At 33.5% G+C, this 72089-nt stretch overlaps 1 protein-coding gene and 1 pseudogene across 1 annotated transcript; one reads left to right on the top strand and one right to left on the bottom strand.

Moving 5' to 3' along the window:
* Window positions 1–27660: 27660 nt before the first annotated feature.
* LOC140431217 (uncharacterized) lies at window positions 27661–68816 on the bottom strand (the record flags this gene model as incomplete). Its single annotated transcript, XM_072519147.1, has 4 exons — window positions 27661–30171; window positions 32557–32807; window positions 44338–44457; window positions 68646–68816. Coding segments are annotated over 4 exons (2699 nt in total), but the record flags the coding sequence as incomplete, so codon positions are not given.
* Window positions 60823–63921, top strand: LOC140431216 (uncharacterized; annotated as a pseudogene).
* Window positions 68817–72089: the final 3273 nt, after the last annotated feature.

The raw sequence follows: 72089 nt of genomic DNA, 5'->3' as shown, positions 1-72089 counted from the left end.
GAACGAGATGTTTTAGATACTGACTGTGACGAAATAAAAGCAGTATTTGGATTGTTGTACATGGAAGGAGTTTTGAAATCTCGACACACCAACCTAAATGACGTATGGAGTAACGATTCTACAGCACCAGAGTTATTCAAAATGGTAATGCCCCTGAAACGTTTCTATTTGTTGCTTCGAGCACTACGTTTTGATAATATTCACACAAGAGCTGAATGCAAATTAATTGATAAGCTGGCTTCAATAAGAAATATATTTGAGAAATTTATAGAAAGATGCCAAGCCTGCTACACGCCTGGTGAGAACTGTACTACTGACGAAAAGCTGGCGGGTTTCCGTGGATGGTGCAGCTTCAGGAAATATATCCCAAGTAAACCAAATAAATACGGGATAAAAATATTTGCCTTGGCTGAGAGTCGTGTATTTATATATATATATATATATATATATATATATATATATATATATATATATATATATATATATATATATATATATACCCGGTATTTAGGCGGCACACGCCCTTCCGGTAGGGATCTATGGAGGAGTATCACCGAGCCGCAAGCCCTTATCTCTTGCCGTACTGCTCCACCATAGGCCGATCAGATACCAGCATATTCTAGACTAAGCCGCAGATTCATTTTAGAATTTTAAACTGCTGCGTTAGCCTTTTTGTTTTCTGTCACCGAGCTGGGGATCGAACTGACATCTCTCGCAGTGAAGCGAAGGAGAAGCCAGCCGCCCAGCCCGCTTGGCTATCCGATCGACCTTGCCTTGGTTGAGAGTCGTGTATTTTATACTGTGAAAATGGAGATTTACGCAGGAAAGCAGCCTGATGGTCCATTTTGTGTTGACAACAGTCTAGCCGGTGTGGTGAAACGATTGTGTGAACCCATTATGAATTCAGGACGAAATTTAACTTGTTATAACTGGTTCACGTCCGTTCCTTTGGCCGAAGAATTAAAAAAGAAAAAATAACTTTAGTTGGGACAATTAGAAAAAACAAACGTGAAATTCCTGAAATATTTGTTGCAACTTAAGAAAGGCCAATTCGTAGCAGTTTGTTTGCTTTTGGTCGTAAATGTTTATTAGTTTCGTACGTCCCAAAACAAATAATAATGTCTTGCTTTTGTCAACCCTCCATGAATATGACGAAATTGACGAGGAAAGTGGTGAAGCTTGCAAACCAGCAGTAGTTACTTTTTACAATCAACCAAAATCGGGAGTAGATTCAGTGGACCTACTGAAGAGACAAATGTATTAGATTCCTGCCAACCAAGACGAGAGTATCTGAAAATTTTAGCCAGACAACTCATTACCCCACATATGCAAAAAAGAGCGGCCTAAAACTTGCCATTTCTGCTAACTTTGCAAATTAAAAAATATCTGAATCTTCCTTTGACACAGAAACGAGATGTTCCTGAGGAAAATCAAGCAGGTGCAAGGCCAAAATGCTCCTATTGCCCCAAGAAAAAAAATCGACAAACAGCGTCAAAATGCGCTAAGTGTTTCAGAGCAATTTGTAAAGAACATACAATCACCATTTGCACAGAGTGTGAACGCGACAAAGTTCCTGAATCTGAGTAATTTTTTTATTATTCTAGTTGCTGTTTCAGAATTATGCTTATTTATGTAGATGTATCAAACTTTATATTTTATGTTTTATTCCTTGTTGTATTTTGTTAAAAATATTGCCTTTTTTAGCTTTGATAAATAAATCATTATATTTATGCCTTTTGTTTTTTTGACCCATAAAAAGTCAAAATAAGTCATATACATGATAAGTGAGCTTCACGCTCACCTGCGACTAATGGTGGTTCATTTAACCATGCGACCAACGCAGGGTTAAATATCCCCAAAAATATTTATTTTACATAATCAACCCTTAAATTTTAAATAATGATCCGTTTAAAATAAGCAAAATCAAACATGGTTCTGGTATAACCCAAAGCACAATAAGTACTTACCTTTTTTAACTCCCGGGCGTAGGACGTACGCATGTTTTCATTTTTTTTTAAATGTGGCAAATCGAAATCCTTTACCAATCCGCGAAATATTTCAAACATCATTTTAAAAGTTGGTTGTCTCATATCTCGGTTGAAATATTGTTTGTTTTTTTTAATCCCACATGTCAGGCCGGTGTTTATACATTTCAATCACCTGCGTCCAAACTTTATGCTCTTTATTTTTTATTGTTATGCTTGAAATTAATTACCAAAAAAAAATACCACGCGCTTCGTTAGTTATGTACTAACTGACTCAAATTGGAACAATCACACTACACACGTGTGAAGTAGCAGGGTGACAGGGTCTGATCTAGGTAACTAGGAAGATTCGGAGCCCTTGCGACTCTGCCTAGAAGACAACTTAGAAAATTGCTCCTGCTTGCCTACACACAGTTGATTACCAGAAAGCGTTCAATAGAATAAAACATGACGAACTGATGAAAATATTAAATTCAATCGGTCTAGACAGCAGAGATCGCCGTATAAAAAACAATATCTATTACGAACAAACTACAGCTGTTAGAGTTGGGGATTAGTTAACAGACGACATAAAGATAAAAAAAGTGTGCGACAGGGATGTATATTGTCCCCATTATTGTTCAATACATATTCAGAGCACAATATGAACCTAGCGCTAACGGACATAAACGAAGGAATACTTATAAGCGGAGAACGATTGAACAACATAAGATACGCTGATGATACTGTCATTTTTGCAGACAGTCTTAAAGGTCTGCAGAGACTTGTCTCCAGTCTGGCAGAAGTGAGTAGCAGGTTTGGGCTTGATTTTAACACCAAAAAAACCAAATGCATGGTTATAAGCAAAAATAGGATACCACCTGGTCAATTACTAGTTAACCAACAACCTATCACAAATCACCAACTTTTGTTATCTGGGTGCAAACTTAAATGAACAGTGGGACCAACCGACGGAAATTAAGATAAGGATCGAGTAGGCAAGATCAGCTTTCGTCAAAATGAAAAAAATCTTTAAAAGCCACGATATAAAATTGGAAATAATAGTTCGTTTAATAAAATGCTACGTATTCTCCGTTCTTTTATATAGCGTGGAGTCATGGACCTTAACGGAAGACTTACTGAAGAGACTCGAAGCATTTGAGATGTGGTGCTATAGACGCATGTTGAGGATTTCTTGGATAGACAGAGTTACCAACAAAGAAGTACTACATAGAATGGGTAAAGAGCGCGAACTAGTCATAGCCGTAAAACGTCGCAAACTAGAATACCTGGGCCATATAATGCGCAATGAACAACGATACAACCTACTTCGGACCATACTTTAAGGTAAAGTGCATGGGAAAAGAGGTCCAGGACGAAGAAGAATATCCTGGCTGCATAACCTGCGAAAATGGTTTAACTTAACCACTACCGGACTTTTCAGGGCAGCCATGTTATTGTCCAACATCCGTAATGGATAGGCACCATAAGAAGAAGAAGCCTACACACATCACATTTAAGCAAGCAATTAGGGATCAAAACTCTAGATTGCCCCTGGGGCAGCTATCACGCTATCACAGTTTCACCAATCCCTTCAATAGTAATGCGCGGAGCGAGTAATGTCAGGACTCACTCAGTTGAAGCAATGACAGTTCGAATACAAACAGTGTTGCCGTAGTAACTACTTAAGTGTAATACCCTATTATTATGTAATTGAGAAAGTAATGCAACATACTGAAATAGGGAAATGATCTATAGAAACATATGATACAAGGTAACTATTTTGCATCGAGTTAGAAACTAGAGGTGTGCTTATTAGTTCTTTTAGAAGAACTAGTTCTAGAGAACAATTTCATAAAAATGAACTAGTTCAGTGAACTAGTTCGCGAAAGAACTATTTGTAGGACCGAAATCGAAATCCAACACTAACATAACTGGTTGCCAGATGTCTCGTCTTATCATTACACAAGCTCAGCGCCGGCCGCGCGTTTTCTTCGGTTTTCAGTCAGTCTTTCACTCTTTCACTACCGTACAAGTAGTTCGGGTTCGGAACCATTTCTTTTGATCGTATGTTTAGGTTTAAATGTTTTAAATTTATTTCTCAAATGTTTTGCAAATAACACTTTTTTATTGGCAAAAAATTATTAAGGTTTGTTTTTTATTAACCATTTTAAATATAAATATGGTTCACGTATGATTTATTTTTATATTTACGTATATTTAATACTCAGATACTCATAGGTATCTATATTAGGTTATTTCTAAAAGAACCTTACAAAAAAAATCAGTGAATTTTCTAGGAACATTAAATAACACATATTCATTCTCACTTTTACATAAAATTATATTTTATGTAGATGCATCAATCATTTTAACCACAACTTAAAATTGTTATTTCAAAATTACAATACGAGAAACAACACAGCATGTCAACGTTCAAGCCAATGCATGGGCATAAGATCCGAACCATTATGATATTAAGATCAGACTGTTTATTTTATTGTCACGTTCATAAGAATTATGATCTGTTATCTGAGACTAATCGACACTTCTTTTTTTAAACTAGTCAGTCCATCCCATTCTCAAAATAATAAATATGATATGATCTCATTCATTCATTATTTTCTTCTTTAAAAGTTGAGACACAATTTATAATGCAAATCGTTTGCAGTGAACTAGTTCTATGAAAATTAATGAACTAGTTCAATTATGCTGTTGGTTTCTTTTGACTGTGGACTTAATCCATTAGCCGCTAGTTCAATTAGTTCAGTTGAAAGAATCGTTCATTTGAACTATTTCGATGGTGAACTACACATCTCTATTAGAAACTATGGAGAGGGCATCACGTGACTAAAAACGACCTCACTTCGGCCATATTGTTAAGATTGTTTTGACACTTTTTACAGATTGTATATTATATGTTTGTTTACGTTTGTTGTTTTTCGAATATTTTTAGTTTTATAATACGTTTATAGAAACTGTAATAATATATTGTGATAGTGCATAATAATGTTTTCTTTTTCTCAACATAGTTGCAGTAGCAGAAGCAATGTTAATAAAAAATTTTCAGGAATAACGTTCTACAGGTTAGTATACAAATATGTAAACAAAGTACCTTAGAAAATAAATTAATAGTATTTGACTATCTTAATTTATCTTTATGTATAATATATCGTGTTTTTAGTGTTTACCACTGGATAAATAAATCACAGTTTATTAAAAATGTATTGCACTTTTTTAGATTATGATTAAATCTTCTGAATAATTAATCATATTTTTGTAGTAGTTTTAATGTTATTGAGTCCGGCCATGATCGCACTGCCATATTGGTATCATCGTTAGCCACGCCTACCTACGGCGTTTTTAATACACACGTTAATATGTTTATAGCTTCTCCATAGATTCTCGATGCTATTTTGATTAAAAAATTAAATTATTAATATATTCCCTTCTGTATGTTTGATCTAAATTTTGAAACAAATTGGGTGTGAAAAGATATTTTTTGTCTTGCGATTATAAAAGTTAATTTAAAACTAATACCGCAAACTTGTCAACGATACTGCTGATATATATTATCTAATTTTAGAAAACAACTTTCGGAGAAGCTTAAGGCAGAGAAAGTTTTTGTGCACGACCTAAAATCTCCTTTACAATTTAATTTATGTTAAGTAACTTTAAATTAGATTTCGTGATAAGAAAGACATTATTATTTGTTAAAATCTACAAATATATAACAGATGACTTTTGTTTTTGTTTTATTTTGAAAAAATCAGCAAAAATATTAATGTTTATCTAGAAAGCTTTAATAATGCTGTTTTAAGTTAAGAAATGACAAAATAGTATAAAATAATGTGGCTCTTCTTACAGCGAAAACTGTAAAAGAGTAATAAATTTAGGGATTGCTATTAAATCCAAAATAAGATTAAAGGTCACACAGTGTGTTATTAGTAAGTAAAAGGGGAAAATCCCAGTAGTTGGCTGTATACCATAGTTTAAATAAACTTACAAAGAAACAAAAAAAAGGCATATTCCCGGTAGCTCAGTTAGGCTTTCGGAGAAATAAAGGAGCCATCGACTGTCTGTCACAATTAACTACTGATATACAATTGTCCTACTCAAATAATAATTATTTGGCACCACTTTATTTAGATATTTCGGGAGCATATGATAATGTTATCTTAAACTTACTTTTCAAAAAACTAAGACATATAGGAGTCCCAACGAGATGTGCACAGGTATTGGTTAATCTATTTGTTAATAGACAAGTATTCATTCGGTGCAATAATAAATTGATTGGTCCAAGGTTAGTTTATCAAGGTTTGCCGCAGGGATCTGTGCTTAGTCCTCTCTTGTTTAATCTATATACTATGGATCTACATAGTATGGGAATTAATTCTAATATTTTACAATACGCCGATGATTTCTGTCTTTATACTTCTAAAAATTCTTATCAGGAATGTATTGATTGAATAAAACGAATTATGTACAGTGCAAGAGAATACTTTCTTAACCAAGGGTTGGAACTTACTTCGAACAAATCCGCTGTGGTGTTGTTTACTCGTCATCGCTTACCGGATATATCCAGCATTAGAATTGATAATCTAAGTATACCGGTCCAAAAACACTATACTTATCTTGGCGTCACACTTGATACTAAATTAACATGGGAAGAACATATTAATAACTGTTTAATTAAATGCGAAAAAAGCCTAAATATTTTAAAAGTAGTTAACCGTCACCAATGGGGCGCTGATCCTAAGGTTAACCTAATGTTTTATAGGGCATATACCAGGTCAGTTCTTGACTATGGTTGCTTTTTATATGGGTCTGCTACAAATACTAGACTTAAAAAATTAGACCGAATCCAGTACAAAGCTCTACGTTTGGTTTTAGGTGCACTTAAATCTACGCCTGCTGAAAATCTATTAGCCGAATGTATGGAACCTCCACTACATTTAAGACGTCTTTTTTTAGCTGAAAAGTTTATCCTTAATTGTCAAAGTAATATCCAATCCTACCTATTGCAAAAAATATCCGACATATCTGTGTCTAACTTAGTTGACAAATGGTGGCATAACAAAAATTCTCCAACTTTAGCTATAGCATTTCCTAATGTTTCTTCCTATTTAGAAATCCCAGCTGAAACTAATTTCTTCCAATATAATTTCAATATTCTTTATTCCCAAAACAAAGTTTATTTCCCTACTTTTGATGATAACAACGCCATTCGACTTCAGAAACAACTCGCCAAATTTGATAAGCCATATAGGATTTTCACAGATGGGTCAAATCCATTTTGGGAGTTGGTTGTGCGGTATATATCCAAAACAATCAAGAACACATTACGTTTAAATTAAACCAACAATGTTCTATTTATTCCGCAGAACTGTTTGCAATATATCAAGCTCTGGAATGGACTATTGAGAAAAGAATGTCTGATCAACAAATAGTAATCATGTCGGATTAAAATTCTGCGTTGTCTGCTTTAGATAATTCGCATAAGCATATATACAAAAACAGTATTATCGTCAAAATTTTAGAAAATTAGCTAAAGCTACTTGAAAGAAATAATTCAGTCTCTTTCATTTGGGTAAAAGGACATGCTGGTATCTCGGGTAACACCAAAGCAGATTATTTTGCTAAAGAAGCAGCTTCAAAAGGATTAGAAATTAGCTGGCGTAAACAAGAATTAAAAGAAAACTGGGAAATTGAATGGAATGCTTTTTGTAACAGAAGTAACAACCTTCATACAAAAATTCACCCTGTTTTACCTACTGTGCCTTTTGATGCAAGAAGTCATCCCAGTAGAAGAGTATATTCAATGTTTGTTAGATGCCTTGTTAATCGTGCTACTGTGAAAGCCTATCTTCATAGATTTAATTTAAGTAAAACCGAACTTTGTGATTGTAATAGTAACACTGACGATATCAATCATTGGATGTTCGGGTGCATATATATTGATGCTGCTATTAAGTATCTATTGGAAAATTTGATAAAAAAACAAATACCTCTTCCTCAGTGTCAATCTTCCATTTTATATATCTCTCGTGATAATATTAGGTTTAACCAAATTTTTTGGGAATATTTAAAAAGGACTAAAAGAAAAATTTAGGATGGAATGTGTAATGTATAAATGTATAAATCTAGCTTTGTTCCTTTTGTTCTATCCTTATGTTATATAGTTATCTTCTAACCGTTGCCTGTCTTATGTTTTAATAAAGTCGCTATGAAAGGCACCTTAGTGTGAAAAGTATCCCTACATTATGTACTCCCTTGTTGGTTCTAAATATTCACTTTAAGTTGGTTAGGGCATTGAATGAAACGAATGAATGTATGGTTTTTTATCAATCTACTGATTCTTGTGATACTGACGTTTACATTATATTTTTAATCTACCTCTATGCGAAGTACTATTTTGTTAACAAATGCAATAGGTCAATACATCATTAACAAATTCAAGTAGTCAAATACATTATCGTGGCTGAATGGATCAAGTTATCCAAAGTCATTAATTAAATAAAAAAAAAGAAGCAAAAACTTCTGGTGTATGATAGTATATTATTTTATAAAAAATAATTAAAAGTTATCCAAAAGGACTGCAATTATTCCAAAACGTTTTTGGTCCAGTCGGACCATCATCAGTGAAACCTGAAAGTATATTTGGCCAGCCTGGAACTAGAGTGGTCTATGTAGCAAAAAGAAATATCAAAGAAAAACTGACAAACGCGATTGGATTTATCCTATACTTGACATTTAAAATAAAGTGTACAATATTACACAATTATCTTTCTAAATGTTGTAAAAATCAATACCAAATGGAAAATAAAACTTTTCATTGCAAATTATTTTATTAACCCTCCATCTCTCGCACCGTTAGAAAAAATCTAACATTTTTAAATATTTCGCCATAATTTTCGAAATATTGCTTCTTTTGGGTTCTGCAACCAGGAATACTCCTATGAAGACTCGTATAAGGCCACGGTTCGTAGACTTACTACGGTTGCCTCTTCCGACTGGGGTGGGGATGCTTGAGTTACTTCACCAGAGTACACAAGAATACAAAACCCATTTATTCGCGATTAAAACTGAATGTAGAGGGCAGGTCGATTGCAGTGTTTATTGGTTGAAGGGGAAGAATTACGTCACGAGAGTACAGTTTCGGGCTTAATATTCATTGGTTAGGCGGAAGAGGCAACCGTAGTAAGTCTACGAACCGTGGTATAAGACTATGTTAAAAATAATGGTGGGAGTACCTATTATCTTATAGCCGACAGCAGTTGTTGTTTGTTCAAATCTAACACGCGAGCGATCGCGTTCCTCGGAGCGTTAGAAAAAATCTAACTACGCGAGTGTTGGCGTGTGTTGATTTTTAGAGAGATCACTTAAGAAAAGTTATAGTATTATCATAAAAGGTAAGATTTTTAGTGAAATACCTATAGATTGTTGAACATCCGTTATTATAAGCGCTATTTTGGTTTATTGCAGGTAAATATGGACAAGAAAATGGGAAACCAGTTACTAAAATGGTATGAAAAAATAGACAGCGATGTGGAACCACTAGATTCTGATAAGAACTTAAGTGATGTTCGTTCTAAACACAGTATCCACAATACAGATTCTGAGCAGTCTACACAAGATCTACCCAGTGATCCTGAAGATGCCATGGAAGAAAGCGGCCAAGATGATGGTTATCCAAGATTTTATGGCAAAAATAAAACACCATGGTTGAAATATAAGAAACACACTCCCAAAGGTAAGACCAATGCTTGTAATATTGTTACAAACTTACCTAGGGTAAAAGCAAAAGCAAAAGGCGCCAAAACCATATTAGAATGCTGGAAATTGTTTTTCTCGGATGCTTTGAATAATATTGTAAAATATACAAATTAAAAACTGGATATGATGAGAGTGTTTTATACTCGCCCTAGAGATTGTCCTACTGTTGACTACAAGGACATGCAAGCATTTATCGGACTTTTGTTCCTTGCTGGGGCAAAGAGAGCGCAAAATTTAAATATCGATGAACTGAGGAAATTAGATAGCATAGCTCCAGATATTTTTGCAGCTACTATGTCCAAGAAAAGATTTCACCTTTTCCAGACAACTTTGTACTACCTGAATCTTTTATCATCGACTTGAAACAAACATCATACTGCATATTTCTAGCCCAAAACAAAACATGTTTTAAATGCAAATTAACTGGACAACCATTCTCACAATAATAGTGCAATGCAAACAGAAATGGGACAAAATTTATCAATAAATCATACTCAACAAGATAATCTACAAAATACTCCCACAATCTCAAATCTCACTCCCTTCCCACTTACTACGTCTTTTCAAACCACATTACAAACAGTAGCAATCCCAAATTTATCAATAAACTAAACCCAACAATGCTCACTACAAAATACATCTATACGTTTGACCACTTCTCCCGTTAACACTACAATCGCAACACCTACATCGTCTGAGTCATCCTCTAATACCCAAAAACATAAATCAACCTCACACGAAAACATATCAACACCTACTTCCAAATAAAATAACACATATGAATTCTAACGAATCTTATAATAATAACTTCAAACAAAGCAACCGGAAAAAGAACCCTAGAGAAAAACCTAAGCTTCAATTAAAGAAAAAAACCAAAACTGATGACAAAAACTTAAGAAAAGATGAGAAACCAAATATCTGTCTACAGGAAACAAATTTCAAAAACTAAAACCATGTGTATAACTTTTGTAATTATTCATGTTTCTGTAATAATATATTAAACCAAAACATTGCCAGTGGAGGAGTAGCAATTTACGTGGATGAAAAATTCATGAGCACATAGTTACCAGTGACTTCAAATAATAGTAAATTAATAACTATCGCAAATATACCTCAAAAGATTTATATATGTAATATGTATATCCCACCAAATCAAACTATATCCCAAGAAGATTAAACAGCTATTTTGGAACAAATTCCTTCACCTAGAATTATCGTTGGAGATCTTAATTGCCACAATCCGATGTGGGGTTCCATAAAACTCAACATGAAAGGACGAATTATAGAAGATATTATAACATCCCAAAATCTGAATCTACGACGGAAGACTAACCAGATTCAACATACAAAATGGCGCATCATCGGCAATTGATATTTCTCTGTGTGTCCCAGTTCTGTCCACTACGTTAACAAGGGACGTTCTACCCTACTTATATGGTAGTGACCACTACCCCATTATAATTTTTAACGCATCAAAAAACCACAAATATCGAATCGCCTATCTCAAAGTGGAATAATAAAAATGCTGATTGGACTAACTTTACCAAACAGATCGAACAGGATATTAACCAAACCAACTTCACATCATCAAACGACATTGACAAGTTTTTAAGTACATTTTTACAAACCATCACAGCAGGTGTAGAGACGTATGTAAGAAAAACAAAAATTTTAAAGAAATATAAACCTCTTCGGTGGTGGACACCTGAATTCAGCCAAGCTTCAAGAGTGTATAAGAAAACTTTCAATAGCCTAAAGCATCATAAAACAGACGAAAACATAACGGACTACAAAAAACGAAGATCTGAGGCAAGATACATTCTAAAAAAAGAATAGAAAAGAATTCTGGAAAAAATTCATCTCATCTCTAAATACCTCTTCAAGCATGAGTACAATTTGGAGAAACTTAAGGAAGATCTCTGGCAAAAGTCAGCCATATAAGATTCCTTTTCTAGCAAAAAATAACAAAATAATTAGTGATAAAAAAGAAATCGTAGATATATTAGCAGACCAATACGAATTCAATTCCAGTGATGAACATTAGACTGATAATTTTAAAATACATAAAAACAACGTAGAAAAAAAAATATTAGAATTCGACGGATAAGAAATTCACAACCTTAACGTTTCTTTTTCCTTCATAGAGCTTGCTGAAGCCTTAAACTCTTCCAAAGATTCAAGCCCCGGACCAAACGGTATCCTCTTAGCATTTCTACTACATCTACGAGACAACGGGAAAAATTTATTACTAGACCTTTATAATTTTATCTAGAGAAACCAGGCTTTCCCATCAACTTGGTCTACTTCTTCTTCTGTTGTTCTGTTGGTGCCTATCCTCTGTGGATGTTGGCAATCACGTTGGTCCATACAACTTTGTTGACAGCTGCTCCAAATAGATGTATGGTAGTCATTCCTGCCCACTTTCTGATGTTCTTCAACCATGATGTCCTTCTGCGCCCTTGAGATCTTTTGCCTTCTATTTTGCTTTGTAAAATTAGTTGAATTAGTTGATACTTCTCATTGCGCATCACATTCCCTAAGAATGTCATCTTTCTGATTTTTACGATACGAATAATTTCGAGATCTTTATTCATACGTTGGATCACGGTGTTGTTTGTAATATGATTGATATAGAAAATTATGAGCATGCGGCAATAGCACCACATTTCGACGGCTTCTAATCGTTTTAATGTTGCCTCCGTCAAGGTCCAGGCTTCGACTCCATATAAAAGGGTAGAAAATGCATAGCATCTCAAGACTCGTGTTCTTATATCAATGTTCGGTGCATATTACATAAAATCTTCCTGAGGCGATTGAAGACAGCTCTCGCCTTTTCTATATGACATCTTATTTCCTGTGAGTGGTCCCATTCCTTATTTAGGCTGCATCCAAGGTATGTAATTTTGCCGAATAGTTTCAAGGGTTCATTATTAGCTGTAAATTGGTGCTGTATTACGTCGTTTTTACTTACTACAAGAATTTTGGTCTTCTTACAATTTAATTTTATGCCGTATCTGTCATAGGCTTCCACTACAGGTTCTATTAATGTTTCCAGATCCTCCTCATTATCAGCAATCAAAATCGTATCGTCCGCATATCTTAAATTGTTTATAATTTCATTATTGATTTTTATACCTTCTCTTAAACCACCAATAGCTTCCCTGACAGTATTGAACAACGTCGGTGATAAAATGCAGCCCTGACGTACTCCCCGTTTTATCGGGGTTTTATTTAATCAACTCAATCTGAAGCAATAATACTACCACTTCTTAAACCTGAGAAATCCCGGACATCACCTGAGTCATATCCACCAATATCTTCAACCAATATTATATGTAAAGTGTTAGAGAAAATGGTAAATAAAAGGCTGATATGGTATTTAGAACAATAAAAACTCCTTATTCTACAACAAAGCGGATTTAAGCAAAATAGATCCACTATTCTTCTTCTTTTTATGGTGCCTCTCCGTTTCGAACGTTGGCGATCATTCTGGCTATGATGACTTTGTTGGTTGCTATACGAAATAGCTGTGTTGAGGTCTTTCTATACCATGCTCTCAGGTTAGCAAACCAGGATATTCTTCTTCGTCCTGGGACCCTTTTTCCTTCAATTTCACCTTGTAAAATGCATTAAAGTAGCTCGTATCTGACTTGATTTCTCATTATATGTCTAAAGTACTGCAGCTTACGGCTCTTCACGATGTTGACCAAATCAGCAGTTGTGTTCATCATCCGCAGTACTTCTTCATTGGTAACTTTGTCTGTCCATGGTATCTTCAGGATCTTTCTTTATAACCATAGCTCAAAAGTCTGAAGTTTTGATAGAGTTTTCGCTTTCAATGTCCACGTTTCTACTCCGTACAGAAGCACTGAGTACACATAACATTTAAGGAGCCTTATTTTTGTTTTTAGGGTGAGGTCATGGCTCTTAAACACAGAACTCATAGTCAAGAATGCACTTTTTGCAGTTTCGATGTGACATTTAATCTCTTAGGTATTATCTCACGACTCATTAATTATAGTTCCCAAGTAGTTGTATTCACTATAGATAACCTAATAGACGTAGAGTCAGGAATATATAAAGCATTTGCAAATAAGTAAGATTCTATCGCAATCTTTTTTAATATTAATAAAGCTTATAATACTGTCTGACGATTCAATATCATATCAAAATTGCATAATTCGAATATCAGGGCAATATGTTAAAATTTATTTTAAATTTTCTTTAATCTCGCAGCTTCATAGTTCGATTAGACAACGTTAACTCATATAAAAAAGTTCAAGAGAACGGAGTACCACAAGTATCAGTTATAAGCTCAACCCTTTTTCTAATAGCCATAATCGACATACTTTCACAATGCTCACCGATTGTTAAAGAAAGATTATACGCTGATGACTTAGTTTTAATTGCCAAATAAAAAAACTCTACATCAGTTCAAAAACATGTACAACAAACAATCAATCAGTTAGAATCATGGTTTAGGTCTATCGGATTACAATTTTCACAGACAAAAACTAAATGTATTTTATTCACACGAAAACATAACACTCTAAATCCACATCTGAAGCTATATAATCAAACCCTCAGTTTCACAAATAATCCCAGATTTTTTGGTATGGTTTTCGACCAAAAGTTCTCCTGGAAAAACATACAGAAGAACTTAAAAAATCATGCCAAGCAGGATTAAATTTTATGAAAATTATTTCCAGCAAAAACTGGGGAGTAGATCAAAATACATTATTACATGTATATAAATCTTTAGTTAGATTCAAACTCGACTATGGTGCGATAGTTAGGAAATAAACCTACCTTCGTTACGGCCACGCGCAAAGAAGTCTTAGATGTAACACTTTGCAGTGAAAAAACGTACGATACTATAAAGAATTGGCATGTGTCAGAGGAACCTTCATGTTCCGACCATAGGCACATTCGATTTGATTTAATTACTTCGACTCGAATGGTGGCAAGGTTCAGGAACCCGAGAGAGACGGATTGGGAAGGCTATAGAGGCTCACTCGAGAAGTCTCTTGAGGGAGGAATCGGCACCATAAAAGATACGGTAGATCTCGAACTGACAGTCGAAACGGTGAGGGGAGCTGTTCTGGCCGGTTACCAGGAGAATTGTCCAGAGAGAGAAAAGAAAGGAAAGAAAAACACACCCTGGTGGAATGAACACTTACAAAAGCTTAGGGCAGATGTAAGAAGACTATTCAATAAAGCCAAATTCAACCAGGACTGGGCCATTTATAGAGAAAAACTGACGCAATATAATAAGGAGATCCGAAAAGCCAAAAGAGACTCGTGGCGAAAGTTCTGCGAGGAAGTCGAACAGGCTCCCGCATGTTCCAGAATCTACAAGGTCCTGGCTAAGGATGGTATTGCGAATCAGGTCGGCCTCTTGAAGAAAGAGGACGAAACGTATGTAGAAACCCTGGAGGAAAGCTTAATAATGCTCACCAAGGTACATTTTCCCAGCTCATCCATTGACAATAATCCTTCGGTAGAGGTAGCTCATCCCAGAAGGCCTACTAAGGCGGACTGGAAATTAGCTACCGACATCACGAGACCGGAAAAAGTCAGGTGAGCCATCAATAAATTCCAGCCATACAAATCACCTGGAATGGACGGGATTTATCCAGCCTTGCTACAGAAGGGACAGGATGTGATCATCCCGCATCTAACAAAGATCTTCAAAGCTAGTTTGGCATGGAGATATATTCCAACCGCATGGCGAAGGGTGAAAGTCACATATATCCCCAAGGTTGGTAGGGTAATGGACCAGACCCCCAAGTCATACAGACCAATAAGTCTATCCTCTTTCCTAGCAAAAACGCTGGAAAGATTGATAGACAGGTATATTAGGGACGACGTGCTGATGGAGAATCCACTTAGCGATCGCCAATATGCATACCAGCCAGGAAAGTCAACTGACTTGGCGCTGGATGATCTTAACAGACTGCTCTCAAAGTCGCTAGATGACAAGGAGATAGCGGTGGCGACGTTTCTGGACGTGGAGGGAGCGTTTAATAACGTCTCCTTCGAGTCTGTAACGGACGCGCTTAAAAGAAGAGGAGTTCCTGCCTTCTTATGCGAGTGGACAAAGGCGACTTTAACAAACAGGATCATTGTGTCCTCGTTAGGTGAAGCCACTATTGAAGCGAAGGCAGGAAGCGGCTGCCCACAAGGAGGAGTTTTATCCCCATTACTGTGGGCTACGCTTATGGACGACCTACTTAATACACTGTCCAGGGAGGGTTTTTACTGTCTGGGTTATGCGGACGATTTGGTAATTGTAGTCCGAGGACGCTTTACCAAAATAATTTCGGAGAGACTTCAAGTCGCTCTGAGGATGGTGGACAGCTGGTGTGAGGAAGAAGGCCTGAAGGTTAACCCTAAAAAAACATCTGTTGTTCCCTTCACCAGAAAAAGAGCACTGCAAGGCTTACAGCCACTAGTGCTCAAGGGAGTAGAAATCCCATTCACAAGTCAGGCCAAGTACTTAGGTGTAATATTCGACCAGAGGCTGACATGGAATGCACACATTCAAAAAGTCACACAGAAGGCCACTATGGCCCTGAACACATGTAGACGAATGTGTGGTAAGAATTGGGGGTTAAATCCTAAAATGAACCTCTGGTTGTACACAAGGGTTATAAGGCCCATGATAACTTATGGTTCAGTGGCGTGGTGGAACAAAACGCAACAGTCCGGGGCGATTCGATTGCTCAGTAGCACACAAAGGCTTGCATGCTTGAGTGTTACAGGAGCCATGAGAACAGCCCCAACGGACGCGCTAACAGTTCTGCTAAACCTACCACCTCTGCATATATACATACAGAGTGAAGCCAGATCAACAGTACATCGGTTGATCCAAGGCCAAGCTCCAATAAGTATGATGCAGGGAGCTGATAACTTAAGGCTATACCAGGACATAAAGGCAGACCCCGTTCTAGGAATGCCTGTAGACCGAATGGTTACGAGGTATAGTTTTAACAAAAATTTTCAAATTACAATACCAAAAAGAGAGGACTGGGAAACTGGTCCGCCGCTAACAGCAAACTCAATATGGTATACGGACGGCTCCAAAACGGATACAGGTACGGGGGCTGGAATATATGGCATAAAACTAATGACGGAAGTCCGGGTATGTCTAGGAACATACGCGACCGTATTTCAAACCGAATTAGCTGCTATACACAGGTGCGCTATGGAACTAATCGGCCGAAATGTAGATAACGACTCCATCGTTATCTATTCGGATAGTCAAGCGGCTCTAAAGGCTCTCAGTTCGGTACAGGTCGATTCATGGCTGGTATGGAACTGTTTGGATGTCCTCTCTCAGGTGGGAAGTCGAAACAGGTTGACACTTGCCTGGGTGCCGGGACATAAGGGTCATCGTGGCAACGAGAAGGCCGATGAATTGGCCCGAGAAGGCGCATCTACGCCACTGGTTGGTCCGGAACCCTTCTTTGGAATCGCAAATACGATAAAAAGGGCAGCCATACACAAATGGGTGCAACAGAAGTCTCTTGAGTGGTGGAACAACTCACCAGGACAGAGGTAGACCAAACAGTTCATCAAAGGACATTCGGCTAAATTTACAGCAGACTTACTTTCGCACAGACGCAGGACTGTCAGAATGATAGTGGGTCTGCTCACTGGGAACTGTAGACTCAATAGACACTTAGTCTCATAGGCCTGACAGAAGAGGACACCTGTCGTTTCTGTCTGGAAGAAGAGGAAACCGCTCTACACGTTCTGTGCCATTGCGAAGGTCTCGCACGAATGCGGTTTCTAGAACTCGGAGAGGAAAAACCGGAAGCACCAGGCTACATGAAAAGGCCACTATCAAGGCTGTTGGGTCTCATTAAGAGGACCAAGCTAGATGAAGTGCTTTAAAATAAGGGGGAAACACAATAGATCTGCAAAGGTCGCAGTGTATCAGGCTCTATTGGCCGCCCCATTTTCTACATTCTACATGGTGCGATAGTTTATTCATCAAGCAAAGTATCAGTATTGAAAACCTTAGAAACTGTTTAAAACACAGCTCTACGAATAGCTACAGGTGGGTTTCGAACGACACCAGTTGAAAGTTTACAATGCTTAACAGGAGAACCACCCCTAAGTTTACGATGCAAATACCTTTGTATCTCATATGCTTCTAAAATAGCTAGTAATAAAGAATACCCTACTTATACCATTACGTTCACAGATCGATTTCAAGACACTTTCTCTACAACAAGACTAGATCCACAATTTTACGAAAGAGTTAGAAGAAACCTTCATGACCTACATCTTGAATTTCCTGAAATTCTCTCAACAAATTTCCTAACTTCTTTGGTTAATACCAATTTCCAAGATTAATACTAACCTAAGTATATATAAAAAAGTGAGATTATAACAGACCTGATCAAACAATCATAATTAATATAAATGGAAACTTATAAAAATTACTATAAGATATACACTAACTCATCCGAATCTTCAGACGTTGTTGGTGAAGCCATCCTCACACCCAATACATCCGTAAAACTTAAATTCAATCCCATTACTTTGTCATACACTGCAGAGTTGCCTGCAATATTACAAGCACTTATCCACATAAAAGAGTCGAAATATACCGTCTCTCATAATAACCGATTCACTAAGCTCACTTCACACTATTAAACGTATACCAATAATCCAATTGCCTCACATACCCAATCAGAAGTAGAGATTCTAAAATAATAATAAGATCACTGTTGACTTCAAGTTTGTTCCATGACATTCAAGTATACAAGGAAATGAAGAAACAGATTAACTAGCCCGCTTAGCATCCTTCATCCAGGACTCCATTCTTATTAATGAGATTTCTTCAGATGACTTCAAGTCAGAAATAAAATATAAAGTGTTAAGTACGTGGCAAAATAAGTGGAGTGCATCACAAAATAAACTCAAGGAAATCAAACAATTAGTGAAACCCTGGCTTCAACCAACAGTGAATAGACACGACCAAGTGAGAATAACACATTTGCGACTAGGACGTAGTAACTTTACACATAAACACCTCTTTACGCGAACTGAACCACCAATGTGTCAAAATTGTCGAATAACATTCTCCGTGAAGCATATACTAACTCAGTGCAAAGCATATGAAGCAGCAAGAAAGAAGCACACTATCCCAAATAATATAAAGGAATCCTTAGGAAAAAACGTGAACATTAAAAACACAATAAGTTATCTTAAAGATTCAGGACTGTATCAATTATTGTAATTTTTTCTAACTTTACCGGTATTATATTTTTTAGGTCGCTAATAACCCTTGTGGTTACAGCGTAAATAAATAAATAAAATGGCCAGTGATTCTCGTTCAGATTGTAGTCAAAGATTTATCTGATTTTTAATTTTTTTGAGAGAATAAAGTTTTGATTAAAGTATCTGTATTGTCTATTATTTAAGGTATATAAATGGCTACAATCTGTTTTAAAGTTTAGGATTTTGAATGACAGTGTATGTGTGTCAATATGTATTTTATTAATATTATATTTTTATTAATAAAAATTTTTGGGCATTAATAAACAATGTTTATTGTTTATTGTTTTTGGAAGTATAAATATTATTTTTGTAAAGTAATTTATTGAATATATAACATTTTCTTGCAGCTTATGGTTAGATATGTCAGTTTTTATAGTTTTTTGTCGACAATTTGTTCATGTGTTTTCTGACGTGTGTTTTTTAGTTTTCCTGGTGTTTTTGAGACTAATGTTTGTCTAGTTTATTTAATCTTGAGTTCCTTTATAAGTTGTTAAAACTTATTGGCACCCATTTTGTTTCACAATTTAGCTGTATTTAGTGTGTTTCTTTATTAAACTGTGAGTTTTACATGAGATTCCAGTGCGCGATTTTGAACAATCTCACACAGAAAATTTTTAAACGAAATTGTTTATAAAATTTTATGTTAAAGTTTGTGTAATTGCTTGTAAGGGGGATTAAATTTTGACTGCACAGTTTTGTTTTTAAATTTGTCAGAGTAAAGCATAGCGATATCCATATTTGATTATTTTTATTTATATGTGTGTAATGAAATAAAAGGATCAAAGGTGTTGGATAAAAAATATATTTGAATAATTTTGATTTAACATATTTTTTATTTTCCTTTTCCTGTTGCATATTTTTACACTGTTAAAATGTCAATTTATTTCAGAATCTAGGAAATACCATAAATAAATAAAATTTAAACAATAGAATTAAAATTTGGCATTTATAATACCCAATTAAAGGTTTGGCAAAACTAAAGGTTTTGCAATATATTTGAGTAGAATATTAATTTAATTAATGCATCTTTTGTTTTTATCAACTATTAAACTAGAATATATTTAAAAACTGTTTTTTTAAACTACCTTTAAATACAATATCATAATACAGTATAGCCCGAAATGAACAGTACTGAAACTGAAACATAGGTGTCTCTTTTTGCGCGCTGTCATACCTAAATTAACTAGTACAGACGTGGCAAACAATTAATTAGTAAGGCCTAATTGATAAAAATGCTGTTAAGTACAGCGGCGGGCGATCTTTCGACACCAAATTGTCTTTGTACCTGGGGTAATCGAAGGGTCAAATTTTATTATAGGAAATTTCGACACCGCGGCGTAAAGCAGGTAGGTAGGTAATTAGCGGAGATGGACATTTGCACCCAAGCAGGACAAGCGGGTTTTCCCAATATTTATTGTCACGGCGGGGGCCGCGGCACTTGTGTACTTGTGACTAAATTATTTCAGTTGTAATTTATTTCTTGTTTGACGTTGACTTGTGCACGTATACGGATATTTAAAAAATGAGTTTGATAAAAAGTTCCCGTGGTCGAGATTTATTAGTGGTGGAGCATCATTCGTTCTCGAAACAGAAAGTGTTAAAAAGCGGCGAGATATTTTGGCGCTGCATCCAAAGAAACACTAAGTGTTCTGCAAAAGTGTTTACAATAGGCTGTGAGGACCTCACCATCACAAGAAGTGATTTGGTACATAATCATGAAGCCGATCCAAAAAAGCTTGAAGTAAAGATGGTAACCAATGCATGTAAAAGAAAAGCCCAAGAGGACATATCAGAAAAGCCTGCCAAAATTACAAGAACTGCTGTTGCTGAGTGTGATGCCAATTTGCTGACGGTTCCTGACATAGCTAGCATAAGAAAGAACATTTACAACTGTCGTCGTAAACTGTTACCAGGTCCGTTACCAAGAAGCATGTCAGAAGTCCATAACACGGTTAGTAATTATTCTCCTAAAACCTGTCGCAATGAAAGTTTTTTGTTTTTAAATCATCCTGAATTAAATGTAATTGTATTTTCATGCGAGACAAATATTCGTTTGTTGTGTAAATTAAAAACTTTGTATATGGATGGTACATTTTTATACAGTACCAAATATTTTCTACAATTATTTACTATACAGGGCTTGGAAAATGGACATTATGTTCCTTTAGCATACTGTTTGTTAAAGGACAAATTGTCAATGACATACAAAAATTTATTTTCTTTATTAAGGTCTAAGATTTTTGAAACATTTCAATTATCATTAGAGCCAACTGAAATATTTGTGGACTTTGAAAAAGCAATTCACTGTGCTTTATTGTATATGTGGCCCAATGCAAAAATTAGTGGATGCCGTTTTCACTTACACTAAAACCGGTTTAAAAAAATTCAATCTTTGGGTTTGGTACAAAAATATAAGGATACAAATTCAGAAATTGGAAAATGGTTAAGGCATACGTTTGGTTTAACTTATTTATTTTAAATCCAGCAGAAGTTAAAGAATCCTTTCATTCGAGATTTAATTCTTCTTTTTATTCAACACATCCTTCTATTTTTATTTTTATTGAAAATTTAAAAGAATTTCAAGTAGACACTTATGTCAAAATAAATAGTTTACATATACCAGCAAAAATCAAAGATACTACTGTTAAGGCTAAATTGGCATTTTTGGAGAAAATGATGGATAAACTACGATTCCAACAAATACGTAGGTTAGATTTTATAAAAGCTGTATCTTATCATTCCTATAATAACAAATAAATCATTGTATACAAGTATATTAACGGTAAAATGTACAAAAATTAGGTACTAGTTGTATTATATTTAGATATTATTACAGTTATAAAGAAATAAAATGCACATTACTTTTATTAAAATAAATAAATTAATTAATTATGGTATTTTATTTATGTCGCAGCTATATTTATTTGGTGTCGAATATACCTGTAAGATAAAAACGGGAATTGGGGCTGGTGTCGAAAATTGCCATTAAATTTTAGTCGCTACCTGCTTAGTGTCGAAATTTCCTACGCCCAAGTACAGAGGAGAAAGTGTTTTTGGTGGAGCAATATTTTCGCTCATACGGAATTGACCGACGCAATGGTGCAAGTCTGCGATACGTGTGTAATTAATTCAAACAACGGTTTAATAAACGTTCTCCAATAATGCTTTAATTTTGATATTAAAAAGTTCAGAAATACAGATAATATATTGTACGAACAAAAAGAAAACTCGGGGCGTCCCATAATTATTAACAACAACAATAACCATAACGTGTTTTTGAGAGAATCTTGTAAAACCCGAAATCCAACCTGACAATGACAGCGTTGCATCTTGGCTTAAAACGAACTACCTTGCAAAGAATCCTAAAGCAGTTGGGTGCATTTTCGTATGTCATGACTCAGGTATATCAACAATTACATCCTTGGGATTATCGCAATGGGGTGGAATATTGCGCTAGAAATCTTGCGTTGCGGTATGAAAGTCCTGAATTTTTCTGTTCGTTTTTAAAACGAAGCATATTTTCATTTGTCGGGCCATATAAATCGTCGCACAAATCGATTTCTGGGATTTACCAGACCAGATGGAAATTCGAGAAGTTCCTTTACACAGTGCAAAAGTGACTGTCTGGTGTGCAGTTTCGGAACACGGAATCATTGGTCCGTACTTTATCGAAAAAAATGTAGGCAAGTAGGCAAGCACACTACTGAATCAACAAAGGTACATACAAATTTTAACACGCTTCATTCCTGATTTACGTGGGCGTAATTTGGCATTTCAGATTAATTTTTACAGCAGGATTTGGCTGATCAATTTCTTCAGGTACATTTTCCAAACAGATTTATTTCACGATTTACTGACTTCCCTTATCCTTCACATTCTCCAGACCTGACATAACCAGACGCATACATTTAGGACATGGCTGAAACTGTCGTTTTTAAACGGGCACCACAAACCATCTGTGAATTAAATAATACCGTTAGAGCCTTTTTCGTAAACCTGAAACAACCCTTATTCCATTACATAACGAGAAACCTGAAGCATTGGTACAAAGTCTGTCTTCAGGCAGAAGAAGAGGAGCACATTTAGAACATGTAATAAAGTGTCAATAATAATAGAACATGTAATAAGGTGTAAATTGCTAAAACAATAAAATAATTAAAAGTTTAGTACTGTTTATTTAGGACTATACCGTATATATACTATAGGGGAAAGTCGGGTAAAATAGTCCACTTGGGTAAAATGCTTCCCCAACATATTTCTCATAATTTTCATAAAACCGCCGTATAGCTTTCTTTATTACTAGTACTACTAGTGCCATTATGTGCAAAGCTGTGAAGATATGCGAAGCATTATAAGCTATTTTTAATAGAACCTATACAAATCATAATATTGCTAATTTCGTGATTACAAATGTCGTTTTATTAGACTTTTTGATTAAAGTAGGTAGATTTTTTTTAATGTATTTTAAAAAGGCATTTTTTTTTCATTTCATATATGTTTGAATTTTTCCAATTATCAGAAGCCATTCATGTAAATAAGTTTTTATATTTAATCAGATTTTGAGGACAAATGGTCCCTTCATGTTGAGGCAAAAGGACTCCGGGTATCATTTTACCCTTGCTTAGCCTGCCAAATAAAGTTTTGAGTTATACAGGAATTTTTTTTATAATAATCAAAATGTAGGAATATCATCTTTACAGAAATAATGGTTGCCGCTCTTAAGTGCTTAAACCTTAAGTACCTTAAGTACATTAAAAGGGCCGAAAATCATAATGTGAACTAAATGTAGACTACTTTATTCGTAAGGGAGATGTCAGAACATTATCGGTACTTTCTTTTAGGCAACATATTGTTCGAAAAGCCTTGGTCGATTTATTACAACATTGCTCAAAGAATTAAAGACTTACTTAAAGAAATATGTTTTAGAGATGAAAGACCGAAGGCATGGCAAAGAAAAACATTTGTAAAGTAGCCTACGAGCTTTCGGAGAGGAACGGTATTAAACACAGTTTTTCTGAAAACAAAAATTCAGCTAAAACGGCTTGGTTTAAAGATTTTCTAAAGAAACATTCAGAGATTTCTTTTAGAACTCCTGAGGCCACATTAGCCACCAGAGCGAGAGGCATTAATTTTTTTCCCCTTAAGATGAAATACAAAGTAAAAATAACATCAATCCTATAAGAATATATAATATGGCTAAGTCTGGTATCCAGACGATCCCTAGAAAGTTGTCCAAAATTTTAGCACATAAAGGGCAGGAACAGGTTGATTTCTTAACGAGCGCTAAAAGGAGATACAATGTCACCATTGTTCGTTGTGTAAATGCTGTAGGTCAATTTATTCCTCCAGCAATAATATTCCCTCGCAACGATGGAATGAATCAAGGCGTCACATATGGAATACTTAATCTTTACAACTTATCTGGATACATAAAATCTGACACTTTCGTTTTGTTCTTAAATAATTTTCAACAACATACACAGTGCTCAGTTGAAGATAGGGTCCTAATGCCGTATTTTAATGAAGAAGGTATTTTATGGCTTAAAACAAACCCTGGAAAAGTCATAACTGTACAATTTAGCAAGCTTGTTTAAAAAAGCAGATCGAACAGATGCCGCACTTAATATCAGACTCATTAAATTCGAGACAACATGCATCTATTCTTTAAAACCAATCATATTCCCAGATTATAAATTTAAACCATTGTGTATAACTTATTGGCTTATAGTGAAAAATGAAACCGTTAATCCTATTTATGAACTAAGAACTACTTCTCCACAAAGAGAGTATCCACTGCAGCTTCAAATCCGGAAGTAGTTGTTTCAAACAATAAAGTTGACATTACAAGCTCTGTAATTAATTGATGGATTCGACCGTTACTTGATGGAAATTCATTTTATGTAACAATAAAACACTGAAAACTTTGTTTTCAAAACTTCCACAAAATTTATTATAAAATCTTATCACTGCAGCTGTTTCGACATAGTGCCTTTCTCAAGTGATCTGTTTTTGGCATCGGTAATTCAATGTAGCTCTGTAATTGGTAATTTAATACTAATTTTGGAAGTTAGCACTTCAGAACAGAAAGATGGTGTTAAATGGAATGAAATTCCATCAGCTTGCATAAACTCCATTATACTATAGCTCTACTACCTCAGACACCTCCTTGACAACGAGTTCAGGACCTTCGTAAAGAATAACTTGATCAAATAAACAAGGTTTTTACCTTCACACCAATTTATCCTATGGTAAAAAAAAACAAAACACCAAAGTCAACTACAAACATCAAAAAAAAAGGAAGAAAATAAAACATTTAATGATGATGGAGACGACGCCGACGTTGGCAGCATATTTTGCTCGAAATTATTTAGTACATCGCAGGCGAAGGAGGTTTGGATTAACTGTACTTTGTGCAATAAATAGTGCCACCTATTGTATCGTGTAACTGGAAAGCAGAATTTGTATGTACACTTGCAATTTTTTAAATAGCAATGTTTTATTACTTTTTCTGTACAAAAGAACTGTAGGGGTCATTTTACCCTAGCCATGATGCAAAACGGTACCTTTAGAGCATTTTAAAAATAATGTTATTTTTCTTGTAATTGTATATACAGGGTGTTTCAAAAAAAGGTAACCCCGTCTCTAAGGTAGGTAAAAAACTGAAAAATAATTGGGGTTTGTTTGTTAAAAAATTTTTATAACGCCATCCGTTTTCAAGATACAGGGCGTTGAAGGAAAAAAAGTTTTACGCATTTTTTGCAATTTTGCCGAAACTACTGGCAACATTGTAATGAAATTTTATACGAATATGTTTTGGAAGCTGATACATCCCATGAATTTGTTTTTATATCTGATTCTCATAGAGGGCGCTCGTTACACGGATCGTACTAAGTATTAGTCAATATAACTTTTTTAACAGTATAATTATTAATCAAAATTTTAAGTAAACTTAAACATCATTCAATTTTACACAAAAAAGGTACTCTTGGTAAAACTCAAAAATGTCTACCGTTTTTGGAATATTTTAATTTGAAAATTATGAAGTAATAATTGATGCTGGTAGTAATGATAAAGTTTTAATAGGTATACCTCTACTTTCTCCAAGTGTGCCATGGAAATCTGACATTTATTGATTGTTATGACGATAAATCAATAATAATTAGAGTTTTGAAACCTTGTTATTTGTAAAATCAAATCAAAATGTATTCAGATGTTGAATACACTGACATGTTATTAACATTAGGCGAATGTTTAGGATGTTCTAGTGCAGCTGTGACACGTTATGCAGAAAAGTTTTCTAGAAGAAACTTACCAAGTAAAAAAACATTTAGAGCCATTGAACGAGGTTGTCGAGAAACTGGGAATGTGAGACCAAATAAAATAAATTCTGGTAGACCAAGAACAACAAGAACAATTAATAAAGAAAATAATATTTTAAATTTACTTGATCAAGATCCAACAGTTAGCGTAAGGAATATAGCAAGACAAACAAATACTTCTTCTTCAAGTACTTGGCGGATACTGATAGAACAGCAATTACATCCTTATCATTACACAAAAGTCCAAGAGCTCTTGACAGATGATCTACCGGTTAGAGTGGATTTTTGTGAAACATTGCAACAAAGGACAGCCCACAATATAAATTTTTTTAAATGCATTCTTTTTACGGCCGAGGCCACCTTTACGCGACAAGGTATGTTTAACTCCCATAGTGCACACTACTGGTGTGATGAGAATATACGAGTCAAAAGGGTATCAACTTACCAACACTCATTTAAAGTTAATGTTTGGGCAGCAACTTTAGGTAACAAATTAATAGGTTATCATATTTTACCTGGAAATTTAAATGGTGATATGTATCTTGATTTTTTAAACAATTCCTTATTCTAGATATTAGAAGATTTAACGCTAAACGAGCAAAGATCTTTATTTTTTATGCACGATGGAGCTCCACCACACTTTGATAGAAGGTGTCGTAATTTATTGAGTAATCATTTTCCGAATCGATGGATTGGTAGAGGTGCAGAAGCTCCAATTTATTGGACTCCTCGGTCGTGCGATTTTAACCCTTTGGACTACGCAGTTTGGTCGTATATTAAGGAAAAAGTCTATGCTACAGAGGTAAATTCACGCCAAGAATTTGAAGAAAGAATTCAACGTCAATTTAATGACATCATAGCTGATCCCCTACCGTTTAGAAGGTTAATGGAATCTTTAGAAAAAAGAATAGACTTGTGTATTCGCGAAAACGGAGGGCGTTTTGAACACTTATTGTAATTGAATTTTATTTTATGTTCTTAGTCATTAATTTAATTTTCTTCTTGTGAGTTTTGTTTAATTACTAACTATTTTATACCAGCATCAAATATTACTTCATAATTTTCAAAACAAAATATATCGAAAACGGTACACAGTATCGAGTTTTACCAAGAGTACCTTTTTTGTGTAAAATTGAATGATGTTTAAGTTTACTTGAAATTTTGATTAATAATCATACTCTTAAAAAAATTATATTGACTAATACTTAGTACGATCCGTGTAACTAGCGCCCTCAATGAGAATCAGATATAAAAACAAATACATGGGATGTATCAGCTTCCAAAACATATTCGTGTAAAATTTCATTACAAGGTTGCTAGTAGTTTCGGCAAAATCGTAAAAAATGCGTAAAATGTTTTTTCTTCAACGCCCTGTATGTTGAAAACGGAGGGCGTTACAAAAATTTTTTACTAAGCAAACCCCAATTATTTTTCACTTTTTTACCTACCCTAGAGACGGGGTTACCTTTTTTTGAAACACCCTGTATAAATATAATTTTTGCACAGAAATATCTTCTGCTCTTTATTTTTTGATTATATTTTACTTAATTGTTTCCTTTTTGTTATTTTCAGCATAAAAAAATGTTACAGGGACCATTTTGCCCCACTCTTTCCCATATAGACAAACAGAAGTAAAGGAATTTACATTCTGATACGAATTTCTAATAAACTCTGACAATCGTTAATCTATATTTTGCAAAAACTTTTAGACCCTTTAATGAAATTTTTATGTTTCCTCTCTGGGTTAGTTCTTCGATTTCTTCATACCGTGTTCTAATTTCATTATATTCGTACAATTTTATTTTGTAATTATTAGTAAAGATTGCCAAACTTTCTTTTACTTCCAAACAGAATTTTTTGTCAAAATAAAGAAATACCAATAACAATTCATTAACGTAGGAAGTTAACCAGAATGCCAATGTGCTCCCTGCTGAGTTTATTTTAAAATCAAACTCTTTACCACATGATAATTGTATCCCGTTTGTGGGCCATTTTTCTTGAAGATTTTCTTTGGTATCGTAAAAATGATCCATTCCTTTAATTAAAGTAGGATATGTATACAATCTGTTTGAACATACCTGTTTGTGTAAAAGAAAATTCCAACAATCTGTTGTTTCTGTACAGTCAGGCCAATCGCATGATAACTTTATATTTTGTAGTAGTGTTTCAAGGGGCGTGAATATTACTTTAGCACTTGTACATCGAACACAAAATCCTAAGCAGTTACTGCAGAATATATGACTGTACTCACAAATAAAAATGTGAGGCTTCTCATTTATAAGGGTGCTGCAATTTGAACATTTAAATTTGATTTTCATAAATACGTTAAGAAGACGTTTTAAAATGGATTCTGCTGTTTCTTTCTGTATGAATACAGTATTTTCTGTTACATCTTCTATAATTCCAGGAATATCCAACTTAACAACAAGTTTATATGTATAATTTGTTGGAAGAGTAGATATATACGTTTTAGTTGATCCTTTTTGTGCAAGTGTCACAAATTTTTGGTAATGATTTTCATTTTCTTTTTTGCGCATTAGCTCTAGCTTATAATTGTTTTGAAAACAAGTAAACTTTTCATCAACTTCCAAAATAGTGTCTTTTCCAACAGTCTTAAATTGTATTAACAACAATTCAAACAAATTATCTGTCATCCAGTATGAACTTTGGCGTAACTCAATGATTACTTTTGAACCAAATATTAATGGAATAGCAGAATGCCAATGGTATGTAAGTTCTTTTCTGGTTCCTTTAAAATCACATCCCAGTTCGGGACAAGTGTATTCTCTTTTACAACAGATTTGTTTGTGTATAGGAAACTCCAAGCATTTTATTTGCTTATTACATTTTTTCCAATCGCACGTCAATTTAAAATCTCTAAGCAAGTTTTCCATATCCAACCAATCGCAATAAGTTTCACAAATAGTACAATAATCTTCTATACAATCAGTGCAGCTTACGTGACTTTGTGGACAAAATAACACACGTGTCTTTAACCCGATAATATTCTGGCAATGGCAACATATAATTTCTGACTTCAGATATAAGTCCACAATCGTCTTAAGAAGTGTTGTATGTAAGTCATCTATTGGTTTTTGTACAATAGCAAAAGGTTCTTTCGCCTGATCTTGACAATAAAGTTTAATTGCTCCAAAAAGTATAGATGTAGAAAATGACTCTGGCAAGTCACGTAAATCTATTGAATAGGATTGTGTTTTTATGTCAATAAGTTTCGAGACAAACTCAATATCGGAACTAGGATGAAATATTATAATTTTATACTTGGTTACTACATAACATCTATTAAGTTGCTTGCATGATATCTTTAAAGTATCATCTAGTAAAGAAATTGATATTGCCACGAGTTGTTGATCTGTGTAAAATACAATGTTATTTGTTTTCAACTGAAATACTCCCTCGTAAGCCAAACTATTAGGATGATTTTGTTTATAGTGTTGAATTAATTGACAAGCGTTCCCCTGAATGGAACAGGATGAACATTTGTATAGTTTTTTAAATGTACATAAAGATTCATGTTCTTCTACATTGTTGGAAAAAGAAAAAATCTCTGTACAACCTTCATAATGATTAACACAGTTAAAAAGATAGTTTTTAGCAATTTTGTTATAAAAAGATGGCAGTGGGAAATACTTTATGCTTTTTTTATAATCTGCGCATTCTTCTCGACCGCATAAAATAAATGGACGTGTGTTAGATATTGTTACTGGTCCAACTGAAAGGTATTTTAAACAATTACCACATGCTTGGCTGTTTAGAAATTGTTTTGGTAATACCATAACACCTCCAGTTGATTGCACCTAAAAAACACTTATATTAGACTTATGAAATTACAATAAAAGGATAATTAATAACATTGGAACCGAGTTGTAGTCCAGGAACCCACAGCCCATCCGATAAGTACATTTTATTATTGCTTTAGACAGATCGTTTCTTTAATCTTTTATTTTACCACTTTAAATTAAAACTATTTTTTTTTATTGCAATAAAACTAATTTACACTTATATAAATATAAATGTATATACAGCGCTAGTCAAAAGTCCGTTTCCCTTCTTGTATCTTTTGAACGGTTATTGTTATAATAGTGAAGTTTGGTGGGAGGTAATAAATAGACGTAAGCTTTTCGTAGTGGGACGAAGGATAGGACAAGGTGTTAAAAGTTGATGAAAGGGGAGATAGAGGAAAACTAAGGAGAAGATGGAAGGACTGTGTGGCAGAGGAGTTGAGAGAGTATGTTTTATCACATAAAAAATATCTGTAATCACACTCTTCGGATATGTGGATAAAAGAATGAATCAATAAAAGAAAAAAAAAAGAATAAATAATGTCATCCCAAATGACTTTTTAAAATCAAATTAAGTTTTTTTTTAAATATATGATTCCGATCTCTTTAAAAGTTATCTTAATTCAGTTTTTATTAGCTAGTAGTCAGCCAATACAGTAAAGTATTTAATTTAAAGGACAATAAGTTAATTACTGATCCCAAGGATCTACTTCAACATTGGAGAAACTACACACAGCAACTATACTCAGACAACACTAGAAGAAACTCTGAAAGTAAATATAAAAGTGAACCCTCCCCCAAAATATTAATATCAGAAGTTGTAAGTGCAATCAAACAGAGCAAATAGAGAAAAGCACCAGGCTCAGATGACATATACATAGACGTTCTAACAATGTTGAGTGAAAACAATATAGATGCCTTGGTAGATCTTTTTAATGACATTTATGTATCCGGTCAAATACCACAGGATTAATTTCAATCAACCTTTATACCAACCCCGAAAAAGCCAAACGCTAATAGTTGCGACCAATTCCGAATGATCAGCTTATTGAGCCAGGTCCTAAAACTCTCCTTATAGATAATTCACCCAAGAATATATAACAGATGTGAAAGAGAGATTAGCCCCACATAGTTCGGTTTTAGACAAGTATTTGGCACAAGAGAAGCACTTTATAGCTTAACTGTCCTACTTCAGAAATGCAGAGATCAGCAAAAAGATGTCTTCCTATGCTTTTTGGTTACCAGAAAGCGTTCGATTGTGTTAATCGTTAAGAATTAATAAGATTACTTCAGGAACGTTCGATAGATGAGAATGACCTTAAAATCATAAAGAAACTTTACCTATATGAATCAAGTGGCATCTGTGAGAGTAGAACTGGAATCTACATCATATTTCTTAATCGAAAAAGATGTACGACAGGGTTGTATTCTGTCACCCCTCCTTTTTAATCTTAACTCTGAAACGATTTGCGATAGAGCCTTAAGTGACACTGAAGATGGAATCAAAATCAACGGACAGACTATTAGTAATCTTCGCTATGCTGATGATATAGTCATAATAGCTGATACCCAAAAAGCGCTACAACGACTAATAGATAGAATAAACACTGAAAGAGAACGACTTGGCTTGAAGATTATATAGACAAGACGAAGATAATGGTGGTTAGCAGAACACTAAATATGCAATTAAATATAAGAGTAAACAATAAGAACATCCAAAAGGTCCCCATGTTCAGTTTTCGGTAGTTGGATAACTAAAGATCTAGATACAGACACAGAGATAGGTAGCAGATTTGAGCAAGCCAAAACAGCATTGACTAATATGAGAACCTTGCTAAGCAACAGCAGCCTTAACTTAACGCTTCGATATCGCTTTGTAAAATGTTACATTTACTCCACACTGCTATATGGTGTAGAAACCTGGACCACAAAGGCCAATGTGATGAACCGATTGGAGGCCTTTGAAACGTGGGTATTTAAAATACTTAAAATTTTCTGGACAGATCACACAACAAATGTCAAAGTATTAAATCGAATGGGCAGAGAACGAAAATTGCTGCCAAGAATAAAAAGAAGAATAACTGCTTATCTGGGTCATATATTTCGAAATTCCAAGTACCAGTTCTTAAAGCTTATTATGGAAGGGAAGATAGAAGAAAAACGTGGCATCGGAAGAAAGAATACTCATTGTTTAAAAACAAAAGGGATTGGACAAACCTCAATGTCCATGCACTCTTTAGAGCTACACAAGACCGAGAGGAGTATGCCAGAATTGTCGCCAACATCAACTAGTTAGATAGGGCACCTTAAGAAAAAGATTTAATTTGCTTAAAAATAATTTGAGGTAATATTTATGTCCTAAAAAATTTATAGAACTATTATTATTATTATATTAATTACCTTTAAATCGAAAACATCATTCACTGGCCCATGCTTTTGTTTAAAAAAAATTATGGCTTTTTCCAATATCTTTTTAATTATGATCTTTTCACTGGTTTGGTTATCCTCCATACTACTTGCAATTTTTTTAGTGCTTGGTCCTACTAGATCTCTATCGACATCGGGCACCATAATTTTCTTTTTAATGATTGTATCAATCTTTGCAGTATTTTGTGATGTGGGTTTTTTTGATTCTTCAGTAGAAAGTGACTCTAGAATTTGAAAAAGTGTCATATAAAATATAAAAGAGACAGTAGAAATAACAAGTAGAGTAGAATTACTACCTACACTTTTTTTATTTAGATTCGTGTATCTTAACGTCTCAGTTAACTGACACAGATATTCACCGAGACTGCAAAAGACTATACGATACAAGTTTCCAAAAATTTAGGCCATGAGGCAACGTACAGACAACAGGCATCTTTTGCTAGTATGCAAACTGAATCTTTCTTTCTTCCCTTTCATTTTTCTCACCAACTCTATACATTTCTATGACTTGTTCCATGCCGTTTCTCTTCTTCCTTTTTGCAACAAAGTTACCAATTAAATATTTAAAATGTTATTGTTATTTAAAGCTTGATTTATGTTATTGTAAAGTTCCTCTCTTTCTTCGTGAGTGTGAGTAATTTTTAATGTGTATATTTGTATAATTTGTATAATTTATTTCTTTGATAGTTATAAGGTTAAGACTCTATCGGAGATATTAGTTATTTCTATTTCTCTTCGATTCCATTACTTATTGATAAGGAATCCGCCTGTTCTGCCCGTTGATGTCCCTCAGTAGTAGGGATGCCGATTTTTGACAAAACACCGGTTTTCGGTTATACCGGTTTTTTTTCTGGTTACGGTTTAACCTGGCGGTTATAACTGGCCAAAAAAATCGGCTTTTCCCAAAACCGGTTTTCGGTTTTTTTTTTAATCCAATTGGTTACAAGTTTGCACTTTCAGTTTGCTTCTGTATTTATAAAATAAAATAAAATTTAAATTATAGTTTTGTTTGGAATAATTACTTGAGAATAATAATTATGATTGGGATTCAAAATAATACCTAACCTAATCCTAATCACGGTACAAACCTAATAACCGGTTCTTACTTTAAAAATAAAAACCGGTTTAACCGGAACAAAAGTTAACAAAAATTGTTTTCTTTCTAGTTCAACTTTGTAAGATATTTTGTCTTTTTTAGCAGCTCTTGATAATAATTGTAAACACAATTGAAAGCTCGAGATAATAAATAGTTAACCAATAGCCCCTTTTATTGACTCCAACCCATCCAAAACATTTATATATTTTTTCCAAACGAGTCACAAGTACTTCTTTTTTCTTATATATATATATATATATATATATATATATATATATATATATATATACATATATACATATATATATAATTATATATCTATATATATATATTGATACGATTAGGGTTTATAGAAAATAATTTATAAGTTATATACTAGAGAATTTAATAAAAATTATTTATGTGAGGGTATTTTTAAGAAATTAGCATATAATAATTGTAAAAAGTTGTATTTTAATGTTGTAAATAGATTTAAGTGAGCCATGTGCATAGGCAACCAAAAATACTCTCGAAGTAATTGACAGATAGAAATTAATCATAAGGGAATATAAAGTGGGGTTATAATAATATATTGTTTGAAATGTGTATTTTATTAAATTAGAGTGTTAGTTACTAATTTAAGTGTTTATTCTGATCTGAAAAGCCTAAATGTCAACAAAATTATCAATGGAACATTAACGAATTCTCCAGAGTGCAGAGTGTGACCATTGTTTACGGTCGAACATTCTGGAATAATGATTATGTCGGTGGATAGAACAGATATTTTTTTCGAGAACATCGATATCGAAGAAATAGAACAAATTGGAACATGATCTCTTACCAGATGGTTCTGGAATATCCAAAAGGATATAAATACCCGTGATTTGGATTCAAGATGGCAGTTTTTAGTCAGAAGTCAGGCCAGTTTTTATGAAAGTTAGTAGAAGATAGACACAATTAGTTAGTGAAGTCAATTGTTCACAGTTTTAGTAAGTCAGTCAAGCAGTTTAGTAAGAAATATGAAAGTTAGTTGGAGATAGTCCAATTGTTTAATATAGTGAGTTAAATGAAGATTAAAAATTATGCATATATTTAATGCACATTTATAATTATACACAAATAATTATTGAAGATTATAAAAGTATATTAGAGGAATATTGGATGGACATTGGAAGGAATTAAAATTATATTATGATTGGAGATTAGTATAAATCAACTTATAATAATTGGATATTGGTATATTGAAAAGAAGAATAAATATAAAAGGTGTTTGCTGGTTTGCTTGGTGGTGTATAAATGCTGGTGAAGAAAACTATATCTTAAATTGGTAGAAGCTGATAATTGGAAAAAGTAATTTCACAAAAACAAGGATAACCGAAGTACGAAGACATTCAGTGATGATTAGAATCTATATAGTGGAAAACAGTTCATTTAGGCATTCAGTGAAAGAAAGGTACAAAATTTTGTTAATATAATTTAGTTAGTGTCATAACAATTTCAATTTTGAAGATAGTTTGTTTAAATTTTACATTGTCTATAGAATTTAATTAGTTTTATAAGAATATCAATTTAAAGATAGTTTATTTTAAATTTACATTGGCTAAGTTAGATATATATGTGTGTTTCATAATAATTATAATAAAGATAATTTAAAAAAGTACTTACAAGCTAATTCTTTGAGAACCGCGATAAAAACCCTATATATTATATTATTAAAAATACTCATTGCTCATCATTCAAACAAAAAAACACATCATAACATATATATATATATATATATATATATATATATATATATATATATATATATATATATATATATATATAGTGTATGAACAAAATATGAACATTATTTTCTGCAGAGTTTGTGTGTTGTTTTGTTTTGTTTTTAAGTTAGTTTTAAATAATGAGTAAAGTTTACAGTACATATATAATAACATCGATAATATACTACATATTGACTTGTAAGTTATAAACTATTAACATCTGTATTTCTTATAAACTCTATTTCATCTATTGTATTTTAGAGAACTGATGAAGCTTTAGAAATATAAAGCGAAACGTCTCCGATAAACTTATGAAGTAGTTGACTTCTTTTTTTTATTTGCCAACCTGAATGACCGATTAAACCTCTGAATTCACTAGTTAAATACTTTATACTAAAATATATATATATATATATATATATATATATATATATATATATATATATATATATGTATATATATATATATATGTATATATATATATATATATATATATATATATATATATATATATATATATATTTATATTATATGTAGGTATATTATTAAAAAAAGTCAAATAAAAATCGTCACCTGTTTGTCCTTGTCCTGAGTCTCTAGTTCTCGTTGGTTGTGTGTTAAGAAACTGTTTTTCACTTAAACCTGCTTTCTCATTTAATTCACTAGGTTTCACGGTGTGTTTTGACATAGTAAATTCTAAAAAGATTCTAATTAATTATTATGCTTTTTTCCCCTAAAGATAACTAAACCTTTAGATTTCTCAGACTGAGCACTGGATATCTCGTTTTTACTTAATTCTGGTCTTCTGGAAGATTCACTTGATTCCTCAAAGTTTTCTAATGACGCTAGATCTAGAAAAATAAATTTATTTTAGAATGTCCGTAATTTACATAACAAGTTCTGAAAGTGATATTTTACGAAATTACTAGAATGTCTCCTGTGAATCCCGTAAAATCACTTTTGGATTATGTTAACTACTTTAGTTCCACTACTCCACTAGTTTATTTTACTAAAAAGAATCTGAATGGATACGTCACTTATGAACGTATAAATTACATACCTATACCATAACAATTGCTTCCATGAACACATTACTTATGAATATTGTTTACACAATAATTATAACAATCATTTTTTTAATACTTTAAATTTTTTAGAATTGTAGCCAACATATTTTTTAGTAAAGCAATACCTTTGGGATATCGGCTTATGTCCTAAGATTAATTTTAATTATTGAGTAATTGATACAGAGACTTGTGGGCATTAAATATGCAAGAATGACTTCTTCATTTATATAATGCACTGATTGTCATTTCTTCACTTTTGAAATAAATTGTAGACTGAGTTATACCTTCCCCTTGAATTTCTTTATCTTTTTATGTAGACATGACTCTGTCTGTTTTCCAATGGCCTGAAGTAAGTTGTCGTGCCATCGTTTTCGTGGTCTTCCTACTGATCGTCTTCCTATTGGAAAATCGTCTCTTTCCGTCTTTACTAGTCTATTTATTGTCATTCGGCTTATTTGATCGTTCCATATTTCTAACACAGTTATTAATGTTCTCCACCCTGCATCTACGTTTTATATCTGTACTTTTTGCTTTGTCCCATAGTGTCTTGCCATCAATTTTTTTAAGTGTTTTCATTTCTGCTGTTTCTATCATCCTTTTTGTCCTCTCTGTGCCAGGCCGTGTTTCTGCTGCATACGTCATTGTTGGTGTGATGACTGTTGTGCAAATTCTGCCTTTTGTTTCTTTTCCGATTTTTTATTTGTCTATATTGTTTAATTCAGACAGCCTGCGGCTCTGTTTGCTCTATTCACTTGATCTTCTAATTCAGTTGCGAGCTTTCCGTAGCTAAATAATGTCATGCCTAGATATTTAAACTCCATCACTTGTGCTATTATCTGACTTTCTAGATTCAATTTATATCTTAGTAAAGGCTATAGCGGGATAAAATGGTCAAAATTGCACCATGCTCGATTCAGTTTTGGGTCCGGCTATTCGAAAGGACATAATTAAAAACTCACTTAGTTAAATTTTCAAGTACCTACGTGCCTCTGGGGGTTCGCTATGGGCAAAAAAGTATGTAAACAAAAAAAAAAATTTTTAGACGCTGTATTGCTGCAAAAAATCTGAAAAAAATTCATGAAAGCGTATTTTAATAATACAAAACTGTCTGATTTTTTTCAAATTTTTAGCTTAAAAATTGAGTCCATGAAAAATTTTTGAAATTTTCAGTGATATTTTAGGTTATGTTGGAAATTTTTGTCCAACTTTAAAACAATGTTTCTTTATGTATTTTTTTTTTTCGTTCTATAGAATGGCATAGGTATTATTATCATTTTCAACATGGAAAATGCCTAAAAATCGAAAAAACTGCTTTTTTTTGGCAATTTTCTGAAGTATTTGACTCATAACCGCGGCAACATACACATAAATTAATGGTAATTCATATTTTTATATGTATTCTTACATTTACAATCGAAATAAGCTATTAAAACTATTATTTTTTTCCTACAGCATGCTCCAAAAACCGAAAAACCCCTTTTTTTTCGGCGTTGTTTTTTTCGCTATATAACCTCTAAATTCAGTGTCTAAATGAATGGTAATTTACATTTTCACATGTATCTTTCCCTCTACAATCAAAATCAGCTATTCAAATCATTAGTTTTATCTCACAACATTCTCAAAAACCGAAAAACCCCGTTTTCTCGTTGTGCAAGCCGTTTACCATCTACACAACAGATGGGTTTGTTGTAGATCTACCCAGTCCATTCTTAGCTACAGAAAATAATGCAAGCATCACGAAGAAGGTTATGGAAGATCCAAATGGAATAAGGTCACTTATGAAAAAAGGTGATGTTTGTATTGTAGATAGGGGCTTTAGAGACGTCGTATCCTATTTAGAAGATCTTGGCTTCAAGGTTCTGATGCCTGCATTAAAAGGAAAAAGACCAAGTTTATCCATAGCTGAAGTTAATGAATCTCGTTACGTTACGAAACTAAGATGAGTAGTAGAAGCTGTCCACGGCATTCTTGGAAAAAAATATAAGCTCCTCCATCAGCAATTGGAAAATAAATTGTTACCAAAAGCTGGAGCATATTGCAGAATTGCATGTTTCCTTAATAACCGTTATGGAAAAAGATTGTATAGCGATGAAGAAGGAGACCTTACAAAAGTAAACGACCAAGAGGAAGACCACAGATGAAATGGGTTGATGACATTAAAAGAATAGCCGGAACAAATTGGAAATATGTTGCTCAGGATAGAGACCGATAAAACGAGTTGGGAGAGGCCTATGTCCAAACATGGACGACAGAAGGCTAAGAAGAAGAACAAGAAGAAGAGCGATGAAGAAGAAGATGAAGATTAAAAAAAATTAATAATACAGAGAATGTTGAATTCCAGTAAAGTGGATAACAAATTGGCTAAAGAGGCTGAAACAGAAAGGCGGTCTAGACGAAGTACGATGACAACTAAGATAACATCGCGAGAAATTCTCGATTTTCCAGAGATGGCAGAGAGAGACCTCGAAATATTTTTTTCGGGTACGTACCAGTTAGGTCAAGCTGTATGTTACCTAGCTACGTTATTGTTAGTGTTGAGTTATTGAACGATAGAAACGAAATTAATTTAGAATACATCCGAATGAAACCGAATATTATCAAGGTTTTGATACAATCCAGACATATCAAAAAAAATTAAAAATATAAATGTTACATTGAGTATAAGCGAGAATCTATTGGCTACAATGCAATTTTACGTCACTCGTGCGGTTGTGGTAATGGATTGAGAACTGTTGGATCCTGCTCACATGTTGCTGCTATTATACACTGTGGAAACCACTTATGGAATAAAATTGTTTGTGTCCTTATTATAGAAAATAATAAAAAACTCTGGGACACGTTAACTTTTAAATTTTAATGTGCGCTTTTTAAACATTAATTTAAATGTACAGGGTGATCCACGCAAATCTTGCATAGTCCATAATCCTTATTTTTAATGAAACACCCTGTATATTTTTATGTTTTTAAAAGATTCTTAACAACCTGATTTCAACGAACTATATCATGTAGGGTCTATAATGAATAATACAAGGTGAAATTTTGAAATTAGTAATTTATCACGGGTTATGGTATTATTTTAAATTAGCTTAATACACAAAATACACTTCTACTCTAAGTGTCAGTATATTGGGAAAAATTTCTGGTTAGTAACTGTGTCATAACATTTTTTGTCATGAATAGGTAAAAACTGTCTAGATAGTCTGATAATTAAACTAAATCGGTAAATAATGCGAATTGTTATCAATCAGTTGTTAGTGTGTTGATATTTTACATTAAAATAATAAATTCCTAATTAAAAACAAATTTCTTAGAGAAATAAAAATGAAATATTTAACTGAGACCCGCCGAATTGAGATTTTAATGATGATCGGCTACGGGGAGAATTGTAGAAGTCAAGTTGAAGTAGCAAACTTCTAAAATTTATGTACAATTTAGAGAACTTGGACATGTCAAACTATTAAAAAATAACCTTACTTCATTGAAGATGAGATGAAAGTGGATATTTGGTTTAAGTGTCGCAGAGAATCTAACATCAAGTTCACGTCAAATTGTACGTCAAAATAATGTGAGTCACATAACTGTCCTAAGGTGTCTCCATGTAGAAAAACTTCATCCATATAAATTGCTTTTGTGCAGGAGCTAACAGAAGACGATCCAGATCGTAGAATGGATTTCTACGAAAGAATGATGGATACAATTAACACAAATGGAATAGCTCTTGGCACAATTCTTTTTTCTGATAAATCAACATTTACATTGAACGGACAGGTAAACCGACGAAACTGTAAATATTGGTCAGCGGAGAATCCTTATTGGATGCGTAAGACACACACTCAGTATCCTCAAAAGTTGAATGTTTGGACAGGTATTACAGGAGATCATATTATTGGTCCTATATTTGTAGATGGTAATTTGACAGTGGAAAAATCTGTAAGCATGCTAAGAGACGATGTTCTTCCTCACTTGGCTAACTTATATCCGAATCTAATAGATCCTACCCTACCACATAAAACTATCTGGTTCCATCAGGACGCTGCAACTCCCCATTATGCTTTATTGGTGAGATATTACTTGAATAAAATCTACTTCAATAACTGGATTGGACGAAGGGGTACTATAGAGTGGCCAGCTAGGTCGCCAAATCTTACGTCTTTGGATATTTTTCTGTGGAGTTATCTCAAGAACAAAGTATATGCAACACAACCAACTAGCATTGAAGATCTCAAAGAAAGAATAACTACAGAAATACGGACTATTTCACCTCAAACTTTAAAGTAAATTCGGGACGAGTTTTATAGGAGACTGTGTTATTCCTAACAACAAGGTGGAAAGCATTTTGAGCATTTATTTTAATGTAATCCAATCAATTACTTCGGGTATTCTATGAATTAATTGTCTTAAAGAAAATTATACTTAATTTTAAAATTTCACCCTGTATTATTCACAATAGACCCTACATGATATAGTTCGTTGAGATCAGGTTGTCAGGAAACTTTTAAAAACATAAAAATATACAGGGTGTTCTATTTAAAAAACAGATTATGGACTATGCCAGACTTGCGTGGATCACCCTGTACATTCAAATTTATGTTTAAAAAGCGCACATTTAAGTTTAAAAGTTTAGGTATCTCAACGTTTTTTATTATTTTCTAAAATAAGGACACAAACAATTTTATTCCATAAGTGGTTTCCACACTGTATATTATTTAAGTAATGCTAGGTACAAATCGGACATTATTAGACCAGCTAAATTTCTTTCAGAAATATTTGGTGAAACGAAGATTGATCCGTTAATCGACGAGGATAGCGAGGAAGATTAATAAAATGTAATTATTCTGTCATTCAATGTATCTAGATAAAATAGAATATTGTAAATATAGATTGTTAATTAGTAAATATAAATATGAATTTTCTTTCCCTCTAAAAAAAATATTTTGTTTTCCTGCGTACGATCAGCTGTAAAAATTAATTAATAGATATCGAAAACATGGTCCATTTTTCAGTGTCTTTTGAGGTTATGTAGTAAAAACATGGAGAAAACGTGGTTTTTCGGTTTTTGAGAATGTTGTGAGATAAAACTAATGCTTTGAATAGCTCATTTTGATTGTAGAGGGAAAGACACATGTCAAAATGTAAATTATCATTCATTTAGACACTGAATTTAGAGGTTATATAGCGAAAGCTTAAAAACAACGCCGAAAATACGGGGTTTTTCGGTTTTTGGAGTATGCTGTAGGAAAAAAAAAATAGTTTTAATAGCTTATTTTGATTGCAAACATAATAATACATATAAAAATATGAATTATCATTAATTTATGTGTATGTTGTTGATGTTATGAGTCAAAAACTTCAAAAAAATGCCAAAAAAAGCAGTTTTTTCGATTTTTAGGCATTTTTCACGTTAAAAATGATAATAATGCCTATGCCATTCGAAAGAACGGGAAAAAATCCATAAAAAAACATTATTTTAGAGTTGGCCAAAAATTTTCTACATAACCTAAAATATCACTGAAAATTTCAAATATTTTTCCTGAGCTTAATTTTCAAGCTAAAATCAAGCAGTTTTGTATTAATAAAATACGCTTTCATGAATTTTTTCAGATTTTTTGCAGCAATACAGCGTCTAAAAAAATTTTTTTTGTTTAAATACGTTTTTGCCCATAGCGAACCCTCAGAGACACCTAGGGACTTGAAAATTTAACTGAGTGAGTTTTTAATTATGTCCTTTCGAATAGCCAGACCCAAAACTGAATCGAGCATGGTGCAATTTTGTAACTATAGCCTTTGCTGTTGTAACTATGCATTTTGTCTTTTTTGGGGAAACTAACAATTTTCTGGCGGTTATATAAAAACTGCTGCAGCATACTTTTTAAATCGTCTTTACTTTTAGAAAGTTGTATTGCGTCGTCTGCATAGCAGATTAATTTAAGTTGTTTTTCCCCCATTTGGTATCCTTTTTTAGTTCTTACTTTTTTTATTATTTCATTCATAATCACTTTGAACAAAAAAGGACTAGGGGAATCTTCCTTTTTCATACCATTGCCAGCTTCAATAGAGTTAACTCCGTTGGTACGAGGCAAACTTTATGTAGCGTGCAAGTATTGTTTCAGAAATGTAGAGATGTCAGCTGTAATGTTTTTGCATGCCTGATTGACTACAAGAAGGCTTTCGATAGAGTCAGGCATGAACAAATGATGGAAGTGCTGAAGAGGACAGGGATTGACGGAAGAGACCTAAAAATAATAGCTAACCTGTATGGGAATCAATCAGCGGTACTCCAAATAGATGGAGAATATACAGATCAGGTCAAAATCTTAAGAGGAGTGAGACAGGGGTGCATAATTTCACCACTGATATTCAATCTGTACTCGGAACACGTTTTTGTAGAGGCTCTAGAAGATATTGGTGAAGGCATCTCAATAAATGGAGTCAAGCTCAATATCCTGCGGTATGCAGATGATACAATAGTGTTTTCCAATACCATAGAAGGGCTACAAAACTTAATGAACAAAATAACAGAAACAAGTGGACTGGATATAAACACCAGTAAAACCAAGCTAATGATCATCAGCAAGAAAAACATAACTGGAGCAAATCTGTATGTGAACCAAATGAGAATTGAACGTGTCTCACAGTACAACTACTTGAGAACTATAATCAATGAGTCGTGGGACAATACCCAAGAGATTAAATGTCGCATCGGAAAGGCAAAAAGTGCATTCTTGACTATGAGCTCTGTGTTCAAGAGCCAGCCATGACCGCACCCTATAAAAAAATAAGGCTCCCTAAGTGTTACGTATACTCAGTGCTTCTGTACGGAGTAGAAACGTGGACATTTGAGGCGGAAACTCTATCAAAATTTCAGGCTTTTGAGCTATGATTATACAGAAGGATCCTAAAGATACCATGGACAGACAAAATCACCAAAGAAGAAGTATTGCGGAGGATGAACACAACCGCTGAGTTGGTCAACATTGTGAAGGGCCGTAAGCTGCAGTACTTGGGACATATAATGAGACATCAAGGCAGATACGAGCTAGTCCAATGCATTTTGCAAGATAAAATTGAAGGAAAAAGGGCCCCAGGATGCAGATTACGATTGTGATTACTATTTGGAAATTTTTCAGGATAGCTACGTTGTGCTGCTAGAGCGTTACACCGCATTTCGCGACAAACTAAAGCATATCAGCATATTTTTCATTACTAAAAACCATTTTTGTTGAATTGAAATTGTTATATTTGAATGCCACAAATTAAAAAACTAAAAGATAAACTTTGAGAACCGACCACAATTTGACAATTAAAAACGTAGGTTAAACTTCTGTTGACAGTTCAAAGCCAACTAGTGCAAAAAATATTAATTTAAATTTCATGACTAAAAAACGAAACATTTTCAAATCGATTTGTCTGGACAACGGTGTGTCCCATCGACTTATAGTAATAGTACGTTTTAGTACTAGAATACCCAATAATTTATTAATCTAGTATCAAGAATGCTTAAAAGGTATCTTTTAAGCATTCTTGATAAGAATTCTAAAAGCGTTCTGGAGGTATTAAACAAAAACTAATTACAAGGTGCCATCTTCAAAGAGCTCTAGCTCCGTTAGGAAGCATTTTCGGACTAGGTGAATTGGGTTAAATTATCTAAAGAATCTCCGGTCTTCGTTTACCAGGAGAGTTTCTGCACACCCTGTATGTATAATAAATGTTTTACTTAACATAATTAATTATAAATCGTAAACTACTCGTTTTCTAAATTCATTGGACCAAATTTTGCCTTACCTTGTTTTACCTATATTCTTTTAGGAACAAAATTAATTAACAGAACTTTATTCTTAATAATTACCTGTTTCGTTCTTCAGCAGCTCTAGGTGTTGACCTAAACCATTTTCGTGTTTAGATGATAAAAGTTTAATGGACGTCGAATATTCACACGTGTTTTGAGTCTGACTATTTTCCGTAGTATCTAAAAATAATGCTTTGTTAGACCTGGTCTTATTCGATTTAACTTTAGAGATTATAGTAGCGACGGTCAAGCTCCTGTATCAAGGACAAGGTTAAAACACGAACCACATATCGTCGGCTTAATCGGCAAAGTGCGTAACTCCACTTTTTTAACAAAATTATATTTTTGTGCCATCTAGTAGAAAATATTATAACGCATACACTAGAAAAGTCCATAAATCCAAGATTAAATTGTTTGCCTTGCAATATCTTAAGTAGAAAACGGCGTATCTCCTTTCTCGCCAAATTGAGTCAGCAAACTTCGTAAATCCATCAGTTTGTTACAAAGTGTCAATGTGTGCACGTATATAGTGACTTATTTAATAATTAGAACCGAGTTGGAACTCTAAAGCCCATTTATATAAAGTTTATAGAAACGATTACTGCAAAACACACAATCATACACCTGTATCAATTGCGACATTCCATAAGGAATTCGATAAGTAATGATGATGTATGTGGCAAGAAATGAAAAGAGTGCAGATAAGGAGTCTTAACATGAAGTTTTAACAATGGATCTTCAATCAGTTTTGCTCTCTCCAAAATTCAATGTTTCTGCGCTTTATTACAAGACCAAACTTATCGTCCATAATTTCACACTATTTGACATTAAGCGCAAACAAGGCTACATTTACCTTTGGAATGAGAGTGGGGGCGTATTGACAAGCAACGAATTTACAAGTATAATAATTCATTTTTTGGAGGGACATGTGCAACAACATCAATTAGAAAATCAAAGTAACATTAACATTATACTATGGAGTGACGGCTGCGGTTACAAAACCGAAACATTACTTTGTCAAATGGTCTATTTAATTTTGCACTGGAAAAGGATGTAACTGTGATACAGAAATATTTACATAACGGCCATACTCAAATGGAAGTGGACAGCGTTAATTCCGTTATCGAAAGAAAGATTCGAAACAAGAAAATCAATATTCCCGCAGATTACGTATTTATCTGTAAAGCAGCATGTCAAAAAGCTCCTTACAGAGTTGAATACCTTATGCACGACTTCTTTAAAAAATATGATGAATTGAAATATTTTAAATCCATTAGACCAGGAAAAATCTTTGGACAATTGGTAATCGACCTAAAAGCATTAAAATATTCCAACGATGGAGTGTTTTTTTAAACTTCGACATTCAGAGAAAGATTGGCAAACTCTTCCAATAAGACTGAACATAAGCAGCATTCAAGCAACTAATACAAATAATATACCGGCATTACACAAACAAAGACTAAAAATTAAATCAGAAAAATATGCACACCTCCAACAACTTAAGACGAGCATGGAAAGCGATTAACACGATTTCTATAATAATTTACCTCATCATGAGTTAATTCTTTTTAGTTTTTAAGTTTTTTTTTATTGTATAATGTTTTATATTAAATGGTAAGAAAAATGAGTGTCCCTAATTTTTAAGCTAAAATACAAAAAAGCAAACTGCGTATCTCCGTTTTTTTTTTTAATTCTTGCGATTTAAGTTAAAATATTAGAAAAGTATCTAATACTTCCCACCTTTATGATATTTTCTAATCAACAAAAACAATAACTATGGTCAACGTAAATACATTTAAAGGTAAAGTCGTTTTTAAATCGTTTTTTGTGTCTCCTATGTATGAAAGGAGTTACGCACTATGCCGATTAAGCCGACGATATGAAGCCTATACGGCAATATCGATGAAGGTCACTGTTATTCATCTTGTTTAAAAGTTAATTTTAAAGTTCAAAGACTAATTTTAAAATGTTTAATATAAATTTTAAGACAAACTGTTTTTCAATGGGTATATAATTTATCGATGAAAACGATAAAAATATTCTTAGACTGTTTTTTCAATTTTTTTTATTTTTGATGATTTGATCAAAAATACACAAAAAAATGACAAAAACGGTGTATGTTATTAAAGCAATAACCAAAAGAATGCAAGTCGAAAATAAAATTATGTAACTAACACTACTAAACATATCAATAATTGTCTTTTTTATATTATGTTTTCTTAGCACATTTTTTTGCGGCCTGTTGCTTCTTTACAAGACTAACTCTTGTCACTTGTTCCGTTGTGCTGTGAGCGAGGCTATCGAAAAAATGTTTGGCAGCATTACCACAAAACTGCTTAAGGTGTTGTAAGTCCTCCGACTTTTCTAAACTAATTGGCAACAAATCTGAAAGACAAAATAATGAAGAAAATTGGGTATAAATAAGAATGTATTACCGTATAACTTCTGTTGGGTAAAAAATCTTGAGTTCCTGCCATATCATCAGTTGGTAAAATACTGTTGGTACGAATTAAATAAGTTTTAAAAGGCCCATTGTAACTTCTTCTAAATGAAATATATTGAGGATGAATGGCTTCACAAACTATTTCTCAAATAGGTCTGATATCAAATGGGCATTTTTAAAACTGGATTAAAGAAACTCCATTGTTTCCAAGAGTCCATTGGCGAATTAGGTACTGATCTACTTCTATGACTTTAAATTAGCTAGGTTTTGTGCGTGCTCCCTTAAATTCCTCCAACCAATATTCAACAGTTTCAGCTGTGATCCGCTGGTTAATGAGTCCCATATTCCTGTCACACTCCAAGTATTGTATTATTGGAAAAATAATTTTAATTTTGTCAAGTCGTATTGTGGAAATACCGTTTTTACCGTTTTAACGTACTTTAAAGACGTTAAGTAAATCCCAAAATATAAGTAAATCCGTTACACTTTAGTCTAACTGCAAAAATATAAAATTATGAAAAAACGAAATAACTTCCTCTGATCCCTTCGCTGCGATATTTTCGGAGTAACAATAAAAGTAGGAATCGCCAGTAGACAGCACGTGAATATTAAAAGAATAAAAAGTAAGTTGTCTTCTATAATACACGTCGTTTGGGTGTAATGTTTGGTATAGCAAGGTTTTTTTTTAATTTTTCTTGCTTCTTTTTTACGATCATAGAACACTTCGGCCTTTCGCAAATGCAATTCATGTTCTTTTTCCTTTTTTCTTAGTTCTTGAAGAATTTTCGTGTCATTTATGTCAAGTCTGACGTTGTTAAACCATTTTTTTATTTTTCAATAGTGATGTTTTCTCAGCAGTATATTGTAACGTTAGGCACCAATTTGTAAGGTTCCAACGAACATTCATTGGGTGCCAATTTGTAATCCTTCGAGGCTCAATTTGTAACATCCCAACGTTGAGCTGCTGTTGTCAACTTGTAACCGCAAACCTTAGTTTGCTGCTACAATCCGACTAACATCACTAACAACGTTGGAGTGACAAATCGTTTCCCGTTGGGACCAATTTTTAACGTCATAACCCCTAATGTATCAATTGCAAAATTGCTACATTAGACGTTATACGAAACACTCCCTGGCTAGCTCACTCAGGACGTGAATATGGCCTACTCTGGAGCAACACACGCAAACAAGTAAAAAGAAGAAACAATACACAGTTAAATTAACACATGTTTATTAAAATATTAAACAAAAAGGGCAGAAAAATACATGTTTAAATATTATATTGAATTTAAATAAAAATTATTTGACTTCTTGCTACAGTGTTACATTATAGTAAGGAAAAATGCTTGTCACCAAATCCTAAGTTTTATCCTGGTCTTTTCTGCTATGGTTGTTAGCAAGCCATGTTGTTAGTTGTGGATTTTCTTGCCCTGGAGTCAACTCTCCTATTGGAATGATAGTGCCATTCTCAGGCCGGTTGGTCTTCTGGATGTTAATATAAATTGACCCGCACCTGAGAAATGTATCCCGGAGGTTGAATATGATAATCATAAATAATGAGATTAGAATTTTCAAAGTTAAAATTATAAAAAGATTTTTATACAACAGGTAGAATCAGGAAACCGATAAAATATATTAAACTCTTACCTCCTAATTCAGGAGACGACACAACAATTGGTTATTATACTTTTACAAAAGTCATGAAGAAAATCGACATTTTTAGAAATAAAAGCCATTATATCGACTTTTGTATCGAACGGGAAGGGGGAAATGTCAACAAAAAGGAGTCTTTGTCACTAGCATTAAACTAAACAGAGAATAAAGATGGCACCTCTCGTTCCAAAGTAACAGAAATAGAGATGAAAATAAAATTCATTCTTTAGAAACTTGAGTAAAAGATAAAAATGATGATTATTAAGAAAATAGGAAAGGTAGATACTGAAATATATATATATATATATATATATATATATATATATATATATATATATATATATATATATATATATATATATATATATATATATATATATATAAAGAAGATAGATTTTAACGCCAACTGGTTTTTATACCAAAATACCAGTAAAAATGAAAAGAGAATAATGAATCAATTAAGTAACGACATAATTCTGATACAATCTATATCTGAGAAAATATATAGAAAAATAAGAGATACAATGGAGGATATAGAAGAATATGAATTATGACAGAAGATATGGAAATTGGAGAATAGAATTAACGAAATATATTAACATAAGAAAGAAAGCAGGCAATGTAGCAGTTATAACGCTACACACTTCCACCACCCAGTAGAAAAATTTCTAAAGTACCTTGAGAAATTTTTCTCATCACTAAACTCATTATATGTTATGATCATCAAAATAATAATAAAGGTAATCTTTACCAAATAATAAAGTTATCTAGATACCTAGATATAGGTATAATAACTTGTAAGTTTAGGTACTATTATTTAAACAAAATAAAGTGAAAATGGTTAACTTGTGATAAGATATAAAAATTAATATACTTATATTAACCTAAGTCAAAAAAAATAAATGACTATCACCCAACGAATTATAGTATCCGTTAAACTAAAATTTTAACTACATAATTATAAAGTATGTATTACAGTATTGTAATACTATATACACTAAATGACTTTAGAGTGAGCACTCTGGGTATTATTTCATCCCCAACGAATTATAGTATTCGGCACACTAAAATTGTAAGATAAATAATCCTATGCTATACCTTATAGCAATTCCTTAGAAGGCTTTAGAGTTAATACTCAGGGAAATATTTTATCCCAACGAATCATAGTATTCGTCACACTAAAATTATGAGGCAAATATTGATGTGCTATACATTGTAGCAGCATGTAACAGGGCTTTAGAGTTAATACTCAGGGAAATATTTTATCCCAACGAATTATAGTATTCGTCACACTAAAATTGGTCGTAGACCAAGAGGGAGAAAAGCTACGTTAAGGGTTATCCGCAATCTTTGGTACTGTACATCGATTATACACTGGGCCGATTGAAATCATGTTGGTATGAACGCAGTAGCTCATAATCCATGGTTAAACCTCGAAAGCGCTCCTCAGAGACGACAGTCCTGTGTACTATGAACCTCCCGACGCCATACCCTAAAGACAACCTTACCATTAAAGGAAGATCCAGTGGTATAAATGTACATCTCCACCACAGTTCGGTCCCATATATATGTAATTACATAAATATCATACAAAAACAACTAATATAGGGACGATGTATCTATCACTCATGGAGATAAACATCGTTAGAAAGACATTCTTTCAAGAATGTTAGTTCTTAAGGGAAGTTGATTTTAAACCAAGGTAATTATGATATTAGCAATATCACTAGATATGCATATAATCATTAAGTTATAAAAGATAAGATATCATAATCATCAGTAATGCAGTAGGTATATAAATCCAAATATTAGTTATCATAATACTAATCTAGATTTTAGTTGCATATATTGCATGAGATAGTATGAGTAGAACATTATAAGCAGTTAAGAAAGATAAGGTAAACATCAAAATATAAAAGAAATAAGTAAAAATTTAGTAAGACCAATCTAGACATCTATTAAGTATAAAATTTACACAAGATGAAAAGAAAACTGCACAAAATTATACTCAGTTGAACTGAAGAAGAAAAATTAGTCATAAATATACTTTGATTTAAATCCAAACGTTATGCACCTGTTAGAATAATAAAGTAATCTATACAGAAAAATTGTACAGAGCAAAGTTATACAAGAGGGTATAAAAAACAAAACCTTTCCATTGTCATTTCAAAGAGACACAACCCTACACCAGATTTCTAAATAGTAGTATGCATAAGGTTTAATCTACCTTGTAAATGCAATAAAAAAAATTTCATTAAAATATAACACTCAGGAAAAAGAAAATTCATTGTAGTTATGCATTGATGAGGGCAATCATTGTGAACTAAATCAGAGAAACTTATTATGACTAAACTTCAATAGACAATATGGTCTGGAAACAATTACATTGTTTATTAAAGATAAGAAGATAATGAGAATGAATTCTCGGCATATTGCATATGCATATTTATGGACTAAGGCAAGTCAATAAAACAGCAAATTGACGTTAAGCTAGTATAAGATAAAGTAATTTTTGTACCAAATAGTATCAAAAATTAAAGGTAGGTAAATATCAAGATAATTAAGTAACACAAGTAATTTTGATTGTCAGATAAAGATAAGTATATTCTTCACAATACCTAGTAAGTCAAAGTTCTACACAAAAGACATTAAAGATACTGCATAAAATTTGGCTTACTTATGATAAAGGAAAATACAAAGCAAAGATAAGTTGTGGTAATATCATATAAAATTGCTATAACACTAAACACTATCCAGGGATCTACACAAAAGAAATAGAACTAGAACTGCATAAATATAGACGTATGTATTTAAAATGTTAAAGACAATTCAAATGCAATCAAAAACTTCAAAGCTTCATAATCTTACACCAGAGGTTTCTATAAAAGAAGATATATGCATAAGATTACTTTCACTCCAAAAGATAAATAATTATGCCTAACGCAACACCCCTAATGGGTAAATGGAAAATATTAACGCCCTTGTTAATAGTTTTCCTGCAGTGACCTCAAGTCCCGCGAAGATAAATCATCCTAGGCAATTTTTATGTGCTTGTCCGAACAAATCTCATATTTAAACCCACTCAACGGAAAAACAAGACACTTGCACTAGGTATGAAAATTAGACATAAGTTATTACCGCAATAGTTTTAATAACACCATAAAGGTAATACAAGTAGCTAACTTGTAAAGGTAAGAGATAATGTGTTATTAAACGAAGATAAAGATAAGTAAATAACAATCAAACTTGTGAAAGGTAGTAGATAAATTTTCTAGCAAAGGTTCTCATAACTAAATATTTTATTAAAAAGTCCATAAATAACGAAAATATTTGTTAACGCAGGTAATAAAAATATGTATAAGCTTAACAAAAGAGATAAGAAGATAATTTAAAATATATGCAATACAAGATATATGTAAGTTTAAATTACACTTAAAGGTAAGATATAATAGTATAACTGCAAGTTTTACTCAAAAGATATATTTTTAATATGCATTACTGATTTTCATCGTCACTAGAATCAGTGACATCTAATTTGATATCCCTGACATGAAAATTTCCAAGATCATTTCCATCTAGATCCTTTAAATTGTAGACTAATTTAGACAAAACTTTATTGACAATACAGGGGACAAATTTTGGCGCTAGTTTTGCAGAGAAATCATCGACAGCTTTTGATAGGACAAAATTTTTCTTCCAGACTTTATCACCAACGTTATATTTGACATCACGTCTACGAAGGTTACACCTGCTAGAATTCGTCGCATAAGAGTGACGTATTCTCTTTTGCACTTCTTTGAAAATAGAAGACATATTTTCTAGTGGTCTTGGGTCGAATAGCTTGTTATTAATATTAATGACATTGCTTGCTTTGTCTTCTATTGCACCAAAGAAGGAACCGTCCAAAGGGATATTTCTGGCAAAAGTTAGAAACGAAGGACTAAATTGTGTAACTTCGTGTTTGGCTAGGCGAATAGCCTGGGCAATCTTAAAGATTTCTTTGTCCCAATCTTTATGATTATCATGTATAAAAGAACGAATAGCTGTTACGATAGTTTTGTTAACTCTCTCAGTAGGATTTATTTGAGGAAAATATCTCGCATTATACCAAATTTTTTGTACTTTATATTTATTCATTAAATTTTTGAAATCATTGGAAACGAACTGTTTCCCATTATCAACTGCGAAAATTTATGGTACCCCAAAGATAAGAAAAACTTGATTTTCAATAAATTTAACAATAGCTGTAGAGGTAGCATTTGCCATTGGATGGACAAAAATAAATTTCGTGAACCAGTCGACAACAACTAAAAGAAAACGATTTCCATTTTTAGATCTAGGATAAGGACCCAATAAGTCAGCAGATAAAAACTGAAATGGAAAATTAATATCTCTGTACTTTCCCATTAAACCAGCAGGAGGTACATTTCCTGGTTTACTAGCAGCACAGATTTTGCACTTACTGATATAGTTTGCGACATAAAGTCTCATTCTGGGCCAGTAATACAATTCCGTGATTCTAGAGAGCGTTTTATATACTCCTAGGTGAGCAGCTGTAGGATCATCATGAAAGAGTTTCAAAATATCTTTTCTGTGAGGAGACGGAACGAAAATTTTCCATTCTGGGGAAGGATCTGAAAACTTATTCCTTGAAAAGATATGCTTGTAAAGAACATTACCATGAACTTTAAAAGCAGGAAATTGATCTGGATTATTTTGTACTTTTTGTACCATATTATCATACCAAGTATCTGTTTTAAGATTAGATAAATCTAAAAAAGAAATTTCAGGATTTTGTTCAGGTATTCTAGAAAGGGAATCAGCCACAACATTTAAAGAACCACTACGGTGAATGACAGTGAACTTGTGACAGGATAGTTTCATTATCCATCTGGCAATTCTAGGAGAAGGGTTTTTCATGGAATATAACCACTGTAAGGATGAGTGGCTTCATCGACTTCGAGAAGGCATTCGACAGGGTCCGACATGAAAAACTAATAGAAATACTGAGAAACAAAGATATAGACAGACAAGACTTACGAATCATTATCAATCTGTATTGGAATCAAAAGGCCAATATAAAGATAGAAGAACAAAAGTCCGAAAATGTAGATATAAAGAGAGGAGTAAGACAGGGCTGTGTTCTGTCACCATTACTGTTTAACGTGTACAGTGAAGCCATATTCCAGGAAGCGATAGCGGATCTGGGTGATGGAATCTCTGTAAACGGAAGAATAGTAAATAACATAAGATTCGCTGATGACACCGTTATAATGGCAGACACCCTGGAATCGCTACAAGAATTGGTAAATAGAATTAACGATTATTGCATTAGATACGGACTAAAAATAAATAAGAGAAAAACTAAATTCATGATTGTCTCAAAAACGCAACATGGAAATGAAAGATTAATGATAGAGCAAACCCAAATAGAAAAAGTAGAGACATATAAATATCTGGGAACCTGGGTTGATGACAAAAATGACCAAAGCAGAGAAATCAAAGTCCGCATTGAAACTGCAAGGCAAGCATTTGTGAAAATGAAGACAATGCTTACCAACAGAGACCTTCAGTTGCATCTCAGATTGAGGGCTCTAAGATGTTACATATTTTCTATCTTACTATACGGAATGGAAGCTTGGACATTGAAGAAACAACACATAAGGAAAATAGAAGCGTTCGAAATGTGGTGTTACAGAAGAATATTAAAAATTCAGTGGGTTCAAAGGATTACCAATGCTGAGGTACTACGACGTCTAAATAAGGAGTTAGAAATTATGAACAGCATAAAAAGAAGAAAACTAGAATATTTGGGTCACATAACCAGAGGAGAAAAATATGAGCTGCTGAGAATTATTATGCAAGGAAGGATCCAAGGAAGAAGAAGCGTAGGAAGAAGACGCATCTCCTGGCTGAAAAACCTTAGAGAATGGTTTAACTGTAGTTCACTACAACTTTTCAGAGCAGCAGCTAACAAAGTGACCATAGCCGTTATGATATCCAACCTCCGATAGGAGATGGAACTTTAAGAAGAAGAAGAAGGATGAGTGATCAGTAATCACAGTGAAGTTTTCACTTCCTTCAATATAACACCTAAATTTTTCAATAGATAATAAAATAGCCAGCAGTTCTTTCTCAGTAGTAGTGTACTTACGTTGAGCTTTATAGAGAGTTTTACTAAAGAAAGCTATAGGATGCTCTAAACCATCTTCTTTTTGAAATAATACACCCCCAACACCAGTGTCACTTGCATCACAAGCAAGATAAAAATGCTTGTCAAAGTCTGGACTAGCAAGAACAGGAGCAGATGTTAGTGCCTGTTTAATCTGACTGAAAGCTAAGTTAGCTTCTGGAGTCCAAACAATAGACTGTCCTTTCTTTTTACCCTTGAGTAAATCAGAAATGGGAGTACAAATGGATGCAAAATTACTCAAAAATCGACGGTAATAACCTATCAATCCGATAAGTCTACCAATTTGAGTAGTAGTTTTTGGAACTGGATATTCCAAAATAGCTTCTACTTTAGCTGGGTCAGTTCTTAACCCTTGTTGATCTACAACAAAACCAAGAAATTTAAGAGAAGGTCTACAAAACTGACACTTTTCAAAATTGACTGTAAGATTTGCATATTTAAGTCTCTTAAACAACATTTTAAGAATTTTGATATGACAATCAAAGTCAGGAGTAACAACAATAATATCATCAAGATAATAGAAGACATAAGGCTCCAGTAAAGGACCTATAACTGAATCCATAACTCTGCACATAGCTTGTGCACTATTATTTAAGCCAAAAGGTAATACATTAAAACAGAACAAACCTCTATTTTGAACTGTAAATGCAGTCTTTAATTTGGATTGATCATCCAAAGGTATCTGATAAAAAGCTTGTTTTAAATCGATTGACGAAATAAATTTAGCATCTCTTACTTTAGATATGATTGAATCTATTAAAGGCATGGGGTAACTATCAGGAACTGTTATCGAATTAAGTTTTCGACCATCAAAACAAACTCTATAGGAACTATCTTTCTTCGGAACCAACCACAAAGGAGACAACCAAGGTGTACTGGTTGTTAATGGTTCGATGACTTTCAACTTAAGCATCTCATCAACTCCTTCGTTGAGAATTTTCTGCATAGCAGGCGAAAGAGGATATTGTCTTTGCCTAATTGGTTTCGCATCACCAGTGTCTATATGGTGAGTATACAAGTGGGTTCTACCAATAGAATCTGTTGGGCCTATTTCCTTAAACAGTTTGACTACCGAATGTAGTTGTGAAAGCTGATGGGTGGATAAATTCTCTGAACTTACTATAGTATTAACAACACAAGTTGACAGTTTAGCTGTACTATACGAAAAATTTGTGAAATCCAAAGAAATTCTAAACAATTTCATAAAATCCATACCTAAAATCATTTTATGTGAGATAGAAGGAACCACTAAAACTTTTAACTTTTGTGTGCTACCACATAAGGTAACAGGTAAAAACACATAACCTAAGGTACTTTGGACATTACCATCAGCAGTAGTTAGCTGTACTGAAATATCATAGTGAAGATGCAAATTCAGCTTCTTAAGAAGAAATAAGGCTGTAGAGCCAATAATAGAGACATTACTACCAGAGTCTACAAGTGCAGATATTGTTTCACTGCCAATATTTATTGAAATATATGGTCGATTATCCTGTGTACGAATATCGAGAAGAGGATTAGTTCTACATAAAGTATCAGACGTTGAAATCAACGGAAAAGAAATATTCGCAGGATTTAAAGAAACATTGTGCGTTGTATCTATGGGAGTTTTGTCTATAGGTAAAGGATTAAAATCACAATTAGAATCAGAAGTTTCAGCTCGCGTTTTAATAATAGGTGGTAGTTGAAATGTTACTCTGCTTGTCCTTTGTTTGAAGTTTTCTTCAAATTTTTTCCTGGTATGTTCTTCTGTGTTCTTCTTTTCTTTTAGGTTTGATGCAGACATTTGACTGCAATGAGGTTGATTCCTGTCCACTATCGAACAACCTCGCGCTTCGTTTTTTGAACATTTGGGGCAATGTGCCTTAATAACGTTCTTAAAACCGCAACCATAACAAAATTTATTTTTCTGGTACCTGCACTGAGGATACACATGACCTCGTTTGTTGCAATTCCAACAAATTTCATCAAGTGAATTTGTTTCATATGAAAATTTCTTATTATTATTATTAAAGTGGGGTATAGATAACGCAGACTCAATTCTTTTACAGTAAGAGGTAAGATCAGATACAGTGTCTATATCGTGCAAAGCCAAAGCTTTGATGTAGTCTGGCAAAAGACCACGTCTAATTTCAGATACTTTATCTTTCTCTGAAACGGCAGAAGGTAAACGGAAGAAAAGAGCTTCAAAATTAGAGATAAATGTAGATACAGGTTCTCGAAAAGATTGCCTTGTAGAACGAATTTGTTCCCACAAATTCCTCTCATAATCTGCCGGAAGATAAGTTTCCTTTAAAGCGGCAACTAAGTCAGACCATGACTGAAATGTCTTTTTAAGAAGATGATTATGCCACCAAGTGAAAGCATTGCCATCAAACAGATCTCCTGCAGAAAGAAACAGGTCATCATTAGAACAATTCCTGGAGATTTTAAGCGTCTCAATTTGTTCAAGAAAAGGAATCAAAGGCTGTTTGCCGGAAAACTTTTGAGCGCCCCACGTTGGGCGCCAATTTGTAACGTTAGGCACCAATTTGTAAGGTTCCAACGAACAGTCATTGGGTGCCAATTTGTAATCCTTCGAGGCTCAATTTGTAACATCCCAACGTTGAGCTGCTGTTGTCAACTTGTAACCGCAAACCTTAGTTTGCTGCTACAATCCGACTAACATCACTAACAACGTTGGAGTGACAAATCGTTTCCCGTTGGGACCAATTTTTAACGTCATAACCCCTAATGTATCAATTGCAAAATTGCTACATTAGACGTTATACGAAACACTCCCTGGCTAGCTCACTCAGGACGTGAATATGGCCTACTCTGGAGCAACACACGCAAACAAGTAAAAAGAAGAAACAATACACAGTTAAATTAACACATGTTTATTAAAATATTAAACAAAAAGGGCAGAAAAATACATGTTTAAATATTATATTGAATTTAAATAAAAATTATTTGACTTCTTGCTACAGTGTTACATTATAGTAAGGAAAAATGCTTGTCACCAAATCCTAAGTTTTATCCTGGTCTTTTCTGCTATGGTTGTTAGCAAGCCATGTTGTTAGTTGTGGATTTTCTTGCCCTGGAGTCAACTCTCCTATTGGAATGATAGTGCCATTCTCAGGCCGGTTGGTCTTCTGGATGTTAATATAAATTGACCCGCACCTGAGAAATGTATCCCGGAGGTTGAATATGATAATCATAAATAATGAGATTAGAATTTTCAAAGTTAAAATTATAAAAAGATTTTTATACAACAGGTAGAATCAGGAAACCGATAAAATATATTAAACTCTTACCTCCTAATTCAGGAGACGACACAACAATTGGTTATTATACTTTTACAAAAGTCATGAAGAAAATCGACATTTTTAGAAATAAAAGCCACTATATCGACTTTTGTATCGAACGGGAAGGGGGAAATGTCAACAAAAAGGAGTCTTTGTCACTAGCATTAAACTAAACAGAGAATAAAGATGGCACCTCTCGTTCCAAAGTAACAGAAATAGAGATGAAAATAAAATTCATTCTTTAGAAACTTGAGTAAAAGATAAAAATGATGATTATTAAGAAAATAGGAAAGGTAGATACTGAAATATATATATATATATATATATATATATATATATATATATATATATATATATATATATATATATATATATAAAGAAGATAGATTTGGACGCCAACTGGTTTTTATACCAAATACCAGTAAAAATGAAAAGAGAATAATGAATCAATTAAGTAACGACATAATTCTGATACAATCTATATCTTAGAAAATATATAGAAAAATAAGAGATACAATGGAGGATATAGAAGAATATGAATTATGACAGAAGATATGGAAATTGGAGAATAGAATTAACGAAATATATTAACATAAGAAAGAAAGCAGGCAATGTAGCAGCTATAACGCTACAATATTTATCGCAACTACTGCAGATATCGCTGCATGGATATCCAAATTTAATGTTGAAATTATTATTAAAAGTTTTGCGATAAAACTCATATGAAATATCTGGAAGGGATAAAGGCTTATACATATTGTACATTTTTCTTATTGTTGGACTGTCTGGTAAGTACACCACTGTAGATTTTTTTCTACTGTAGTGGCTGTGTCGGCCCTTAAAGGAACAAATATGATCTTTTACAGCCGCAAATGTGGTGGAAGTCTTTGCATAATGTACGTGTTTATATTTACCCCTCATATCTGTAGGTGCCTTAACAGTTTTCTTTAGAGACTCCTGAATTGTATGTAGATAAGGTCCAGTAATGCCATGTAATGAAACAAAAACTCTCATGCAAACTGGCACTTTAATACAGTTACAATGGTTATCAACTGGACGCTGATTTTTTACTTTATAAAAATATACTTTATCGCCAAACTTGGCATCATTGACATTTTTTTGTGGTCTTCGGTTCTTTATTGAAGTCATGGATACCAGACCAGTCAAGTAACTGTTCTGCTTATCTCTGCTCGACATTCTATTAAATTTTTTAATATTGGTATTTCTTTCCAAAAGTCCAATCTTTTGAAAGCATTTTTACCGGGAGCACTTACAATCTGGCCCTATTTCGTGTGAACTTAACCTCAATTGCTTCATAACATCACATAACCTTCCACTACTTCTTTTTATTTTTTCTGAGATCCTACGTTTAATTTATGCACAGTACTTTCTTCACTGCTGCCAGAATTTACAGTCTTTCTTTCCATTATAATATTTTAAAATACACTACTACTTATTTAAAGATGGACGTAAATAAAAGTAAAATGTATGTACACGCATTATCCTTTTCCATTTGTTTTAAACGTTTAAACGTTTGGCATTCCTTTTTGCAGGTAGCTGTAGCTTCCTACGTGGTTATTGTTAGTTGTTGCCCTGGAAACCATTAGGGTTTTCTAACTCTAATGCCACAAATTGGTCGCGTTGCTCCTGTAGTGATCCTTTCCAAGTTAACATGCTCATTTTTCTAACTTGGCTGCACCGTACTGAAGACGACCTATAGTCAGAAATACGTATATACGGTTGCCTTCCATCGATATACCTTTTTTGGTTTTCTGTTTTGTGAGACATGCCATTACATTTTACTTTTATTATTCGATCGCATTATCTTTTATCATTTGTTTTAAACGTTTTAACGTTTAGCATTCCTTTTCTCAGGTAGCTGTAGCTTCCTCCGTGGTTATTATTAGTTGTTGCCCTAGAAACCATCAGGATCGTCTAACTCTAATGCCACAAATTGGTTGCATTGCTCCTGTAGCGATCCTTTTCCATGCACCTTTTTCTAACTTGGCTGCACCATACTAAAGACGACCAATAGTCAGAAATACTTATATATGGTTGCCTACCAATACATATTAACTAATAGCTCGAATAGTCGATATCTTCTTGCAAGATGAAGGGAACTGGATATCTTTAGCCATTAAACGACATCTTGCTTTTCTACACGACCAACCTGCTTCAGTATGTCAAGAAATATTCACCAACACAAGCGTTAAACTCTTTTTGGCTTCCGAAGGACTTCCCACTTAGACTGAAGATCTATGAAAAATCCTTCTAAAATTTAACGATGTCTATAGAATTGGTCCAACTGAGTTGGAAGCTGATTTTGCTGCTTTAAGGTTCGAAACTTTCCTTCCCACTTCGAAAACAATTATTTATCTACAAAAATTAAGGGAAAGTCACCAAAACTACTATTCCGTTGCCTCTTTAAAACAAATTTTTTAATATAACGTGTTCAGTGGGAGTAAAAACCTTAAATTATTTTAGTGATGACAATTTTAGCATGGTTCTGATTAATATTCGTTCTATAAGATATAAAACAGATGAATTATTTTTGTTTCTAGAGGAATTAGGATTTCCCCTGATAGTTGCGGTTATCGAGCACTGGCTTGAAGTTAACGAGCCTTTTTTGGTAGAAAAATATACCACAATTGAAGGGTCCAATGCATAAACCGGACAAGTCCACTTTTTGGGCAAAATGAGTTAAGCATTTATTCATGCACAGTATAAAATTCTACATCTTCCAGTGCATAAAGCAGCTCGATAGGATTAAAAATATCAATACTATAGCGTATAATCTGTTGCCTGCATTTTGATACTTTGTATAAACTGGTAGAGTCCAGGACTTGACCGGTTAATGCACAGTCCTCAGTCAAATAGGTTATCATTTATTGTGTTACTGTTTTTGGCATCAAGGTGTTGTTATTTTGAGTAATTCACAGTATTTAATAAAAATTTTAAAGTTAAAAATAATGTCTTCTGATACAGAAAGTGTCAGTGATCCTTTTGAAGGCACCCATACATCCAGTAACGAAGATTATTGCCAATTACAAAATAAACATAACCACAAAATTCAGTCCCTTACAAACTATACTGCATCCGATGATTCCGTTAGCTCTGATGGAGAAAATAAAGAACCTGAAGCCATCCCTAATACGTCAGATGTTCCTGAAATGTCTAATAATACGACACAAAAAGGAAAAAAGCGACTTTTACGTACAACATCATGGAATAGAAACATACGAAAAAATAAACGAGTTAAGGGTGAGCCTTATTTGACCATTGCTGGTGTATATAAACCCGGAAAACATATTGGTACTAACTGCAACTGTAAGCTAAAGTGTTTTGAAGAAATTGGGCATGAAAACTGTACCAAAATATTTCGCGATCTTTGTGCCATGGGACAAAAGATCTTCAAGACGCTTATTTATATGGAAATATTGACAAATTAGAAGTTAAACGAGTAAGACTACGTTCTGGCCAAGAAATAAAAAACAGATCATCATTTACTTACAAGGTAATATTACTGGTTGAAATATGAAATATAAATTTTTTGAGCTTAAGCTTTTACCAAGTATTTAAAATGTTTTATTGCTCCAGGTTCGCTGCGATGGGGCGACACGGAAAATTTGCAAAAAGGCATTTCTTTCATTACATGCTATTTCTAAACCAAGACTTGAACGTTTACAGAATTACTTACATATGGGACTTGGAACTCCTCCTGTGGATGGCAGAGGAAAACACGTAATAAGACCTAATAAACTACCCGTCGGCACTGATGATAAGATACGTCAGCATATACTTAGTTACCCAAGATACAAATTACAGATTACAGTTTGAAAGATAACTTGCAGCACTATTACCTCTCGCCTCTTTTAAATATTGCAAAAATGCATCACATGTACTTAGAACAATACGAACCTGAACAATTACTTCTATAAAATGAAAATATGAAACCATTTGTAAAGTATGAATATTATAGAAAATTTTTTACAGAAAACTTTAAAATATCCTTCGGTAAACCAAAGTCAGATATTTGTCAGAAGTGTGATAAGTTGCAAAATCAATTTAATGCCGCCAATAATGATGACAAAAAAAGAGCATTGGAAACAGAGAAAAAACTACATATTATAAAAGCTGAAACTTTTTATCAAGACGTGAAAGAAAAAACAGATTTAGCGAAGAATGATTTACAAGTAGAAGTTTTAACATTCGATTTTCAGCAAAATTTGCTACTTCCAGTGTCCTCGAGTAATGAAGTGTTCTACAAAATTCAACTTTGGGTATACAATTTTTGTATTCATGTGGGAAGTAATGGAAAAAGTTATTTTTATGTTTATGATGAGACAATAGCTGCAAAAGGACAAAACGATGTAGCTAGTATACTACATCATTTTTTAAATAATCATATTAATCACGTAACCACTATTTACATATTTTCTGATAACTGTTCGTCCCAAAACAAAAATTTTGTACTCGTACAGTTTTTTTTATACCATTTTGGCAACTACTGAGAAGCTTAGACTGATAGTGCACAGATACCCTGAACCCGGACATAGTTTCCTTCCCTGTGACAGAAGCTTTGGAGCAATAGAAAGACAAAAACGAAAACGTTAGAAGATATATTTACCCCAAGAATATTCAAAAATTATTAAAAATAGTAACAAAAAGTTTTAAGTTATTAATGTGACTCAAGATATGTTTCTGAACTTTAAGACCCATTTTCAACAATTTTTTGTGAAAAATTTTTCACGGAAGAACAAGCAATTTACCATCTCAAAATATCGTGTCATGCGATATGAAAAATTAGAAAGTGAAATGAGGTTTAACCCTCCTTTCCACGGGTGACTTTCTTGTAACACAAATCCACGGGTGGGGTCTATCAGGACCAAGTTTTAAACATTCTATTTCTCATTAAAAAAAAATTATTTCTTAAATATTTTTAAGAAAACGTATTGATATAAAGTTGTACTACCTAAATGGTAGTACAATAATATGTGTATCAATATGTATTGGTATAGTTTACAGCGAAGTAACTAACACCATTATTTTTTTACAAGAGATTATTAAAAAAATTATGAACGGCAAAATACAAAAGAAGATTATAAAAAAAGACAACATTATTACTCTATATACTTACAGTAATACAAGTAAAACTAAATATCCAAAATTAAAATTTGAAACAGAAAATAGAGGGGGTTAAATAATGTTAATTTTGTTTCTACACAATCAGCACAATACGTTTTTATATATTCCATACATAACCAGTTTTTACACAATTGGCAAAAATATCTAGTTTTTCTTTTTTTACAATACTTACACATCCCCGTTTACCTGGGGCTGGGTCATCCCTAGTCGTTTGCTTAATTCCAGAAAATTGTGCAGCAAGTAACCGTGATGTTCTCGGTATACGCATATTTGGTGCTCGTATTTTCATTTTTTTCTGGACTACCGCAATTCCTAAAGACTTCAGAAACAATCGACGAGAAGACCAAAATTCTGCATTCGTATTATTGGATCTTAGTATATAATAAATGCATTTATAGCTGCAATGTTAGCCAAGCCATAGCACAAAAACAAGAAACGCCCACTCACGGGTGGGGTCTGTCAGGACACTTTTACAGGTAGTCATTGAAGGGATTTATACTATTTCACCAAATTATGCTAAAGTGTACTATTCATTGCCATTAAAAGGTAAACCGAGTGTAGGAAAAAAATACAAAAAAAAAATTGAAAAAATTAAGCAACTTCATTTATAGTTGTACTGTTAGACCCCACCCGTGGGAAGGAGGGGTAAATGTAGCGAAACCGTCAACTTTACTGTATTCAATACTTTTGAAATAAGAGATAAGAGGAACTTGCAGCCCCTGACTTTACCAAACCATGACCATAAGTTGTACACTGAAATAAGAAAGCTGAAAAATAACAAATTCGAGCATGTTATGTCTTTGGCAACAAATCATATGCCACAGTGTGATCAATGGTTTTATGAAGCAATCCGAAATTACCATCCGAACGTCTCACCAGACAATAAGGAAACTTCGGTATCAGAATTCAGTGACAGTGAGTAAAGAAAAATATATCAACTCTGCACTAACATTTAGTTGAAACTATGTTCTTGTTTATTTCATTTAATAAATTGCTAGAAAATAATTTTTTGAATATGAAATTCTATTTGGTTTTATTTTTTCCCGCAAAAAAGGATGAATACTTTGCATAAACCAGTCAAGTCCAATTATTTTTCACCCATAACTTTTTCTTTTTAACTTACAACTCATTATTTAAAAAAATAGTGTTAACAAGATGATCTTAAAATGTTAGAAAATACAAAATTTATCAAGGTTTCATAGTTTTCGCTCAAAATGTTTTTTACTTCTCCTGAACATTTTGCTTTATTTGACTTGACCGGTTTATGCATTGGACCCTTCAATTGTGGTCCTCCAAGTTTAGCTCATCATGGCATCCTAATTCTTTCTACAAATAATGATTTCTGTCCTATAACAAAATATGACTTTCTGTTGAATGAATCCTTTTTTGAGTTTTCATTGGGTTATAACAAGAATCTTAACTAGTTTTTCAGAACCTATTAAAAGTAGAAATATTCTATGCCGCCACTTGAATATTAATTACGCTGTTGCTTGTGCTACCCAATTATGCTAATTCTCAAGTAGAGGATTTATCTAAACTTATCAAAACCGCTAAAAAATGTACTATCAGAATCGTCTGGGAAGCTCTAAAAATGTTGCAAGAGAAACTTGGTCCATAAAAAACAATCTTCGAAATAAAACTAACACAGCTCAAGTATTTTCTCTTTAAAACCATGAAAATCTAAATGAATACTTCGTTATTGTGAGTAAAAATATAACATTAACTATTTTGCCACAACAAGATCCTATTATTATTAGTTGTACTGAAAACCTTAAGATATTCTATAATTCTTAATGAAATTTTTATATTTAATTTTTTTTCTTGCGTTTTCAAGTAGATATTATATGAAAAATAAGTAATTAACAGATAAGCGAGAACTATTAATTATTGTTATGTTATTTTTGTAACCGGCCTTTGAGTCCGCATATTTAAAAAGCCTAGGTCAGGCCATGGAGTGGGGTGTCAACTTTGGAAAAATGGCGTGCACCCTATTCTTCATGCTGGACAAGCCATACAGTCTGTAGTCAACACCCCGAGGTATGAGCGGGAACACAAAGTGAATAAATACTCATACGCTTATGAAAGGCACCTGGCGGATCATAAGAGCCTTCACATTTTACTCTTTTTCAACTTGTCTTGAGTGAAATGTCTTTAATCTTTCCTATCAGCCTCTCTTGGCTAACTCTTGTTTCTTCCGACCCCGAATGGCGATTAGGTTTCCGAAGGCAGACGGGTCACTATATTTCCTTCTACTACAACTCTAAAACTCGCCAACACGCTTGGCCAGCGCGGCGTTTCAAGGCCAAATTTCCCCTCATGATGGATACATCAAGTGTACGGCCCTCAGTCCCCGGCGGTTCCAATTTCCCTGACCAAGGTGGCGGTCAGAATAGTGTTGGAGCAGAGGGTGCTAAGAATCAGCGGAAGAGATCAGGCCACCAAAACAAACGAGAAATGCATATATGTGCCTACAATGTACAAACTTCATCAACAGAAGCATCAATGATAGAACTGGAGAATGAACTACAAGACATAAAATGGGATATAATCGGTATAAGTGACGTTGGGCGTCGAAAAGAAGATCAAATAATACTTAAGTCTGGAAATATGTTCCATTTCAGAGGAAACGAAGATTCATCTGTTGGAGGAGTGGGTTTTTTAATCCATAAAAAATGGGTACCAAACATAATCACAATAAAAAGTATATGTACCAGAGTCATTTATCTTATTTTTAAATTAAACCCAAGATACAAACTTAAAATTATACAGGCTTACGCACCAACTACGAGTCACCCGGATGAGGAAGTTGATCAATTTTATGAAAATATTAGAGCAGCTATACAAACTTCAAAATCACATTACACATTGATAATTGGAGATTTTAACGCCAAATTGGGATTCAAACAAGATGATGCAGAATCTGCTATGGGAAACTTTGGATTTGGTGAGAGAAATGAGAGAGGTAACAGGCTTCTTGACTTCCTACATCAGGAAAATCTCTTTGTGATGAACTCATTCTTCGGAAAGAAACCCCAAAGTAAGTGGACATGGAAGAGTCCGAACCAAAGAATAAAAAATGAGATTGATTTCATAATATCAAATCGGAAAGATATTGTTCAGGATGTAACAGTATTGAATAAATTTTCAACAAGGAGCGACCATAGACTAGTTAGAGCAAAAACCACTTTTAACACTGAAGTTGAAAGAACAAAAATGATCCTCAAAAAGAAAAGTGAAAGGTGGCTGTTCCTAGAAGATATAACACTTTACAAAGAAAATATTAAGACTAGTTTGGATACATACGACTTAGAGAATATCAGCATCAATGAAATGAACAATAATATTACCCAAATATTGAAAGAAGCTGAAAAGAAATACTGTCCTCGTCCTGAAAATAATAACAAAAAATTAAGCCACAACACAAAACATCTTCTGGAGGAAAGAAGAAAACTTAGGGAAAATCAGGATCATAACCAAAATGAACTAAGAATTTTGAATAAGAAAATTAAAAAGGAAGTTAGAAAAGATCTGAGACGATACAATACGATGGAAATAACTAGAGTAATAGAAGAAAACAAAAGCTTGAAAGTACTCAGACAGAGCATGTCCATTGGAAGAAAAAACGTCCACAAATTAAGAAATGAACAGGGGCAAATCATTGAGGATAGAATTCAAATTATGAATACGATAGAGAGTTTTTATAGACAACTATACAAAGAACATCAATGTAACCGGAGTTGATCATTACCAAAGATAATCAATCAGGGATCTGAAATTTTACCGGACGTAACACCAAATGAAGTTCGAAGGTCAGTGCAAGAAATGAAAAACAATAAGTCCCCTGGAGGCGATGAAATAGTGGCAGATGCCTTGAAGGTGGCTGGAAAAAGATTATGGCAGGTCCTTGCCAAACTATTCACTAGATGTTTGCAGGAAGCAATAACACCAACCCAGTGGTATAACGCAGAAATTATCACACTTCATAAAAAAGGGGATGCTACCAACCTTAGGAATTACAGGCCCATAAGTCTACTTTCACATATTTATAAACTATTTACAAAAATAATTACGAAACGACTAGAAAATAAATTGGAATTTTATCAGCCCATAGAACAGGCGGGTTTTAGAAAAGGCTATGGAACAAACGATCACCTACTGGTAATAAAAAATCTTATAGAAAAATGCACTGAATATAATAAACCACTAGCTTTAATATTTGTCGACTATGAAAAGGCATTCGACACCGTAAATCAACAAAAAATGTTGGAAACCTTGACAGAATGCCGCATTGACTATCGGTATATAAATATAATTAAACATATATACCAAAACGCAACAGCCAGTGTTAGAGTGGGTGATCGTCAAACCCAGAAATTCCCGATACAACTTAGAGTACGCCAGGGGGACACCATATCGCCGAAACTGTTCACTACGCTTTTGGAATATATATGTAAAAGGGCAAAACTGACCGACAAGGGCATAAACATAAACGGAGAAAAGCTTAGCCATCTAAGGTTTGCAGATGATATTGTACTAATAGCTGATAGGATAGATGAGGCCAAAGAACTTTTAAATCAGCTCTACCTTTCCTCGCTAGAAGGGGGATTGAAAATAAATATATCTTAAACCCAGATGATGACAAATCTTGTAGTCAGCGAAGATAATATGCGTAGGAACAAGATCCATAGACCAGGTAAGGGCCTATAAATACCTAGGTCATGAGATTCGCCTAGGAAAAGATAACCAAACCGTTGAGCTTCTCCGTCGTATAAGACTGACTTGGGCAGCCTTCGGCAAGCTGAACCATATTTTCAAATCGTCTGATATACCAATATGCCTTAAAAGAAAAACGTTTAATCAGTGTGTTTTGCCAGTGTTAACTTACGGTGCCGAAACGTTGACCATGACAAGGAGAACAGTTCAAAAGATCCGTGTGTGTCAAAGGGCGATGGAGCGTGCTATGTTGGGCGTTTTACTACGAGACAAGATCCCAAATCGCCAGCTACGACAAAGAACAGGAGTGGCTGATTCAGTAGAGAGAGTAGCAACACTAAAATGGAACTGGGCAGGTCACGTGGCTCGAATGACAGACAATAGATGGACAAAGCGGATACTGGAATGGAGACCAAGAGATGATGCCTACCGAAGTAGAGATCGTCCACCAACACGTTGGACTAACGATCTAAAACGTTGTCATAGGAATTGGATGCAAGAGGCACAAGATCGAAATAGATGGAAAATTATGAGGGAGATCTATGTCCAGCAGTGGATAAGCGAAGATTGAATGATGATGATGATGATGATTTAAAAAGCGTTCATATTTCAAATGACGGACATTACGCTAGTCGCAACCGCGACTTATTTTAACTGTAAGTACGTTAAAGTTTGCAACAACGTTAAAACATACCATATATCTTTTTATGTGTAGATAATATCAATTTAAATTTCCAGATTGGGTTAGTAGGGCGAATGTCCAACGCCACATGGCGATCCTGCTAAAATAATAGAAGCCAACGCCACAGTTAAATAAGCAAGATGATTAAAATCTCAAACAAATTAAAATATTTTTTTATTTTGTAACTTTTTCTTAAGTATTTTTGTCAGTTACAAATATATTTTTATGCAAGACCTAGTTTTTGGTATTTACCTGCTTTTTTATATGATCCCCTACTTCCACCTCGACGTCCACGCCAATTTCTACGTCTAGATACATATCTCAATGTTTGTCCTGGTATATTTGCTGGTTCACTAGATACACTTTCGTGTTCTGAAAGTGAATTTTCTGATTCGGTTTTAGTGTTGACTGTATCATTTACACCTACAATTTTAGAACATACTATATTTTATAATGGTTACAAATTCTAAATTTGAATTGATTGTTTATTTTTTATTTTTATTTTATTTATCTGCATCAAACACTAAGGTTATTAGCGGTAGGTTTATGATACAAATAAAGAAAATAAGACACCTTTAAGAAGTCATGACTTACAACAATATGGTACAATGTACATTTATGTACATGTAACAAAAATTAAATCATAATTTATTATACAATTAACAGTAATTTAAAAAAGACAGAACTTCATTTAATTTTGTAACCAGTGCTTCTTTCAGGCTGTTGGGTATCTTGAATATCGACTTGGCTGGGGTGTACTCTGCATATTCTATTATTATATGGTTGAATGTGAAAGGTGTTTGGCATCTTTGGCACATTGGTGGTGGTTCTTTGGAGATTATGTAGCCATGCGTAAGTCGTGTATGCCCAAGCCAGAGTCTGCTTATAATTACCTGGTCTTTTCTTTCTGGTAACGTAAACTTGTATTAAAATTTTTGGTATAAATCAACAAAAAACACGTTTTTTCGGAGCTGAAATTTATCGACACTTTTCTATTATAATGAGTCTATCCTGATTGTGTATTATATTTTAAAGTTATTACTATTAAATAAAACTATATACAAAAACTTAGGAATCTGTGGTATAACCCTAGAAGTTGTGTAGGAAAATAGGTACATAAAGAACAAACCTCATATAACATTTACTATAAAGTAATTCAAGAACTCACGGAGGTAATCACAGCATTAAAGAATAGAAAAACAACTGGAGCAGCCCAAATAAATACGGTGTTTCTATAATGTGGGTGTCTCTTGCAACACGTAAGATTGCTACATTAAGCTGGGTATTCACGTTCTGACTTGCGGTCCCACTTAGTAGGACTATTAGTTGGATATTCGTCTCCACTCACGCTCCGACTTGCTATCCAAGTAGCGGTCCAGCTTCAGTTCTATTCTCCGTTCACAAATTGTTGAGAGCACGAAATGTGCCTGAAAGTCATAAAACGGTCGTAAAATTTGTATCATCATAAGCGTTCCTGAGGTGTTTATTCGTTAAATAATTCATAACATTCATATCCGAAGGTACTATTCGTTGCAAGATAATTAGGATGGAATTCCCCTATTTTTAATAATATAATGGGTATAAAGATGCCGGCTTTGGCCACGTGCCTCGTCTGTTCAGTTTATATTCGAAACTTAACTTGAAAGAGTGAAGCTAATACGAACGAAAACAATTTTTTTGTTTAGTAAGTTTTGGATCGCATGTAATTTACGGCTCGTCGGTGTTTCCGCGTCTACGGCAGTAATTAGCGTCTCGAATATTTCTTTTGCAAATTATATGCAGTGCGTGAGTGATTTTTTATTCCATATACCTACGCACATATACGTACCTTTCCCTCGTGCTCGTTTTGTTGGATTGTTTGTGACGGCTTCATCATCAACATATCAAGTTTTACACCGGTACTGTTGCGTACAGTCAGTAAGTCTGTCTATTTACCTAAAGAGAAGACTATTGTCCTGAATGTTCACGATGCTCTGGTTTCTCAGAATCCCACAAACACCGTCCGAAACATAGTCGAAAGTTGTGCCAAAATGACTGGCGTAGGAGAGTCAACCATAATATAGGTTCCTATCAGAAAGAAAAAAACACGGTATAGCTAACCCAAACACAAACGAACATGTAAAGAGAGGGAAAAAGCCTATTGAAATTGATGAATTTGCCAAAAATGGTATTCGAAGAAAAATTCATGGATTTTTTTTTTCAAAAAAGAAATACCAAACCTAAAAAAAATTTTACAAAAAATTAGAGACGACCCGGATTTGACTCATATGGGACAAACTAAATTGTGGCAAGTTTAAAAAGAATTAAATTTCCGGTGGGAGAAATCGGACCGAAAATCACTTTTGATTGACCGGGAGGAGATAATATGTTGGAGAAGAAATTATCTAACATCAATACGAAAATTCCGGGCTGAAGGAAGGCCAATCTTCTACCAGGATGAAACGTGGGTAAACTCAGGTCATACTTAAAAAAAAATATTGGTCAGATAAAAATATATTAAGCTTCAGGCAAGCCTTTATGGAAGGTTGGTCTACTGGTATCTCCCCACGTTCTGGTAAAGGCAGTAGATTAATAATTTCTCACATTGGCAGTGAAAAAGGATTTGTTTAGCATGGTTTGTTGGAATTTCAGTTCAAAAGCACAAAAGACTATCACGAGGAGATGACAGCTAATGTTTTTGAAGAGTATTTTGAGCAGATTATTGGACACATACCACCAAATTTAATTATAGTATTAGATAATGCACGTTATCATTCACGAATGGTAGAAAGACTTTCAACGACTGCGTGGAAGAAACAGGATATTCTTGACTGGCTGCGGAATAAATATCTGCCTTACGAAGATGAAATGGTAAAAGCAGAACTTTTAAAAATTGCCTGGCAACACAAATCTAAGTTCAAGAAATACGTAGTTGACAAAATGGCGGAAAGGTGAAACGGATTCCGAAGTTGATCCTATTGATTTTGAATTTGAATAGATTTCTATTCGTAATTATATAAGGTAAGTAATAGTAGTTGTAATCGTAAGGTATTAAAGGAGAAAGGCGCAAAATTTCGCCTGTCAAAATGTTCAATGTGTTTTAAATGTATCCATTTTTTTTTTCAAATCCTGAGAAAACTAAAAAGCATTTTTGAAAAATTTAAAGGCAAAATGAAATATTTATTACAATAAATAAAAAGTTTCTTTTGCATGCAATATTTTCAATTAATTATACTATAGTTTCTCTTTTATTTTTACCCCTGTTACATAACATATTAAAATAAACATTGTAGAAGTTTTCAGGGACTTTCTGCCCTCGGTAATAATGTAATTTTTCATTCTGCGTTTAAATTTTTTCAAAAATATTTATTGGTTTTCACCGAATTCGAAAATAATGGATACATTAAAAATACATTGAAAATTTTGCCAGGCGGCATTTGGCGCCTTTCCCCTTAATTAAATAAATGTATCTTTTAGAAATGGCAAGAAACTTTTTATTCTTGAATTAAATAAAGAAGTTTTATTAAAACAAAAATACAATTTACATAAGTACAATTTAAAAAATATATTTATTTAGTTCAAATAAATGTTTCAATCATATACTCTACGGTCGGTCTATATACTGGTCGGTCATCTGTAACCACTCAAAATACCTTCGTAATCAGATTATAAGGTATTGTATTCCTTCAGATACAAGGTGGGTTAGTCGAAAACATC

This window comes from Diabrotica undecimpunctata, unplaced genomic scaffold (genome assembly GCF_040954645.1).
Source record: "Diabrotica undecimpunctata isolate CICGRU unplaced genomic scaffold, icDiaUnde3 ctg00000444.1, whole genome shotgun sequence".
NCBI classification, from domain to species: domain Eukaryota; kingdom Metazoa; phylum Arthropoda; class Insecta; order Coleoptera; family Chrysomelidae; genus Diabrotica; species Diabrotica undecimpunctata.
This window is presented reverse-complemented; position numbering and strand designations above follow the sequence as displayed.